The sequence below is a fragment of the Pongo abelii genome, chromosome Y, assembly GCF_028885655.2.
Source record: "Pongo abelii isolate AG06213 chromosome Y, NHGRI_mPonAbe1-v2.0_pri, whole genome shotgun sequence".
NCBI lineage: Eukaryota > Metazoa > Chordata > Mammalia > Primates > Hominidae > Pongo > Pongo abelii.
In genome coordinates, this window is record NC_072009.2 from 12,205,936 (window position 1) to 12,278,024 (window position 72,089).

Below are 72,089 nucleotides of genomic sequence, written 5' to 3' on the forward strand. Positions count from 1 at the left end.
CATATGCAGCCTGGCACATCTTCATAATACATTCATAATCTGATGACTTCCACTGACACCCATGTTCATGTCATCATTGTTTCTTTTCTGAATTGCCTACCCTAATAGCTGCCTAATTTGTCTTATGGCTTCTGCTGTCCCATACCCCAATGTATTCTATACACATGGTAATGAGAGTTTCATTTTTAAACAAGTGCTATTATGATCCCCCCACACTTAAAACCATCAGATATTTTCTTATCTTACCAAGAATAAAATTTAACCTCCTCAATGTGGTCTATAAGGTCTTGGATCATCTGGGCTCTGGCTAAGTCCCTAGTTCTCATTTCCTACCACTCTCCTACTCAGTTATTTTGTTCCTGTAGCAATAGACTCATTGATGTTCATTGAACAAGCCAAGCACATGCCTATATCAGAGCCTGTGCACTTGCTGCTCCCTCTAACTGGAACTCCCATTTCTCCAGATAACTACATGGCTTCCTCACATCACTCAGCCCACCTCCCGCCCTGCCCCATCATTCAGGTGCCTGCTAAAATGTTATATTTTTAGAAAAACTTTTCCTAATCCCTCTGTATTAAGTAGTATCCCCCCATCACCTTCTATTTTCTCAACTGCTTTATTTTCTTCATAGAATTTATAGCTACCAAATCTAGTATTTAATTTTTTGCTTATTGTCTGTCAACTCTAAAAGAATGTAAACTCTATGAAGGCAGAAATTTCTACCTACCTTGTTCACTGCTAAGTTCCCAATCCTTAGTAGCCATTCAATAAATGTTAATTAAGTAAACGTGTAAGTAATATTTAAAAGGTCAAAGAAGACACCATATAAGTGAGAAAATAGCTTCAGAAAATAATTTAAATAAATAATAAAGCAGGGAGAGAGGCTGAGATGGGCAGATTCTCTGAGATCAGGAGTTCAACAGCAGCATGGCAAACATGGTGAAACCCCATCTATACAAAAATTACAAAAATTAGACGGGCAAGGTGGTGGTCAACTGTACTCCCAGCTATTCATGAGGTGGAGGCAGGAGAACTGCTTGAACCTGGGAGGTGGAGGTTGCAGTGAGCAGAGATTGTGTCACTGTACTCCAGCCTGGGCAACAGAGTGAGATGCCATCTCAAATAATAATAATAAAATTATAGCATGTTATAGATTTAATCAATAGCTTAAATTAAATACATCAAAAATTTTAAAAAATCCAAGGGTGGCATTGTGGAGCTATTAGGAAAAACATGTAAATAGTCATTAAAAATGCTGAAAGGATGATAGCTGGCATCTATAAGAGTTTCAGTGGAGATTCTAAAGCTAAAGAATGACAAATTTTACCTGGATATGAGGCAAGTTAGTGGGAGATAGATATATTGATTACCTGCTTTATTCAAGAAGACACAATATATTCATGAAAAGGGAATGTGCCTTCTGTAAGTATAATCATGTTTAGCTGATTAGCATGATTGAGCACTTCATAAATACTGTGAATACCTAATAAATGAACAAAACATAACAAGCATATATATTATTTTCATTTTCAAAGTACCTTTACCTAATCTTCAACTGGAGTTACCATGAAGTTGACAAGCCTCTTTTTGCCACGAATAGAGAATTGCCTTACAAAACAAGAAGCAAAGAATAAGGGAAAATGGCTCTGGACAGAAAGTACAAATGGAGAAATCTCCCACGGTTCAGCCTAATCTGACAGTTTTTATAAGTGATTTGAAGGAAAGAATGCAATTGACACTAACCTCTTTTGGGGATAGTGAGATGCCAAACTGACAGGGACAGAATGCAAGAAAATTACATGAGGCTACATCAAAAATGAACCAAATTATAGATAAGATTCATTATTGACAAGGGCAATAAAAAAATTCTCACAATTCTGTCTCAAGCTGTGAGCTATTACTTTTTTTATTATTATACTTTAAGTTTTAGGGTACTTGTGCACAACATGCAGGTTAGTTACATATGTATACATGTGGCATGTTGGTGTGGCTGCACCCATCAACTCATCATTTAACAAGAAAAACTTGTATGTCTTTGGGCCCTGTTTTTTAGAAACAAACAAATTCTAGAAAATATTAAGCTTTATTAGAAAATATATTGGAATAAGCCAAAATGCAGAATCCAATTGACACCAGAGTATGTAGCTGATTCTTTTTCTGCATATCCGTCTGGCAGATCTCCTAACTCAGAGTTTGACACATAGGAAATGCATGTTAAGGAGAATTATTGAATCAAAGCAGTCCTTCCAAGAAACTCCCACAGATTTTGATTTCTACACATTTACTCTAGACTTAAAATATAAAAATCACATAAAAAACAGATAAAGTCGCTTCTAGTGAGCATTCTTTCTCACACTCAGCTCAATAAAATGAATATAGGAGCAAATTTAATGAATATAGAATCTTCACAATAACATTGCAAGTTGGGGATTCAGCCAAGAAAACAATTATGATACCTTATAAAATTGTTATTCCTGAGCAGTTAAATTGATGTTCTGAATAACTGCTCTCTCTTAATATAGGAAATATGCTGGACCTAATTAGACTATATTAGAAAGATGAAATGGCAGAAAAAAGAAGAAACTTTTAGGTTCCTAACACATACTTGCATAATAGTTGTTAATGGCTCCTCAAATACTGTTAGAAACTTTCAAACACACTTTTATGCTTAAAATGGCCCCAAATTTGTATCTACTTGATCAACTTAGCAGATCACCTGGGGAAACTAAAATCCTGTAGGTAAATTATGAGCAGTTTTAAATATCTCATGTTATATGTTCACTAAATGTCATGCTAGAAAGGCATTTTAATTGCTGACATGGTGACTTGGACAACGATGTGATGCTTCTTTTGTTTTGTTTTGTTTTGTTTTTGAGATGGAGTCTCACTCTGTTGCCAGTTTGGAGTGCAGTGGGGCATTCTCAGCTAACTGCAACCTCTGCCTCCTGGGTCCATGCATTTCTTCTGCCTCAGCCTTCCAAGTAGTCAGGATTACAGGCATGCACCACCATGTCCAGCTAATTTTTTAATGTTTTTTAGTAGAGATGGTGTTTCACGGTGTTGGTCAGGCTGGTCTTGAACTCCTGACCTCGTGATCCGCCCACCTTGGCCTCCCAAAGTTCTGGGATTACAGGCATGAGCCAACGCTGCTGACCTAACCATGTGCTTTTTAAGAAGGATGGCTTAATTTTTCAATCTGTGTTATTTTTTTAAATTTAATATAGAAAAAGATGATTTTTCAAGTGTTCTAAAACTACTGAGTGCTTCCTGTTTTAGTAAACGAGATGAACAATTTCCAGTTACAGAGACATTGTGTTATAAAATAAAACATATACTTTTTGATCTTTATCATTTAAAAAATATTACATATATTCACCTATTTTCAGAAACAATTTTATCTAAATTAAGGTGACCAGATTATAAGGTATACAGAGATTTGATTGATATTGTCTATAGAAAGCTGGTTTTTATTTAGCAGGTTATCTAGCTTTCTCTTAACACAATCTTGCTTGTTATTATTATTATTATTATTATTATTTTGGATGCTTTCTCACCACTGTAAAGTTAGCCTTTATACTTTCCCTCTCAAGAGCTATTAGTTCTCTTTGTAAAATAAAATAAAATAAACATAGCTGTGTAGAAAAGACAGCATTTTGTCTTATATTTCCTGTTTAAGGGTTGTGATTCAAAATTTATTTACATACTTTCAATGAAATTTACCATCAATTAACCAGAGTAATGAGGTGAAGCATCCTTCTGTTTTAATTACACAATCTCTGGTTACTTAATATGAAACAATTTAAATTCACTGGGAACCAGAGGACCCAACTCTGCCTAGAGATATCCTGTTTAGAAATATTAAATATCCAAGAGCTTTAATATATGACCTGCACTTTAAAGCATTCTGTAAGGTCAATTTGGAAACTCTGTTTTGTAAATTGAATTTCTTTGTGCTAAAAAAAATTAGCATGAGATCTACCCTCTTAACAAGTTTTTATGTGTACAATACAGAATTGTCAACTATCGGCACAACATTGCTCAGTGGACCTCTAAAAGTATTCATCCTCAGTAAATGATACTTTACAACCATTGATTAGCAGCTACTCATTTTCCCCTTCCCCTACTCCCTGGAATCCACCATTCTACAATCTGTTTCTGTGAGTGTGACTATTTTATATTTCTCATGTAAGTAGTATCATGCAGTATGTGTTCTTCTGCAACTGGCTAATTTCACTTAGCTTAATGATTTTGCTTCAACAAATGTGTTAACATGCCCGCCTCAGGCCAGGTCCTAATTGCTTCAGGCTCAGGCTCAGTCCATTGTTCTATTTTATCAGTTTCAGAATGGGTCCAGTGTCTGACTGTATTGGTTTCAGCATAGGTCCAAGGTTGGATAACATCACCTTCAGACTGTGTCCAGGGTCTGACTGCATTATTTTCAGATTGGTTCCGTGGGTGGATTATTTGCCATTCTGGCTGCATCCAGGTAGTAACTGTTTGAGGATAAGGTTGAATACCATTTATTCTTACATTGTTTTGGGTCTAAAACCAGGAACTCAGAGTATGAATGTCAGATATGTTCAAGCATTTTGCTACCTGCATTTCATCCTGATAAATAGTGTTATCAGACAAGGACAGGGTCCAGGGTCTGACTGCTTGAAATTCAGCATGAGTTAAAGGTCTGATTGTATTAGTTTTAGCTTGAGTCCAGTGGCGGATTTCACCTGCTTCAGTCTGGATCCATAGTTTTACTGTATCAACTTCAGAAATGGTCTGGGATCTCATTGTACCTACTTCAGATGGGAAGAAGATAACAGTTTTGGATTGGATCCATGTTATGAAAGTTCTATGTTTGGACAAGGATTCTATTTCAACAGGTCCAAAAGGATTAAATGTGCTCAGTGTTGGAAATTCTGGCTGAGCCCAAGGTTTTATATTTTCTGTTCCAGTTTTAAATGTTCTGCTAATACAGCTTCAGGTTGGGAGCATGTTTTTGCTGCTGGAGGCACAGGCACTATCAAGGATATAATGTTCCCAATTCAGGCAAGGGCCCTTCATTGATATTTTTAATTTCATGATGTGTGCATAAAATAGAGGCTTGATTTTCATCTTGGATCAAAAGTTGTGTAGTATCAGGTTGAGGCAGTAATGAAACTATAAATATTTTAGCTTCAGATGGTGCCCAGAGTGTCTTGGCTTCAGTTTTAAGAATTGTCCAAAATGAGCCCATATCAATCTGTGTGTAAGAATTTGCATCTGGAAAATCATCATGAGTCCACTTTATGTCTGTGGAAGCTGCAGCCTCTGTCCATGTGTTTACCACTGGAGACTCAGAGTAGGATCATGGGGTGATTGATTCAGACACAGGTAGTGTCCAGGATTTTTTGCTGTAGGGATACCCTGGGTCCATGATAACACTGAGGAAACTACTGCCCATGCCTCTGGATTTTCTACAGAAGATTCATCATAGGTCCAAGATATAAGTATATCAGGTACAGTCTGCATCCAGGTAATTCCTACTGGAGACTAGACTTGCAGCTACAGTATAATTTTGTGAGATACTGCCTGTGTGGAGATAATGACTGCAAGAGATTCAGCCTGGGTCCACAGTGCAACTATATCAGATACAGGATGTGTCCAGGGATTTGTTGCTAGAAGTAAAGTTTCGTCCATGAGGTGACTTGGAAGCTATTGCCTCTATCCATGAATTGACTGTTAGAGATACAGGCTGGGTCCACAATGATAATGTATTAGCTATAGGCAATATCCAGGGATTTATTGCTAAAGCCTCAAATTCGATCAATCCTGTGTATGTGTCAGGTACATGCTTTATCCACATAATTAATGCTGCAGAATAAGATTGGGACTATAATCTGATTGTATTAGATGAAGGCTGTCTCTAGGCCTTTACTATTGCAGATATAGCCTGTGCCCCAATTGCAGCTGTAGAAAAAAAAAAAGGCTTTGTCCAGGAGTTTACTGCTGGAAATGCAGCCTGGGTGGAGGGTATAATTTTGGAAGGTACTGCCTCTGTCCAGGTATTTACTGGTAGACATTCAGTGTGAGTCCATGCTTCCCGTGTACCATGTAAATGCTGTGAAAAGAAGATCAATGATGGAGTTACGGGCTATGTACACAGTGTAAGTGTATCAGCAACAGGCTTTGTTCAGGGATTTACTGCCAAAGGTTCAGTCTGGGTCCATGGTATGACTTTATCAGTCTCAGCCTGTAACAGAGGACTTGGGCCTGGAGATTCAGACTCTGTCCAGATATTTACAATTGGTGATTTAGACTGCTTCATGGAATTTACAGCTGGAAATTCAGCCTCATTCCAAGTGTCACTGATGGATATTTTGTTTGGTTCCATAGTGTGATTGCATCAGGTAGAGGTTGTAACCAGAAACTGATGAGATTTTGGCTGTGTCCATGTTATGACTGTATCAGCTACAGCCTCTCTCCTGGGAATTATTACTAGAGATATGGCCATGTACTGCAGTGTGACTATACCAGTTACGGCCACTGTTAAGGGATTTATTTCTTGCAACAGATCCTTGATCCATGATGTGGCTATTTCAGGTTTAGACTGTCTCCCTGGGTTTACTGCTACATAAACATTTTTAGTCGATGGTTTCACTCTATCAGGTAGTCTATATGTGCAGAGATCATTGATTTTAGAATAAGCCTGGGTCCACAGTAAGACAATTTCTGTTTCAAGCTTTGTGGAGGGATTTACTCCTACAGATTCAGCTTGGTTCAGTGGTATAACTGTAGCAGGTATGGGCTGAGTTCACTCATTTACTTTTGGAAATTCACCTTTGGTCCACTGTGTGAACATACTGGTTTCATATTATTTTCAAAGATTTGTGGCAGGTGATTTGATTTGGTTCCATAGTTTGATTGTATAAGCTATTGCCTGTGTCAAATGCTTTACTGCTAAAGAACTCAGCCTGGGCCCACAGTTTGAGTTAATTGGATGCAGATTGGATCCAAGGCTTTACTGTTAAAAATTCAAACTGAGTTCATGGTGTGTGTGTTTCAGCTACAGGTTCTGTCCAGTAAACTGCTGCTGGAAATTCAGCCTGAGGCCATGCTCTGTCTGTGTCATACATAGGCTGTGTCCAAAGATTTCCTGCTGGAGATTAGACTGTGCTCTTAGTGTGCCAAGGCAGTATCCATGGATATTCTGCTGCTAATTCAGCCCCTTTCCATAGTGTGATGGTATCGGCTATGGACATTGTCCAGGTATTTACTGATAGATATTCAACCTGGGTCCAAAGCATGACTATGGAAGGTAGAGCTGTTTCCATGGAATTACTGCTGGAGATACAGCCTGGGCCCATGGTGTCACTGTGGAAGTTACAGCCTCTGTGCACAGATTTACTGTTGGAGACTCAGCTTGTGTCCACAGGATAATGTTATCAGGTTCAGATAGTGTACAGAGATTTACTGGTGAAGATTCATCTTGGACCCATGATTTGATTGTTGTACTATCACCTACAAACTTTTTCTAGGGATTTATGGCTGGAAATTCAGGCTTCGTCTACAGCTTGTCTGTATCAGCTGTTGTCTGTGTCCATGAATTTACTGCGTCCATGAATTTACTGCTGGAGAATCATTCAGGATCGACTGTATGACTGTTTCAGACTGTGTCCAGGCATTTCCTGCTATAAATTCAGTCCTATTCCTTGGTAAGACCATATCAACTGTAGCCTCTCCTCAGGGATTCATTGCTGGAGTTTCATCCAGAACCCATGGCTGAGTCTGAGATACTGGTGGATGTTCAGTGTGGGTCCATGGTAGGAATATATCATGTACCCAGGGATGCATTCCTAGAGTTTCAGCCAGAGTCCATGTTGTGAGTCTATCCGTTTCAGACTGTGTCCAAGTATTTAATAATAATGATTCAGGCTAGACAAATTGTGACGATATCAGATATAGGAGAGCTTATCCATGAATTCCTCAGTATTGATTCAGCATGGATCCTTAGTATGATTATATCAGTTTCCAACTGTTGCCAGGGATGTATTGCTGGAGACTCAGCCAGGGTTCACAGTGTTATTGTTTCAGTATCAAACTGTATCCAGTAGTTTACTGCTGGTAAATAAGCTGTGGTCCACAATGAGACTGGATGAAGTTCAGATGGGGGCCAGGTATTTCCTTCTAGATATTCAGGCTGCAATATTGTCCAAGGATTTATTGGTGGCATTTCATCTAGGGTCAATGATATGACAGTTTCAGGTATAGTTTTTGCCCAGGGATTCATTGCTGGTAATCTTTCCTGGATCTATGGTGTGACTGTCTTAGCTATAGGCTCTGTCAAGGGAAATAAGTCTGGAAATTCACCTTTATTTTAAAGTGTGATTTTATCAAATACAGAACATGTCCAGAGATTCACTGCTGGAGATTTGGCAGTAGTCCACAGTATGATTAGATCAGTTGCAGACTGTCTCTAGGATGTTAATCCTTGAAATTCAGCCTTTGTCCATGTTGTGACTATATCTGCCAACATCTTGGTCCCATAGTTTACTGTTGGAGTTTCAGTCTGGGTCCAGACTGGGACTGTGTGAGTTTCAGACTGTGTCCAGGAATTTAATTCTTGAGACTCTCCTTGCATCCATGGTGTTAATATAGTAGCTTAATTTTGTACCCAGAAGTTGATTACTCCAATGTCTTTCTGAATCCTGGGTCTCAACATGTCATCTTCAGCTTGGGTCCAGGATCTTCCTTTGTCACTTTCAACTTCACCCCAGTGTCTAAATTTATAAGCTTCATGGTGCATCCAGTTTCTTAACTTATCAGCCACAGGTTGGTTCCAAAACCTCACTATTTCAGTTTCAGACTGTATCCAATGGTGCTGTGTCAGTTACTGGTTCTCCCCACTGTGTGACTGTCTCTGCTTGAGAGTGAAACAAAAGTTTGATGATATCAGCTTCAGTGAGATTCCAGGGTCAGGATGTGTTACCTTCAGTTTGGGGCCCAGGTACCACCGTTTCCATTCCAGTTTGGGCCCAGTACCTAACTAGAACTGTTTCTGGTTGGGTCCAGTGTTTTTCTTTCCATTCTTCAGTCTGGGTTCTGGGCCTAGATATTTTAAATTTATGCTGAATCCAAAGGCTCATTATTTAAGTTTCCATTTGTAACCATGGTTTAATTGTATTAGCTTTCAGGTGAGTCAAGAGTCTTCCTGATTGAGTTTCTGGCTGGGTCCAGGTTTGGACTGTGGCTGTTTTAGGCCGACTCCAGGGTCTGATCATGTCAACTTTAGAGTGAATTAGGGGCTCAATTAAATTCATAATAGGATGTGTTAAGATCCATGTCTGCATCAGGGGTTTGAATATAATAGCCTCATGTTCGTTCAATGTACTAAATCTATCCATTTGATTTGAGGGCCTGATCATACTGGTTTTATGTTGCATCCAATATGTAATATTGTCACCTTTTGACTTAGCATATGAATATGGAGTATGCAGTATAGAAGAAATCCAGAACTGAGTTGACCCACTTTCCATGACAGTCTAGTGTCCATCTGTCTTTTCTAGTTTCTTGGGATCCAAATAGATTCAAGACTGGCTGACACCATGGTTCAAAGTTATGGGTTAGTGTAGGATACTGAGATCCATCTTCATTGTTGGATGAATGAGCCCATAGTTCAATTTTATTAACTATGAAAGGTACTGGTGGAATCTGGTTGTAAGTTACTGGTTTAGCACCAGTGTTAACTCTATGAGCTACATGATACATTTTGTTTCTAATACTCTCTTCACTGGATTGAATCTGCACACTGTCCCTGTTTTATAAGACATAAATTGTTTCCAAGTTTCAACTTCAGTAGTAATTTCTAGCCAAGGTCTAGCTACAAATTGTCCATGAGATGGAACATTAATAGATTGAACCTGAGACTGGACAGTATCCAGCATAGAAGAAACTTGAGATCCACTTATGCCATTTGACAAGATAAAACAGGATCCACCAGCATTAACTAATGCTAGAGTATGAAGCCTAATTATACTAGCTAATGTATTAATCAAGGATCTTGCTGAATCAGTCACAGTTTGATATTTATAATTCATTGCATTTTTCTGAGGAAGATTCCAGGGTATAGGCATAATGGCTGTTTGGGAATTCTGGGGTCCAGAAAAAAACAAATATTGAGACGTGTCCATTTCTGGGGTACTCTAGTATTCAGCTGTATAGGGATGATCCCGTGGTTTGGCAACAGGAGAAATCCAGGATCGTACCATTGGGAATTTGCTTACAGAGGAGAGGTGACCACTTTGAAAGTGTACTAGTCTATTGGCATGAAAAAAGTCTCTATTATTTGAACCAAAATTGCTTTCTGTTCACTGGGGAAGTGCTTAATCTTCTCCTTCATGTTTATATTGAGAATCCATGAAGACCAAAGTGGCAGAGCCTCTGTTAGAGCTACATGTGGTTTGTGGACCATCTTCTTCTCCAGAAGGAAAATTGCAGGGTAGAGAAAAAAATAGCACCCAGTGGTTTCTGGGATGCCTTGATAAGCCATCTCATCCAAGATATTTATGGGGCTGTCTTGATGAAAATAACAGGGTCATAATAGGCTTCTGATGTATCACTGACCAAGCCTGCCAGTTCCCAGAGACTGTCAAAGATGCAAAGAAGAGGACTACCTTGCTGTACCTGAATGGCTGGGAAGAAAGATAACCATATATATTAGAAATACATATAGACATACATGTATTAAAATATATAATGCATAAATTACATATATATGCAATACAAATATATTAATTATAAAATATACAAATGCATATATTGTATGTTTATGAATAATATTTATAAATTAGTTATATAGCTTGTATGGTTTATACATATATTAAATAATTATAAGATATTAAAAGTACAAATTTTACTTTTCTATCACATGTAAATTTCATATTACTTAATGGACAGTGATAAATATTACATGGTACATACTTCAAGGTTCCATATAACACTTAGGTATAAATAATTCTAACTCTGGTTAAAAAAGTATAATCAAATACTAGAGGGAAATTAGAGGAAAGTTCTAAACAATAAAGTCATGTACATATTCAACATCATTATATGAATATTACTTATGCCTTTAGCCAAGTAATCACAGGCAAAGCACAACTTATACAGTCATATGAAATGACTGTTTGTATCACCTCCTCTGCCATTACGTTTGTGGAAGCCACCAACACGTGTTTCTTTTCTCTGTTTGATTCTTGTACCCACTTGAAGCTTACAGTTTGTTTTCTCAGTAGCCAAAAATACACAGAGTAAAAGCACTTACTCTAAAATTGACTACATAATTTTAAGTAAAACACTCCTCAGTGAATGCAAAAGAACAGAAATCATAACAAACAGTCTCTCAGACCACAGTGCCATCATATAAGAACTAAGGATTAAAACATTCACTCAAAACAGCACGATCACATGGAAAATGAACAACCTGCTACTGAATAACTGAGTAAATAATGAAATGAAGGCAGAAATAAAGATGTTCTTTGAAACCAATGAGAACAAAGACACAACATACTAGAATCTCGGGGAAACATTTATAGTACTGTTTCAAGGAAAATTCATAGCACTTAATGTCCACAACAGAAAGTAGGAAAGATCCAAAACTGGCACTCTAACATCAAAATTAAAATAACTAGAGAAAAATAATAGCAAAAGCAAACAAATTCAAAAGCTAACAGAAGACAGAAATAACTAAGTTCAGAGCAGAACTGAAGGAGACACAGACATGAAAAAACACTCTAAACAAATCAATGAATCCAGGAGTTGTTTTTTTGAAAAGATCAACAAAATAGATGGCTACTAGCCAGAGTAATAAAGAAGAAAAGAGAGAAGAATCAAAAGACACAATAAAAAAGATAAAGGGGTCATCACCACTGATCCTACAGAAATACAAGCTATCATCAGAGAATACTATAAACACCTCTTCACAAATAAACTAGAAAATCTAGAAGAAATTAATAAATTCCTGGATGCACACACCCTCCAAACTCTAAAACAGGAAGAAATTGAATCCCTGAATAGACCAATAATAAGTTCTGAAATTGAGGCAGTAATTAATAGCCTACCAACCAAAAAAATGTCCGGGACTAGAGAGATTCACAGACAAATTCTAACAGAAGTACAAAGAGGAACTGGCACCATTCCTTCTGAAACTATTCCAAAAAATAGAAACACAGGGAATCCACCCTAACTCACTTTGTGAGGCCTGCATCATCCTGATACCCAAACCTGGCAGAGACACACCAAAAATAAAAAAAACAAAACAACAACAACAGCAAACAAAAAACAGAAAATTTCAGGCAAATATCTCTAATGAACATTGGTGCAAAAATACTCAATGAAATACTGGCAAACTGAATCCAGCAGCAACTCAACAAGTGTATCTGCCACAATCACATTTGATTCATACCTGTGATGCAAGGCTGATTCAATATATGCAAATAAATAAATGTAATTTATCACATAAGCTGAACCAATGACAAAAACCATGTAATTATCTCAATAGATTCAGAATAGCTCTTCGACAAAATTCAACACCCCTTCAGGATAAAAACTCTCAATAAACTAGGTATTAATGGAACATATTTCAAAATAATAAGAGCTAATTATGACAAACCCACAGACAATATCTTACTGAATATCAGAACCTGAAAGATTTCCCTTTAAAAACATTCACAAGGCAAGTATACTCCCTCTCTCACCACCCCTGTTCACCAAAGTTTTGGAAGTTGTGATCAGTACAATCAGGCAAGAGAAATAAATAAAAGTATTCAAACTGGAAAAGAGGAAATAAGATTTTCTGTGTATGCAGATTATAAGATTGTATATTTAGATAACCCCACTGTCTCAGCTCAAAAGCTCCTTAAGCTGATAAGCAACTTCAGCAAAGTTTCAAGATACAAAATCAACATGCAAAAATAACAAGCATTCATATACACCAATAGGAGACAAACAGAGAGCCAAATAATGAGTGATCTCACATACACAGTTGTTACAAAGAGAATAAAATACCTAGGAATACAACTTACAAGGGATATGAAGGACCTCTTCAAGAGAACTACAAACCACTGCTTGAAGAAACAAGAGAGGACACAAACACATGGAAAAATATTCCATGCTTATTATAGGAAGAATCAATGTTGTGAAAATGGCCATACTGTCCAAAGTAATTTATAGATTCAATGCTATCCCCATAAAGCTACTATTGACTTTGTTCAAAGAATTGTTAAAAACTATTTTAAACTTCATATGGAACAAAAAAAGAGCCCATATATCAAAGACAATCCTAAGCAAAAAAAAAAAAACAAAAAAAAACAAAAAACAAAAAACAAAAACAAAAAAACAAAAACATGGAGACATCAGGTTACCTGACTTCAAACTATAATACAAGGCTACAGTAATCAAAACAGCATGGTACTGGTATCAAAACAGATATATAGACCAATGAAACAGAACAGAGTCCTCAGAAATAACACGACACCTCTACAACCATCTGATCTTTTACAATGCTGACAAAAACAAGCAATGAGGAAAAGATTTCTTATTTAATAAATAGAGTTGGGAAAACTGGCCAGCCGTATGCAGAAAACTGAAACTAGACTCCTTCCTTATACTTTATACAAAAATTAACCAAGATGGATTAAAGACTTAAATGGAAGACCTAAAACCATAAAAACCTAGAAGAAAACAGACAATATCATTCAGGACAGAGGCAGGAACAAACACTTTATGTCTAAAACACCAAAAGCAATGGCAACAAAAGCCAAAGTTGACAAATGGGATCTAAGTAAACTAAACAGCTTCTTACTGTAAAAGAAACTATCATTAGAGTGAACAGCAACCTACAGAATGGGAGAAAAATTTTGCAATCTGTCCATCTGACAATGGAACAATATCCTCAATCTACAAAGAATTTAAACAAATTTACAAGAAAAAAAAATCAAAAAGTGAGCAAAGGATATGAACAGATACTTCTCAAAAGAAGACATTTATGCAGCCAACAAACATATGAAAATAAGCTCATCATCACTGGTCACTGGAGAAATGCAAATCAAAACCACAATGAGATTGTATCTCACACCACTTAGAATGGCAATCATTAAAAAGCCAGGAAACAACAGATGATGGAGAGGATGTGGAGAAATAGGAATGCTTTTACACTCTCCATTGGAGTGTAAATTAGGTCAACCATTGTAGAATACAGTCCAGTGATTCCTCAAGGATCTAAACCTAGAAATACCATTTGACCCAGTAATCTAATTTCACATTATATACCCAAAGTATTTTAAGTTATTCTACTATAAAGTCACATACACATTTACATTTATTGAAGCATTGTTTACAATAGCAAAGACGTGGAACCAAACCAAATGTCCATCAATGATAGACTGGATAAAGAAAATGTGGCACATATACATCATGGAATACTAAGCAGCCATTAAAAAGGTTTAGATTATGTCCTTTGCAGGGACATGGGTGAAGCTGGAAAGCATAATTCTTAGCAAACTAATAATAACAGAAAACCAAATACCACAAATTCTCACTCATAAGTTGGAATTGAACAATGAGAACACATGAACACAGGGAGGGGAACATCACATGCCAAGGTCTGTTCAAAGAATGCAGGGCTAGTGGAGGGATAGCATTAGAAGAAATACCTAATGTATGTGTCGGGTTGGTGGGTGCAGCAAACCATGGCACGTGTATGGCTATGTAACAAAACTGAACATTCTGCACATGTATTGCAGAACTTAAATTATATATAAAAAAGAAATACCTATAGACGTATGCTATACATGTCTTAAAAATATATAATGCATAAATTTCTTCTATGTGCAATACATATAAATTATGAAATATACAGATACATATATTATATATGTTTAGGAATGCTCATATTTATAAATTGGTTATATAAGTATAAATTATACTTTTCTATCACATGTAAATTTTCTACTAATTCATAGTAAGAAATTTTACATGGTACATACTTCATGAGTACCATATAACACTTAGGCATAAATAATTGTAACTCTGGTTAAGAGAGTGAAATCAAATACCAGAGGGAATTTAGAGGAAACTTCTAACAATAAAACATTACCTACATCATCAATATAATTATCTGAATATTACTTACACCCTCAGCCAAGTAACTTTAGGCAAAGCACAACTTATACAGTCACATGAAAAGATTGCTTGTGTCACCTCATCTGCCATTATGTTTGCTGAAGTATCATCATTAGTTTGGTCTCTCTGCTTGAATCTGGTACTCACTTGCAGCTTACAGTTTGTTCTCTCAGTAGCCAGAATTATACTCAGAGTAAACCCAAATGGATTTGTCTTTGATCTCACTTAACTGTTTTCCTTTGTTCATCTTGCCACATCATGGGAGTAAGACTACTTGCTTAATTCTAGTGTGAGAATTATTTCAATGTTGATTTTCTCTGCCTGGAATTCTCTTCCTCCAAATATCTTCCTAGATTACTTCCTCAAGGGTTTAGTCTTTGTTCAAGTAAAGCATTTTTAAAGGCATGTGCATTGAAAAACTTTTTTTCCCAACATCTTCCAATCACCTAATTACCTATGAACTATAGTTAATGTAAAAATTTTTGTAAAATATGCTTAGGTTAAATGTGCCAATGTTACTGATAGTGCCCTTAATACTTTTAGTCTTTGGATGGAAAAGCACTAAAAATAGAACAAGCCAAGTAACCATCTTTTCAAAGTGGTGGTAGGTAGAAACCACCATCTTATTCAAGAAAGAGATGGACTTCAGGAAGTCTGAGATCTGCAAGAGGAAGTAGTTAGAAGAACAAGAGGGTGACTTCTGTCACATGAAGGACCATTGGGTAATGTTTTAAAATATAAAGATGGAACCATAGGATTGAAACAAAATAAGTTTGAAGATATCAAAATTTCTGCATTTTATGTATTTCCTTTATGAAGAGAAAATTAATTATTGATAATAAGTACAATTGTTTCTAAGTACTAAAGGTATATTATAAGAATTATTTAATTAATATCTAAAATCATTTTAAAATTGTAATAACTTTGCATTGAAATAACATAAATTTCGAACTGAATTGAGCTTGTGAATGCTGATTGCCTGTACTCAACAGGTTTTCTGCGGAACTTATTTATATTTATTACACTGTAGAATTTTCTACTCTGGTGGGAGGGGCCAAGATGGCTGAATAGGAACAGCTCCAGTCTACAGCTCCCAGCGTGAGTGACACAGAAGACGGGTGATTTCTGCCTTTCCATCTGAGGTACCGTGTTCATCTCACTAGGGAGTGCCAGACAGTGGGCACAGGTCAGTGGGTGAGTGCACTGTGCACCAGCCAAAGCAGGGGCAAGGCATTGCCTTACTCAGGAAGTGCAAGGGGTCATGGAGTTCCTTTTCCAGGGGTGACAGATGGCACCTGGAAAATTGGGCCACTCCCACCCAAATACTGTGCTTTTCTGATGGGCTTAGGAAACGGTGCCCCAGGAGATTATAGCCCACCCCTGGTTCAGAGGGTCCTATGCCCACGGAGTCTCACTGATTGCTAGCACAGCAGTCTGAGATCAAACAGCAAGTCGGCAGCGAGGCTGGGGGAGGGGTGCCCACCATTGCCCTGGCTAGCTTAGGTAAACAAAACAGCCTGGAAACTTGAACTGGGTGGAGCCCACCACAGCTCAAGGAGGCCTGCCTGCCTCTGTAGGCTCCACCTCTGGGGGCAGGGCACAGACAAACAAAAAGACAGCAGTAACCTCTGCAGACTTAAATGTCCCTGTCTGACAGCTTTGAGGAGAGCAGTGGTTCTCCCAGCATGTAGCTGGAGATCTGAGAAGGGGCAGACTGCCTCCTCAAGTGGGTCTCTGACCCCTGACCCCTGAGCAGCCTAAGTGGGAGGCACCCCCCAGCAGGGGCAGACTGACACCTGAAATGGCTGGCCAGGTACTCCAACAGACCTGCAGCTGAGGGTCCTGTCTGTTAGAAGGAAAACTAACAGAAAGGACATCCACACCAAAAACCCATCCATACATCACCATCATCAAAGACCAAAAGTAGATAAAACCACAAAGATGGGGAAAAAACAGAGCAGAAAAACTGGAAACTCTAAAAAGCAGAGTACCTCTCCTCCTCCAAAGGAATGCAGTTCCTCACCAGCAACGGAACAAAGCTGGATGGACAATGACTTTGATGAGCTGACAGAAGACGGCTTCAGACGATCAAATTACTCCAAGCTATGGGAGGATATTCAAACCAAAGGCAAAGAAGTTGAAAATTTTGAAAAAAATTTAGAAGAATGTATAACTAGAATAACCAATTCAGAGAAGTGCTTAAAGGAGCTGATGGAGCTGAAAACCATGGCTCGAGAACTACGGGAAGAATGTAGAAGCCTCAGGAGCTGACGCGATCAAATGGAAGAAAGGGTATCAGACCTGGAAGATGAAATGAATGAAATGAAGCGAGAAGGGAAGTTTAGAGAAAAAAGAATAAAAAGAAACAAGCAAAACCTCCAAGAAATGTGGGATTATGTGAAAAGACCAAATCTACGTCTGATTGGTGTACCTGAAAGTGACGGGGAGAATGGAACCAAGTTGGAAAACACTCTGCAGGATATTATCCAGGAGAACTTCCCCAATCTAGCAAGGCAGGCCAACATTCAGATTCAGGAAATACAGAGAATGCCACAAAGATACTCCTCGAGAAGAGCAACTCCAAGACACATCATTGTCAGATTCACCAAAGTTGAAATGGAGGAAAAAATGTTAAGGGCAGCCAGAGAGAAAGGTCAGGTTACCATCAAAGGGAAGCCCATCAGACTAACAGCTGATCTCTCAGCAGAAACCCTACAAGCCAGAGGAGAGTGGGGGTCAATATTCAACATTCTTAAAGAAAAGAATTTTCAACCCAGAATTTCATATCCAGCCAAACTAAGTTTCATAAGTGAAGGAGAAATAAAATACTTTACAGACAAGCAAATGCTGAGAGATTTTGTCACCACCAGGCCTGCCCTAAAAGAGCTCCTGAAGGAAGCGCTAAACATGGAAAGGCACAACTGGTACCAACCACTGCAAAATCATGCCAAAATGTAAAGACCATCAAGACTAGGAAGAGTCTGCATCAACTAATGAGCAAAATAACCAGCTAACATCATAATGACAGGATCAAATTCACACATAACAATATTAACTTTAAATGTAAATGGACTAAATGCTCCAATTAAAAGACACAGACTGGCAAATTGGATAAAGACTCAAGACCCATCAGTGTGCTGTATTCAGGAAACCCATCTCACATGCAGAGACACACATAGGCTCAAAATAAAAGGATGGAGGAAGATCTACCAAGCAAATGGAAAACAAAAAAAGGCAGGGGTTGCAATCCTAGTCTCTGATAAAACAGACTTTAAACCAACAAACATCAAAAGAGACAAAGAAGGCCATTACATAATGGTAAGGGGATTAATTCAACAAGAAGAGCTAACTATCCTAAATATATATGCACCCAATACAGGAGCACCCAGATTCATAAAGCAAGTCCTGAGTGACCTACAAAGAGACTTAGACTCCCACACATTAATAATGGGAGACTTTAACACCCCACTGTCAACATTAGACAGATCAATGAGACAGAAAGTTAACAGGGATACCCAGGAATTGAACTCAGCTCTGCACCAAGAAGACCTAATAGACATCTACAGAACTCTCCACCCCAAATCAACAGAATATACATTTTATTCAGCACCACACCACACCTATTCCAAAATTGACCACATATTTGGAAGTAAAGCTCTCCTCAATAAATGTAAAAGAACAGAAATTATAACAAACTATCTCTCAGATCACAGTGCAATCAAGCTAGAACTCAGGATTAAGAATCTCACTCAAAACCACTCAACTACATGGAAGCTGAACAACCTGCTCCTGAATGACTACTGGGTACATAACGAAATGAAGGCAGAAATAAAGATGTTCTTTGAAACCAACGAGAACCAAGACACAACATACCAGAATCTCTGGGATGCATTCAAAGCAGTGTGTAGAGGGAAATTCATAGCACTAAATGCCCACAAGAGAAAGCAGGAAAGATCCAAAATTGACACCCTAACATCACAATTAAAAGAACTAGAAAAGCAAGAACAAACACATTCAAAAGCTAGCAGAAGGCAAGAAATAACTAAAATCAGAGCAGAACTGAAGGAAATAGAGACACAAAAAACCCTTCAAAAAATTAATGAATCCAGGAGCTGGTTTTTTGAAAGGATCAACAAAACTGATAGACTGCTAGTAAGATTAATAAAGAAAAAAAGACAGAAAAATCAAATAGATGCAATAAAAAATGATAAAGGGGATATCACCACTGATCCCACAGAAATACAAACTACCATCAGAGAATATTACAAACACTTCTACACAAATAAACTAGAAAATCTAGAAGAAATGGATAAATTCCTCAACACATACACCCTCCCAAGACTAAACCAGGAAGAAGTTGAATCTCTGAATAGACCAATAACAGGAGCTGAAATTGTGGCAATAATCAATAGCTTACCAACCAAAGGAAGCCCAGGACCAGATGGGTTCACAGCCGAATTCTACCAGAGGTACAAGGAGGAACTGGTACCATTCCTTCTGAAACTATTCCAATCAATAGAAAAAGAGGGAATCCTCCCTAACTCATTTTATGAGGCCAGCATCATCCTGATACCAAAGCCTGGCAGAGACACAACAAAAAAAGAGAATTTTAGACCAATATCCTTGATGAACATTGATGCAAAAATCCTCAATAAAATACTGGCAAACAGAATCCAGCAGCATATCAAAAAGCTTATCCAACATGATCAAGTGGGCTTCATCCCTGGGATGCAAGGCTGGTTCAATATATGCAAATCAATAAATGAAATCCAACATATAAACAGAACCAAAGACAAAAACCATGCGATTATCTCAATAGATGCAGAGAAGGCCTTTGACAAAATTCAACAACGCTTCATGCTAAAAACTCTCAATAAATTAGGTATTGATGGGACATATCTCAAAATAATAAGAGCTATCTATGACAAACCCACAGCCAATATCATACTGGATGGGCAAAAACTGGAAGCATTCACTTTGAAAACTGGCACAAGACAAGGATGCCCTCTCTCACTGCTTCTATTCTACATAGTGTTGGAAGTTCTGGCCAGGGCAATTAGGCAGGAGAAGGAAATCAAGGGTATTCAATTAGGAAAAGAGGAAGTCAAATTGTCCCTGTTTGCAGATGACATGATTGTATATCTACAAAACCCCATTGTCTCAGCCCAAAATCTCCTTAAGCTGTTAAGCAACTTCAGCAAAGTCTCAGGATACAAAATCAATGTACAAAAATCACAAGCATTCTTATACATCAATAAGAGACAAATAGAAAGCCAAATCATGGGTGAAGTCCCATTCACAATTGCTTCAAAGAGAATAAAATACCTAGGAATCCAACTTACAAGGGATGTGAAGGACCTCTTCAAGGAGAACTACAAACCACTGCGCAAGGAAATAAAAGAGGATGCAAACAAATGGAAGAACATTCCATGCTCATGGGTAGGAAGAATCAATATCGTGAAAATGGCCATCCTTCCCAAGGTAATTTACAGATTCAATGCCATCCCCATCAAGGTACCAATGACTTTCTTCACAGAATTGGAAAATACTACTTCAAAGTTCATATGGAAGCAAAAAAGAGCCGGGATCACCAAGTCAATCCTAAGCCAAAAGAACAAAGCTGGAGGCATCACACTACCTGACTTCAAACTATACTACAAGGCTACAGTAACCAAAACAGCATGGTACTGGTACCGAAACAGAGATATAGATCAATAGAACAGAACAGAGCCATCAGAAATAATGCCACATATCTACAACTATCTGATCTTTGACAAACCTGAGAAAAACAAGAAATGGGGAAAGGATTCCCTATTTAATAAATGGTGCTGGGAAAACTGGCTAGCCATATGTAGAAAGCTGAAACTGGATCCCTTCCTTACACCTTATACAAAAATCAATTCAAGATGGATTAAAGACTTAAATGTTAGACCTAAAACCATAAAAACCCTAGAAGAAAACCTAGGCATTACCATTCAGGACATAGGCATGGGCAAGGACTTCATGTCTAAAACACCAAAAGCAATGGCAACAAAAGCCAAAATTGACAAATGGGATCTAATTAAAATAAAGAGCTTCTGCACAGCAAAGGAAACTACCATCAGAGTGAACAGGCAACTTACAAAATGGGAGAAAATTTTCGCAACCTACTCCTCTGACCAAGGGGCAATATCCAGAATCTACAATGAACTCAAACAAATTTACAAGAAAAAAACAAACAACCCCATCAAATAGTGGGTGAAGGACATGAACAGACACTTCTCAAAAGAAGACATTTATGCAGCCAAAAAACACATGAAAAAATGCTGGCCATCAGAGAAATGCAAATCAAAACCACAATGAGATACCATCTCACACCAGTTAGAATGGCAATCATTAAAATGTCAGGAAACAACAGGTGCTGGAGAGGATGTGGAGAAATAGGAACACTTTTACACTGTTGGTGGGACTGTAAACTAGCTCAACCCTTGTGGAAGTCAGTGTGGCGATTCCTCAGGGATCTAGAACTAGAAATTTCGTTTGACCCAGCCATCCCATTACTGGGTATATACCCAAAGGATTATAAATCATGCTGCTATAAAGACACATGCACACATATGTTTATTGCGGCATTATTCACAATAGCAAAGACTTGGAACCAACCCAAATGTCCAACAATGATAGACTGGATTAAGAAAATGCGGCACATATACACCATGGAATACTATGCAGCCATAAAAAATGAGGAGTTCATGTCCTTTGTAGGGACATGGATGAAATTGGAAATCATCATTCTCAGTAAACTATCGCAAGAACAAAAAACCAAACACCGCATATTCTCACTCATAGGTGGGAATTGAACAATGAGAACACATGGACACAGGAAGGGGAACATCACACTTTGGGGACTGTTGTGGGGTGGGGGGAGGGGGGAGGGATAGCATTGGGAGATATACCTAATGCTAGATGACGAGTTAGTGGGTGCAGCGCACCAGCACGGCACATGTATACATATGTAACTTACCTGCACATTGTGCACATGTACCATAAAACCTAAAGTATAATAATAATAATAATAAAAATAAATAAATAAATAAAATGAAATCCAAAAAAAAATAAATAAATAAATAAAAAAAAGAATTTTCTACTCTGGGGCCCAGAACTTCATATCAGTTTTATTACCAAAATATGATGGCACATTTTAAAGTTTCCAGCAGGAAAAATGTAACTTAGTACTTAAGATTGATTTTGAATTATGTTTTCTTTTTGTGTATACCTGTGCAAGCATCTATGCAAAACAATTGCTTTGAAATTTTGATATGAGGGTTTATACATTGGCCTACCATAAAGCATTTTCAATTTAAGAAACGTAGAACTTAAATTTCTGAAAAGAGTCTGTGACTCTGAAAAGGGGTAAAAACCACTGCTTCACAGATATGTGAAGCATATCTTTGCTGTAGCATTTCTTTGTTGTAGGATGAGTCACTGAAAATGACATTTATAAGTGATTTACATAATAGAAATGAGGGGTAAATTTTTACATGAAAAAGAAAAAGAAAAACAAAACACATTTAAATATATATATTTATATATATATTTATGCGTGTGTATCTAGATGGATAGATAGATAGATTAGATAGATAGATAGATAGATAGATAGATAGATAGATAGATAGATAGATAGATGGTATGATAGGCTGGGCAAGGTGGCTCATGCCTGTCATCTCAGCACTTGGGTAGTGTGGTGTGGGTGGACCATGGGGTCAGGAGTTCCAGACCAACCTGGCCAACATGGTGAAACCCTGTCTTTCCTAAAGGTACAAAAATTTAGTCTGGCGTGGTGGCATGCACTTGTAATCTCAGTTACTGGGGACACAGTGGCAAGACAATCACTGGAACATGTGAGGCGGAAGCTGCAGTGAGCCAAGATCACATCATTGCACTCCAGCCTAGGTGACAGGGCAAGAGTGCATCTCAATAAATAAATAAATACATAAATAAACAAACAAACAAACAAACCTATTGGTTAACTTGTATTATCTATTAACCAAACTTCAAAAACCTATCATTTAATTTTGAATTTTAATAACCAGATTTTTAATTAATTGGAGATGTTTTTTAAAATGGAAATTGCAGTGTTTTCCCCATTTTATGATGCATAGCTTCATGGTTATTTTGTCTCCATTGATCTTGATGGTGAGGTTCAATAATACTGTGCCATGTATGAGAATGTGTGTATTCTTACCTGTAACACAACCTGGCAATTGGTATATATCTACATTTTTTTGTAGATATATAAATATATTTTTAAATATTATTTCATAGGTAGTTCTTAAAGATTATTAAAATTTAGCACAGTCTAATCTGAAAACCAGTGTTTTATGAGGGAACTGTAAGAATTCTATATTATGTTAACAAATTTTAGAGATAATGTATTTTCCTGATGTGTAACCTTTTGATATTTTAAATGTTTACATTTCTTTGAATGGAATTTAGTTTATCTCTATGATATGCTTTGAAAATTTTTCCTCATAATAGAATGATATAAACAGTCATTTAACATTTTTCTTTTAGTATTTTTATGTATATTTTACTTAGATATTTTACTGATAGATTTCTGTTCCCTGATCACTCCACACTTTTCCCACATTTTCTCACATGAATATTTTATGACTTGAGTTTATTTCTAGATTTTCTAAATGGACTTTTATTGCTTGAATTGTACTAATTCATATGGAAATGCTAACTGTATTAGTTTAGACAAATGTAAGTTTTTTAGATGATAATATGTAGAAAATCTTTATAAACAACTAAACTTAGCCATTTAAGAAACAGTGATGTTAGTTAACTAAAAATTTTTGTTTGAAATACAGATGAAGGTGGATACACTCTTGATCTCAACATGAGTTCTTCTAGGGGACACATTCCAGTTAAAACAGGTCCATCTTCAAGAAGTGGAGGTCCTCCTCTTAAAAATCTTCTTCTTCTGCTGTGGCAAGAAGCAATAGTTCAATGAGAGGCTGAAGTAAATGCTACCTGATAGAAAGACCGTATTTTTCGTATGACTGAAAATGAGCTGTTTTAACTGGATGCTTAACTTTAAGTTCATCGAACAAAAGAGAAGTGACACACACGGGCATAATTATAGATCAATAGGTTTTACTGTAGTTTCTATCTCACCAGGTACATTACAGATTTGTGGTGAAGAAGTACTCAAGCTTCTCATTTCAGGTGAAAGAAGTGATGAGAGTGAGGTCAACATTCCTTTTAATCCTGTGTTTGCTAGAAAATACCGCTTAATTTTTCTAAAAGTTCCTAGCAATATTCTTTGATGGTAGGTTTCTTCGTCTAATGAATTCTTCCATTTCCTAGGTCTCCTGGTAGTGTTGCCCTGGTGTCCCAATCTAAAAATTGCTTGTTCAATTTCTTTGTTGGTTTGGTGTCTTGCTCTTACCAGGTCAGTGTGCATTCCTGAGATGATGGCCCAGCCTCAAACTCCTGGGCACAAGCAATGCTCCTGTTTCAGCCACCTGAGTTTCTGCAAATTCAGGCATGCACCACGACAGCTAGCTAAATTTTCTTCCATGTTTTTTTAGAGAGAGGATCTCACTACATTGTCAAAACTGACATTAAATTCTGGGGCTCAAGCAGTCCAGCTGCCTCTGCCTTCCACAGTGGCCCACAATGTGAGCCACTGAGGTTGGCCATCCAACTTCTGGGACCTCGATAATGCTTATGTGCAAGGCATTCTTACTGCTTACATGAAGATTCAAAAGAACTACAAGTGCGTTTAGCAGAAAAGGAGTCACTGGGATTATATATTATTTAAAAATAAATTTAAGGCTTGAAATTTAGACTTGAAGGAGTGCAATATTCTTAAATTAAGTGGATATCACAGAAGTGCAGAGTTGTGAAGTATAAGGGGATGTAAATCAATAATTATATTGTACCATGATGTTTAAACATTAACACAAGAACTTAATGTAAGATTTGAAATTATTTGAGGAGATAATTTAGAACTAAGGAACATGAGGTGAACATTAAGATTGAATAGAAGTAATATTTTTGAGAAGCAGAACTGTAAAGTAGCACACTGAACAGAAAAAAGCAAGACAATAAAAGCTCTTAGCAAAGAAGTTTAGCAGAGTAAATGAAAATTCTTACTTAGTCCTCCATCCTAATATGGAGGAAATTGAAAACTGCCATTTTCAATTTTATATTTCAAATGTAGAGTATCAGCAAAGTTATGTATTGGTTGACTTCAGGATATGCAAGCCAACACATTTCCATTGGGAAATTAGCAAGTGAGTATATCATAGGTGAAAGACTGATCTCTAAGAAATAGCACATGAAGAGAACATTAAAGAACTTTTTCTATTTTGAAATAGCAACAATGTTGTAATGATCCCTTTAAGGGTATTCTTTATTGAAGTAAAATTAAATCTCGGCATCATTAGAAAATCTTCACTAGTGCATTTTGTCAGCATTTAAGATACAGCCAACCACTTAGAGATAAAGGAGAACTTTTATGTAAAAATTTAGCATGCAGTTGTTCAAAGGTAGCAATATTTGTGTGTGTGTGAGATGGACTGAACAACATGGGACAATTTACCTTCTCAGCTGAGAAAGGACAATGTATTTAAACTTTAAAATCAGTGAAGTGTTTGAGTGTTTTGCATGTTTTAATTGTGTCATTAGTAGTCAACAGTAATTCATATGAAAAGGAAAATAATAACTAAGAAGTTATTGAACATTACAAATGAAGTTTTACTTAAGAATTGATGTCTGCTTTCAGCTTCATTAGAAGAATTGGCCTTGCAGGAGCCATGGGATTATCCAAAGCCATAAGAAATATTGTGTTGTGACTTTCTAGTAATTTAGAAAACGAAGAAAGGAGTCATAGAGGAAATAATTTTGAAAAGTTGTTTGAGGGAAGAGAAAATAACGTTTCAGATTTGGTGTTCTTTACATAATGTTACATCATTTTAGTATTAAAGGTCCCATATGACATGGAAGAGAGAATTATGGAGCTCATCCACACACAGAGCCAATCTGTTCCTTGAGAAATGAAATTCACATAACAAAATTAAATATTATAAGGTAAACAGTTGAGTGGTGTTTAATACATTCTGCAGTAATTACCTCCATCGAGTTCCAAAACATTTTCATCACTCCAAACTAAAACTCCAGCTAACAGTTAAGCCATCCCTTTCATTTTCTCCCTTCCCTCAGCTGCTAGCAAATATCAGTCTGTGTTCTGTCTCTGAACTTACCTGTTGTGGGCATTTAATGTTAATGGGCTCAAACACTACCGACCTTTTTTAATCTTTTTCCTTTCCTTTTGCATGATGTCCTGAAGGTTCAGTTACATTATAGTACTTCACTTCTTCCACAGGCTGTTAATCCATTATTTTATTTGAGTTGTTTCCACCACAGTGTTTCTATGCGCCAATATTTCTTTGGGTACACTTATGCAATTGTTGGTGTACATAGAAGTGAAATTGCTTGGTCCTATGATAATTATGTTTGCTTTCTTGAGGAACCACCACATTTCTCCATAGTAGCTACATCACATTCCATTCCAGCCAGCACCTTTTCAGGGTTCCAATTTATCTACATCCTCTCAAACACTTGTTATTTCCTGCTTTTTAAAATTTATTGCCATTCCAGTGTGTGTGTATGAAGTATGGAAGCTCCTTTTGGATTTAAAATGCATTTTCTGAATCACTGATTATGAGTATCTGTTCCATGTGCATTTTGGGCATTTGCCTATTTTATTTGGGTAAATAGCTATTTAGATGTTTAAACTTTTAATTTTGTTTAAGTTGTAAGTTAGTTATGTTTTGGATAGTAGAAGTTGAAAATTCAAAGGTTGTTGCTTAAACTTATGCACACAGAAATCATCGAAGTTCCCGAGAAACTAGGAATTATGCTCCACCATATAGAGACTATGCATACCGTGATTGTGGTCATTCTAGTAGGGATGAACATTCCTCTAGAGGATATAAGTACTATAATGTTTTCAGTATTTGTCAAACAGATTTCTTCAATTGTTCATTCCAACTGACATTGTATCAGGGTCCTGATTTATCTACATCCTCTCAAACACTTGGTATTTCTTGCTTTTTAAAATCTATTGCCATTCCAGTGTGTGAAGTATGGCATATCATTTTGGATTTGAAATGTATTTTCTGCATCATTGATTAGGAGTATCTGTTCCATGTGCTTTTTTGGCATTTGCTTATTTTATTTGGATAAATATCTATTTAGATGTTTGGCCCTTTAATTTTGTTTATGATGTGATTAAGTTATGTTTTGGATACTAGAAGTTGAAGGTTTAAATTTGTTGCTTAAACTTATGTACACAGAAATCATCAAAATTCCTGAGAAAGCAGGCATTATGTATGCCCCAATACCTACAGACTGTGCATACCGTGATTATGGTTGTTCTATTCAGGATGTACAATCCTCTAGAGGATATAGGTACTATAGCATTTTATGGATTTATAAAATAGATTTCTTAAATTGTTCATTCTGACATTAAGAAAACTTTTTTTTTTCAATTTAATTATCGTGATGGCTGCGGCGAGGCCCATGGTAGAGATCATTCTGAACATCCAAGTGGAAGTTCTTACAGAGATGCATTTCAGAGATATGGTAAGGGACCAGGATGGATTTGTAAGTTATAAAATTATATTTAATAGACCAGATGGTTATTCTAATGAAATTCTAATAAAAATTATAAAGGACAAATATAACATGTTTAAATATTGAGTATTCTTAACAGTATAAAGCATAGGGAATGATATGAAGGTGACAGCTTCAGTTCACGTCCAGTGAAATGTGACTCAATGTTTACTTTATAATTAAATTTGTTAAGCTTCAAAATAGTACTCTTACACTTATTTTAAATAAAACCTTCTGACAAATGCAACCTTAATTAATATCTTGTTGACAAAGGCAGAGGAAAGCAGATATTTCCAAATAGTACTTCTTTAGCTAATTCATGCTTTAGTGATAGCAGTAAAAATGTTTAAATGTAGTCCAACATATTATTTTATGAATGCTGCAGGGACCTCTCATGGTGCACCACCTGAGCGAGGGCCTCGGATGTCTTATGGTGGAAGCAGCTGCCATGATTATAACAATACATGAGATAGATATGGCAGAAGTCAGGAGAGTTACTCAAGGAGCTATGGTGATTTTTATTTTTGTGGTTGTGAGCACTTTGGCAGAAAAGACCAAAGGAATCCACCTTCTCTGGATAGGGTGCACCCTGCTGCTCTTGAGGAATATGGTAGTTCAAGTTATGTGCCATCTACAGGAGATGATGGGGAAAGTCAATCTGAAAAAGGAGGCTGAAGCAAATTTTAAAGCAAGAATTCAAAATAATAGTTATTGCATACCAAATCTTGTTTGCAAATCCAAACTTGAAATGTTATTTCTGCATTGTTACATGCATATTACTAAAATAAACATGTTGGTTTTGTGACTTTTTTGAGGTATTCAAAGAAAAAGGAACTATTTTTCAGAGTAATATTATACTTTTTAATGTTATTTGAAAACTATGTGTTGAGATGTAATATCTACATTAACATTTTCAGCATAAAATTTTACATGTAATGCAAAATGACTGATGTTATTGCATAGCTGCACATGATCAAAAGCAAATTTAATAGGAGAGTAAATTGCATTGTTTGTTGAACATTTTCCTTTGTTTCTTTGAACATAAGTAGATACAAAATTAGGCATGTGACATGTCTCCCTCACAGGCTGCACAAGTTTTCTAATTAGGCTGTTTCTCTTTAAAAACATATAAGCTTAAAATATTTGAGAAGTCTTGAGAAAGCCTCCACAACTGTCTGCCTCACCATAAAATGTTTATTTTTTAGAGGAATAGTACAGGTCAAAAGAGATACTTACATGTGCTAGATATCAAAGTTTAAGACATCTGGAATATTCTACTTGAAGCATTCTGTGGCTGAAGAGGGATAATGATAATGAAAACTTTTTTTTTACATAAAACAAAAGTGACCCAGCAAAGTTTCTCAAGTGCATAGCATAATGAAATTAAATGTTCATAGTTTACATAGTGGAAACTAAGTGTTTTGTCTGGGGAGGTACTCATGTTAATTTTTTCTTCAAAGTTTTGACAATGTTTGATGTAAGTAATGGTTTAGTAATAAGTTCTTACAAATAGAAATAATCTAGAATGGTTGAGACTTAATTAATTGTGTTTTTGAGATGGAGTGTAGTTTTGTTGCCCAAGCTGGGGTTCAGTGGCTCCATCTTGGCTTACTGCTACCTCCAGCTTCTAGGTCCAAGTTATTCTCCTGCCTCAGTATTCTGAGTAACTGGATTCGATATGTGTGCACCACAGCTGGCTAATTTTTTGTATTTTTAATACAGACATGGTTTCACTATGATTGAGTGTTCTTAAAATCCTGATCCACCCTCCATGGACTCCCAAAGTGCTAAGATTACAGGCATGAGCCTGTAAATTGGTAAAATTTGGACAAGATCTCAATTTTTATTAGGTGAGGGTGCAAATAATTTTAAAGAGAGAAATTACCAACTTTGATTTAAAAGTGAGTTATTCATGTTATTAAATTGTGTTTTCATTCACCTATAATGTAGGATTGTGAGGATGAAGAGAAAAGATAAAACTCCATAATCTTGTGTATCTTACTGTCCAGGCATGATGGCTCAAGTCTTTAATTCCAGCACTTTGGGAGGCCAAGGCTTGCAGATCACTTTAGGTCAGGAGTTCAAGACCAGGCTGGCCAACATCATGAAACCCCCCATCTCTACCAAAAATACAAAAATTAGCTGGGTGTGGTGGCCCAAACCCATAGTATGCTACAGTTAATTGTGAGGCTCAGGCAGGAGAATCTTCTGAACCTGGGAGCCTGAGGCTGCAGTGAGCCTATATTATGCCATCCACTATAGCCTGAGTGACAGAGCGAGACTCCAACACAAAAATAATTATATAAATCAACAAATATATAAATAATAATTATGATATCCTTCAGTTCAAGCATTTATCATTTCTTTTTTCTTTTTTAGAGACAGGGTCTCACTCTGTTGTCCCTCCTGGATTGCAGTGGTAACATTTTAGCTCACTGCAGACTTGAACTCCTGGGTTCAAATGTGTTAGCCTTCCATTTGAGCCTCCCAAGTAGCTGGAATTACAAACACCACTGTGCCCAGCTTTTGCGTTTGTGTGTGTGTGGTAGAGACAATGCTTTGAATATATTGTTCAGGCTGGTTTCAAACTTCCAGGCTTATGTGATCCTCCTTCCTTGGCCTCCCAAAGTTTTGTGATTATAGCCATGAGCCACTGAGTCTGGCATATCATTTGTTGGTGTGAGCGACATTCCACCTTCACTCTTTTCATTCTTTTGAGATATGCAATAAATCATTATTAAGTGTACTCATCCTGTGCTACTGAACATTAGATCTTATTCCTTCCAAGCAACCATAATTTAACCCACCCCAATCCTCTCTTTGGTCCCTTCCTTACCAGTACACATTGCTTGTATCAAAATATTGCATGTATGCCAAAACTATCTACAACAGTTTTGTACAGATATTTTTAAGTAAGTAAAAAATTAATAAAAAGCACATCCCCAACAAAGTGATAAAATAGGGGGCTCTAATTTGTTCCTCCATCCACAAAGCAACAAATAAAAAGTCACACCCACATCAATTCCCTATAAGATAAACCCAGAAACTAGTTGAGATACTCTTGCACATAGGATTATGAAAATGCTGACTTAAAAAGTGGTAAGAAAAACTGAATCATGATCTTGTTCTAGAGTTTATGTCTGTCCCAGTGGCCTGAAATCAATACGGACCTGTTGTTTCACAGCTTCTCTCAGAGGACTGAATTATTAAGCCACAAATGTAATTCCCCAGCTGTTACAGCTGCTTCTCAATGAAATGATTCCTAACTTGCCCATCTCTGGATTCTAACACAGATTGGCATTCATAACTCTCCTAGGACCTCCAAGATAAAAGAGAGATTTAAATAGATATTCAAGCATTTCTGAAACTGTTTCCTCCTGGCTTATTGGAACTCAAGCAGTCAAGGAAGCTCAGCTCTCACTTTGTAATTCAAATCCCACTTAGATTGGACATCTAATGTCTTGACTTTTTTTTATTTCTTTATTATTTTAAGACAGAATCTTGCTCTGTCACCTAGGCAGGAGGCAAATGGCATGATCCCAGCTCACTGCAAACTCTTCCTCCTGGGCTCAAGTGATTCCCCTGCCTCAGCCTCCCCAGTAGATGGGATTACAGCACCCACCACCATGCCAGGCTAATTTTTGTATTTTCTAGTAGAGACAATATTTCACCATGTTGGTCAGGCTGGTCTCTAACTCCTGACCCCAGGTGATCCCCTGCCTTGGCCTCTGAAAATGTTGGGATTACAGGCATGAATGACCACACTCAGCCATGTCTTGATTTTTATAGCTTCTTCCCAGGTATCTTGCTTCTAATTCTGACTTTTGGATCTGTCAAGGTCCTCTGAAACTAGGCATATAGACATTTCTCATCAGTCTTCATCATCACTCACTGTAGCAATATACTGAGCTTCTAAATTTTCCTTTGGAGAAGTCAAACTACCCAACTATTGCCCTGACTTCTCAGGTTGCTCCCTAAGACTTTGAATACTGACTTGCCAATCCCTGAAAGCTAATGAAGCACAGCTTTTTGTAGTCCCAGGATTCTAAAGAAGAAAAAGGATTGTGTTACAGTAACTCTGCATGATTTTTAAACTTGCCTATTGATATATTTTGGACATTTGTCACTCCAAGCCTCAGAATGAAATGTAGTCTTCCACACTGTAAATGGCATCTAGTGGGAGGTGTTTCTGTATGGGGCTGCACCTCTCATAAATGGCTTGGCGCCTTCGCCATGGTTAATAAGTGAGTTTTCCACTGTATTACTTCCCACAATGGAGCTTACATCCAAATTCGTTGTAGAAAAGAGCCCGAGACCTTCTCCCCATCTCTCTCTTGCTCTCTCCACATGTGACATGCTTGTTTTCCTTTTACCTTCTGTACTGAGTGGAAGCCCTGTGGGGCTCTTACCAGATGTGGATGCTGGCACCACACATCTTTTACAGCATGCAGAACCAGGAGCCAATGAAAGCTCTTTTCTTTATAATTTTTCCACTCTCATATTCTTCTATAGGAACACAAACAGACTAAGATGTGTATCTCCGGCTGATAACTTGTGCATATCAGTAAGCAGTGGAGCTCCACATTCACTATTTCCTGCATTCCATAGAGGACAAACAGGAGGTTTTCAATGGTCCCGTGAGCTCTTCCTTAAACTCAACCCTTGGTTTGCTCTAGCTTTCAGCATCTCCATGGAAGCACCGCAATCTTTTAAACACCTCCCTTAGAACCAGGTTTTTTTTTTTTTTTTTTTACATGAAGTCTTAGTCTGTCACTGAGTTCGAAGTGCAGTGATGTGATCTCAGCTCACTTTGGCCTACATCTCCCATGTTCAAGAGATACTCCTGCCTCAACCTTCCAAGTAGCTGGGACTACAGGCACTTGCTACCATACCAGGGTATTTCATTTTTTTATGTTAGCAAAGAGGGGATTTCACCATGTTAGCCAGGTTGGTCTCAACCTCATGACTTAGTGATATGCCCACCTTGGCCTCCCAAAGTGCTTGGGTTACAGGTGTGAGCCTGGACCAGTCTTTTAACTTGCCTGTTTCTAGGGTCTGATGTGACAGAATAGGCATTCTGTAATTCTGTTTTATTCCCACCCTCTCCACAAAAAAACACAACTCACAACTTTCCTCAGGTAAAGACACCTTAGTGAATGATTCTATAACTTGGGATTCAATCTATGACACCTTTTTTGACTGTAGAATTGAAAATAGCCACACACAGGATAAAATATCAGTTTTAATTTGATGGTTTTTTTTTCCTCCCCAAGCCAGCACAGTGTTGCATACAAAAAAAATTTTTCCCAGACTCACAGTTTCTTCAGAGAGGAGAGGGTTGAAAGTGTACATTCAACCTTTTATTTTCCATTTTGCAATTCTTCACATGATGTTCTCTCTAGCCTTACCCGGTGGGAAACCTTGGAGGTATCAGACAACTGGGTCAGTTACAAAAAAACTACATGAATGGGGATCACACTGACTATACAGTAATCTTAATGGTGGCTTTTCCTTCCAGCCAGCAGAGGTGCACTATCAGAGAAACTAGGCCACAACATCATTCTGCAACAACCAGCCATGACTGGTGGGTCTGCCAGACTCAAATCATTGGCCAAATGCCAAATACTATCCTGTTTTTTTCTGCAGAACATCCAAGGCTGTGACAAAGTGGCAGCTTGGTGATTATCCACAGAAGGGGCATGTGACCCCACCCCATCGCAGCAACCATACTTTTCACCATCCTAGCCCTGTGTGCTCCCCATCCCTGGGCTGAAAATCGGAGGCAATGTAGTGGTTAAGGATGAAGTTTCTGGCCCTATCTGGATCCAGTGAACAAGGAGTTTTATAATAATCCTTAGTATCCCTGGAAGGGACTTCACTTCTGATATATCTAGTGGAAATAACTTGGGCATTAGAATCTCTAGAGCACATGACTTTATTGAGGAACAGAGAATCCCAGTCTCAGCTCCAGCCCCTCCCACTGCTGCTGGGAAACAACTACCATGCTGGGGAACTTGCCATTCTGAGCCAATGAACGTAGTCTATCCAGGCTCTGTCCAGCAGAAAATGGACCTAGACTCTCTAGCCTCTGTCCCCTATAGGGAGGAGTCACTCTCAGCCCTGGCTTTCACTTAGTCAGGGAGCTATATAATCCTCGAGAAAATTTCTGGGCAATATGCAACTTTCTTAGCAGAGACCAGGCTCTAAATAATCTGTTCAACATCAGGTGTCAAGGGAGCTGATTTTCAGCCCCAGGCCCTCCTGCTGCAGGCAGAAAACTATCACATCTATGCAGAAACCTTCCAGTAAGCATCACAGCCAAAATTACAGTCATGCCATTTTCTGTTCCACAACAGAATCAAAGTGGATCCAGTCTCAACTCCAGCCTGTTCAATTTCAATTTTTGAAATGGAATCATTACTAATAAATAACCTACCAGCCAAAAAAAAAAGCAGCCCAGGAACTGATAAATTTGGGATGAATTCTACCATATCTACAAAAAGCTGCATCATATTCCATTGTGTGAGTGAGCCTAGTTTGTTTAACTGGTTAGGTACGTATGCTTACACACACATACACTCACACATACACACACACACTCACAACACACACAACTATGTTTCATGTTCTCTCAAAAAGCAGCCATAGAAATGCCAAGCAGGACTCTGGTATTATCTGAAGGCTCAGTGGGGAAGGACCCACTCCTTTGCCTGCATTACATTGTTGCCAGCAGCCTTACACAATGTCAGTTTTTCAGTGGTTTCTTAACAGCTCTCTAAAAAACCTGCAATAATGTTTATTTATATGGTGTACAATATATTCATTAGCCTTTATCTCTAAACTTTAGGCTGGGCACAATGGCTGAAGTCTGTAATTTCAGTATTTTGTGAGGCTGATGTTAGAGATCCTACGAGCCCAAAAGTCTGAAATTACAGTAATGTGTGATTCAGCCTGGTGACAAAGCAAGGCCCTACCTCTCAGTAAATAAATAATAAAAATACAACTGATAATAATATTTTGTTTTACCATTGGGAAACATAAATTTCATTGATCAAAAATATATATATTTGTTAGCCACTAACACAGCACATTTGCTTGTGCATGGGAACCAATGCAGGAAAGCAGAGGGATTGGATGCTCTTTCCTCTTAATTCCTGAATACACATGTACTGTGATAAGGGGTGAGTTTGGACCAAGAAGGCTTTCTGCCAGATCCATAAAAATTGTGGCAATAAAATCCTCCACAAATCAGGAAACAAAACAGTCTTTACTGGTAATAGTAACTGTAAAATCTTTTCCAGATTTGAATTCGTTTTTAATTCAGTGTGGATTAGGCAGCATAACAGACTACCCTGCCCCTAGTAGCATGCAATTTGATGACAAATGTCACTTAGATTTGGTTGTTGAAAACTACAAGAATCTTAGTTAACATCATAGTTACATGAATAATTTTGACAGTATACACTAGGTTATTTTAAAGTTTCTGTGAGTCTACTAGAGACCTAAATATTATTTTAAACATAATTCAAAATTCATGTGGATAATGTGCAAATGGCAAGTTTTTATTTTTATTCATTTCCCTTTGGTTTTATGCCTTTCATCCTCTTTCCTTCCTTCCTTCCTTCCTTCTTTCCTTCCTTACTTCCATCCTTCCTTCTTACTTACTTTCCTTCCTCCCTCCCTCCTTCTCTCTCCTTCTTTCTCTTTCTTTCTTTCTTTCTCTTTCTTTCTTTCTGTCTTTCTTTCTTTCTTTCTCTCTTTCTTTCTTCTTCTATGCCTGTGTCTCTCTTTGATTTTTGTTTTTAGATGGAATCCTGCTATGTCACCTAGGGTGGAGCGCAGTGGCATTATCTATGCTTACTGTAACCTCGCCATCCTGGGTCCAAGAAATTCTCCAGTCACACCCTCCAGAGTAGCTGTGACTGCAGGCGTATGACACTAATCTTGTCTATTTTTCTTCTTCCTTTTTTTTTTTTTTTGTATTTTTGGTAGAGACCTGGTTTCACAATGTTTGCTCAGGCTGGTCTTGAATTCCTTTCCTCTTGTGATCCACCCACCTCAGCCTCTCAAAATGCTGGGATGTCAGGCATGAGCCACAATACCTACTCAGTTTTATGCATTTACCTCTTCAGTGATCTCTCCTATCTATTTTATTGTTTTATTTTTATTTCTGAGACAGAGTCTCACTCTGTTGCCAGGTTGGACCGAAGTGCTGTGTTCTCACTTCTCTGCAAACTCCATGCCCGGGGTTCAGTGGATTCTCCTGCATCAGCCTCCCGAGTAGCTGTAATTACATTCATGGGCCACCATGCCCAGCTAGCTTTTGTACGATATTAGACTTGGATTCATGTCATGTTGGCCAGGCTTGGTTCAAACTCCTGATATCAGGAGATCCACCCACCTTGGCCTGCCAAACTGCTGGGAGTGCAGGTGTGAGCCTCTGTGACCTGTCTCATATCTGTTTTAAAGCTCAGTTGATGAGCAATATTGTCTTCAGAAGAGTCTTGATGGTTTGATTTTTCCAGGGTATTAGCATTAGTGACGTTTGCCTTTAAAGTTCTCCACAATTACTCAAATCAGTAAACAACTGTTTTTCTAGGAGACTAAAGTGCCTTTCAAAATTATCTAAAACTTAGTGGCTTAAAGCAACAATTATAGTTTACTCTCAGTCTGCAATATTCCATAGTCTCTCAGCCAAATGATTGTGGTTCAGGGACACTCAGGAAGGTGCAGTCTCTTCATGGCTCAGGATGGGGACATTGTCAGGTGTCCTCTCATCTCCCTGGTGTCATGGCTAGCATGACTCAAATAGTAAGGGCTGGACTGCTGAGATCCTCAGGCATCTACTTTTATTTCTATGAGTCTCTCCATGCATTGTCCTTTCTGCATAGTGTTATCAGGGTGTTAGACTTTGTGATATACTGGTCTGAGGCTCCTGAGGGATTTGTCCCCATGACAGCAGGAGACTTAGGCAAAGCTGTGTCACATTTTCTAACCTAGGCCAGATGTGGCCCGGTATCCGGAAAATGCTTGCCCTGTTTTCCATTCCTTAGAAGCAAGTACTGTGTTCAGTCACATCAGGAATATTTTCAAATGGGTTTGCAAAGAATTTCAAAGTGTGTTTTAGACCACTACATTGGTCATGACTAAAAATTGCTCATTTTTATAAGTGCTGGATAGCTTTTGCCCCACATAATAGCAGATACAGACTTTCAAACTTGAAACCTGTATGTCATAGCTCCAAATATTTGGTTATATGTTGAAATATCTCTCAAGCAAAAATTGATTTTGAAATGATAGCTACTAATAAATAAAATAAATGAGATAAACTCATATGTATCTGGATGAAATGCTTATAAAGAGGTCAGCCTTAAAAATGTCATGAGGTCTAATGTGCCACTCTTTTACTAATTCTATGGCTATTACTTGGACAGAAGGACAAGGACTTAGGTATCTGCTGGTCATTCTCTGCACCTTGAAACAGTGGCTGGAGCACCAGGAGTAACACTTCCAGACAACACTGTGTGGTGAGGATGTGGAGTCCACCCTGGTTAAGGAGGTTGTCACTCTATATATATATCACTATATCAGAAACTCAGAAACTCAGTAGTCATAGTGAAACCAAAAAATAATCACAGTCAATTTGATCTCATACCTATATGGAAGTATGAAACTTCAAAAGACAGGAAAGTTAACAACTTGGGGCTTTTCAGTATTTCCCTATATAGATAAAATTATTGGTGACTTTCTCTCACTGGAAAACATAAACAAAAATCCATGCTTTCTATATTTTTAAATAAAAATATTTTTATTTCTATCATTTATGACATGTAAGCAAGTAATAAAGTGAAAGTATAATAATAAACAATAAAATAATATAAAGAAATGTATGTGTCAAAAAATTCCATTGCAGCTATTAATTTTACAAAACCATAGAAAATGCTTCATGAAACTACATTGTACAGTACTTTTTAGTATTTCACATACATTTTAAATAATCAATAAATTAAAGGAAATTCTGAATCATTATTTTTAGCAATATCATTGTCCTTTTGAGATTAAAGATTTTAAATAAAACATTAAAAACAAGTTGTATTGACTGATACCAGCTTTCGATGAAATAATACTTCATATTTGTAGTCATGTGAAGTATAAATTTCTCCTCACAATGGATCTTTTACAGCACTGGTGTTATTATTTTCTCTGATACAAAACCTGTGATATTTCATGGCTTTACTGTATCCATACATTACCTGCCTCCAGAGAGTAGGCTTCAAACAGATGGAAAAGTCGTATTTGTGACAAAATTCTAGGAAGGGGAATGGTAAAATAGGAGAATAATTTCTAAATTTGTAACTGTTCTTCAATGGATTTGGATATATTTAGATATAGACAAATATTTGCATACTGCAAGTTTGCACATGTGTATATAAATTTATATGAAATGCTGATAATGTATGGTTTGTGTAATCTTTCAATTCTCAATTTTACATACAGGAAATTTGGTAAGAGTTTACCCTCACCAAATTCTCAATTGGAAGTACTCTGCTGAATTTGATATAAAGCCAACACACTCTCTGTCAACATTCATTTCAATTAATCCAATAATGTTAACTGTTGATAGCTTCATTCTCCTTGTACCCTGTTGGTAGCCTGAAAGTTGATTCTCACCCTAATTCAGTGCTCAGGGAGCCATCTACAAGAGACTATCACTTTGCTGTGGATTGTGACCTCTGACTCCAACACTTTCATCCTATAACAGTCCTACTTTTGCATATTTAATGAACTTTGTACATGCTTAAAAAAATCAAAGTACAGTGAAATGTCAGGTCATGTGGCGGAATGTTCCATTGTTTCTATATCTCCAATTGACCTTTCATTTTTTAGAAGACAAGAAAAACAATTCAATACATTTCTTAGTATCCAGAGCAATGCACCCTTTCTTATTAATATGCCAAACTCATCTCTTCAAGGCACTGACATCCAAAGACAGCTAGATGTATCAAAATCTCTTCTCATTAATAACCATTATGTTAATAACTGTTGCCGAGATCTGGAACCTGACTGTGTAATCTTTGGTTGGAAATTGCTATAATGGCTCAAACTACTGGAATGAATATTTTTTGGGATAATTACTGATGTCATCTTACTGAAAAATATCACATTAGATAGAAGCTTTTAGTTAGATGAATCCTGTTAATTTTTAATGTCCATCATTTATGATATTGCACAAGTAAAGATCTTTGATAAATGATTAGCTGAGCAATGACTAAAATAACTCACAGCAATTCAAACATTCATTTACTTACTAGAAGTGCCATATGTCATTAACTTCTGATGAAAACAAAGTCAGGAAATTGCAAGTGCTAAATGTATTTCAGGGTAGTGTATAAAACTATCCATGCCATGTATTATGTGTCACTTGCAAGCATAAAGCTTTAGGATATACCTAAAAATGTCTTTGGTTCTTAATATCTCTCTACATTTGTTTTCATAGCTTCAACACAAAAACACCTACATACTCTACTCTCAACTGAGTTGACTATGATTTATTAGGTTTTACATAAACAGAATAAATATTTCAAAATTTGTTGGCCAAATATGAGAAATCACACTGTCAACATAAGAAATAATTATGCTCAAGTGCCACTGCAAATGCAAAATTGAAAGAAGAAATTAAGTCTATCCTATTACAATACTCTAAAATCTAAAATTTCCTCTTTGAGGTCTGGTGGTTCATGCCTGGAATTGCAGCCCTTTGGCAAACTGAGTAGGGAGGACAGCTTCAAACCCAGATTGTGACACCAGAACAAGAAACATTGCAAGACCTATCTCTAAAATGAAACTAATTATTTAATTAATTAAATTGGGCTGATGTCACACATCTGTTGTACTATTTACTCAGGAGTTCAAAGTTGTAGTTAGCTGTGATTGCACCCAGCACTTCAACCTGAGCCACATGGCAAGACCTTGCCTCTACAAAATAATTCAATATAAAAACATAATAAATTAAAATAAAAACACTTTCAGGTGTTTTTTGGAAGTGTGTATGATTGCTCAAAAAGCATAGAAATTGTTTAAAGTTGAGCAGTTAATCAGGAACAGTCAGTGAACATTGTTTATATTGTTTTCCAAAAATTAGGACAAATACATTAGAATATTATATATAAATATCTAATAACCTTTTGTATAATAAATATTGACAAATGTCTAGCCATTGTGTTTATAGACTTTTCTTTCAAAATATTCATAGTTTAATTGGAGAATGAAGAGAAGAGCAATAATTGCAATGTACTCTGACAAGTGTTATATACAATTTAATAACAGTTGGAGAGGAAGGAAATTCTTAACTGGGTTTACAGGAGTTTGGGGAACCTTCTTAGGGCAAGAAAAGTTTACCGCATCTGTAAGGATAAGAATTTGCAAGAAGAATGTTTGGGAGAAAAACACTGTAGAAAAAAAGAAATATTCTTTATATCAATGACAGAAGTACTAACAGAGCATATGATGCATTTGGCCCAATTCTTAGGCCATACTAGCTCAATAAATATTTCAAGAGTTAATCCATGAATGGAAGTTATTGGGAAAAGGATTCTGGAAGGGAATTTCAAAATCCTATAAAGGAAAGGAAGATAGCCTGGACTTTACAATTTTGCCTGCTTTTCTTTATGTTCTTGTTATGTTTACTACCTCATAAACTCTGTTTTATGTTTTGGTCTTTTCACAAATATCATTAATAAGTCGTTTCTGAGACTACTTCTCTGTTGATCCCTTGATACTATAATTGTCTCTGATAGTCCTTTGTGTGAGGTCCTGGGTTTGTATGCCCAGAGATACGTCAATCACCTCTCCCTGGCACTGTTCTGTAATAGAGAGGCGTGGCCCCTGGAAGACATGGTTCCTAGGCTAACATAAAAATTACTTCCTGTTTCAGGTCAGTCAAGGAGTGACACTGCAGAGATTAGAGAACAAAAAGATGAGAGAAGACAGTTTGTTTCCCTCTCCTTCTCAAAGGATTTTGATACTATTTTTGGTTTTAAATTAAAAAATATATATTGATATGGAAGGGGGCAGGGAAGTGCCTGGTAGAGGAAGGTGTGGTTCTTGGCTAGGCTGCCACACTCAGGCCTGTGCTCACTGACCTAGGTGAGGACACACACTTCTGTTTTCCTGCCCAAACTGGTGAGGACATACGCTTCTGGTTTTTTGTTTGTTTGTTTGTTTGTTTGTTTGTTTGTTTTTGCTCAAGCATTGCATTTTCCAAGAACAACCCGGCCTGACATACCCCCATCCTGTGCTATCAGAAACCCTGAGATGCTAGCAGACAGAGATGCAGCAGCTGGACATCAAGAGGAACCATCAGCAGAGGAAGACACAGCAACTGGACCTTGAGGGGTCACCAGAGAAAGGAGACCACAAAGACTGAGGTGGTGGGCCATTCACCACAGAAGAACACGGAATTCTGTGGGGCTGTGGGAGGAGAGCACTGAGTTGCCTCATTCCAAGGGAAAACCACCTTCCCACTCCATCTCCCTTCTGGCTCCCCATTCATCTGCTGAGAACTTCCACTCAATGAAACCTTGCACTTATTCTCCAAGCCCACGTGTGAGACAATTCTTCAGGTACACCAAGGCAGGAAACCCTGGGATCCAGAAATCCCTCTGTCTTTGTAGTAAAGCATGGTGTCTAATTGAGCTAACACAAGCTGCTTACAGATGGATAAACTAAATTAATACCGTGTAATACATACCCACTAGGGATTCAGAAGCTGTAAGCATTCACACCTAGATGCTGCCTGGGGTAAAGCCCCGCAACCTGTCCTCATTCCTCGCCTGGCTGTGGGAAATAAGGGATGTTTTCCCATTTCAATATGATTCTGTTTCCAATGCAGTGTGCTCTCCGAAATACTGCAGTGTTACCTTATTTCATATATTTGACAAAACTATAACTAATCTGAGAATAAAATAAATGGTGGAGAATAAGGAAGAAATATGGAACATTGTGTTTCACAATGAATGTAAAAAACTGTAAGTATGATTAATCAATATATGAGACCAGCCAAGCAGGTGCTTAACATCATAAGTTGAGGAGGCACTACTCCACCATCTTGGGATTTCATTCTGAAACTGAGAGTGTGAGCAGAAATAAGGTCACATAGGGTAGAGGATACAATCTGTTGAGGTGTGGATTGTGTCCCACAACTTCACCTGCAAAGAAGGTGAAGACAGATGACACAGAAGTTGCTTTCAACTGCATCCCCACATTCCCTTAAGTGCACAAGCAGTGCATACAATGACCCGGTGTTTAAGTGGGAGTTTTCCAATATGCCATGAACATGTGGAGTGCAAACTGGGGCTTTGCACTTTGAGGGCTTTCATACATGGGGGCAAATGGGAGTGGGATGGATTGATGCTGGGTGCGATGTGGCCTCCACAGTTGCCTCCTTTTTTCTGACTTCCATGCTCCTCATAAAATTAGGGTTTCCTCGGTCTGGCTCACTGTCTTCCACACTAACCATTTCCCAGTTCACAAAGGATGACCCTCATGGGAATCCATTATGTGAGTATTTTCTTCAAAACATTGTCACGTTTTAATGACTTGACAGCTTTGATACTTTAAAAACCGTAAATTCCTGTAGAGCCACCAACAGGCAAACTCTTGTTTTCCCACATCTATCAAAGGGTGGCATGATTCCTATGGAATGAGAAGGAGGCAACCGCATCTAACATTTGCCTGGTAATTTAGGCTCTGTTTCATTTCCTCTGCACATCCTTTCTCATTGTCATGGATCTCCTTCAATGGGCTGTTGCTGGATGGGACTGTCTCTCACCACAGATCTTTTGAAAGCAAGGGATTTCAGAGAGTAAAAAAGACTTTGGATAGACTGGCTGAACTTCAGGTTGTGGGTCGTGGTCGCATTGTGGGGCTGAGGATGTTTGCACTTTGCAAGAGGATTTTGTGTCCTGACAAGAATCATTGAACATCACTTGTACTCCAGCACAAGGCAGCTCCTTCTCTTAAGTGAGCATTGATTTTTCTTGGCTTTCATGGAGTTCTACATTGCCTGTCAACAGCACTACTGGACACCATTTTCAGGTTTGCAATCACCACAGATGGCCTCTGAGACACTGTCACAAACTCATCTACCCACATGCGAGGCCAATTCAAGGTGAGAAAACACTGCTCCACCTTGAAATCGCCTTTGCAGTGGTTCCTGCCTATCCCAGAGAGTCCCTGTGAGGCCCAGCATGAAGAGAATCAGTGATGTCAAGAACTCAGCCATCTTTCACAGACACCCACCTCTGGGGTCTCAGTTATTATTCCATCACATAAATAACCCTCAACAACTCACTGGACCGTATTCCAATCTCCATGTGACGTGGTTCTTGCACACAGCCTCTTCTGGGAATGGAGTCAGAAGAGCAGTTTCCAGTGACCATCTCACAGTCTCTAAATACCTCCTCCTCCACCAGTACCCCACCACCAAGATGACCCAAAGGAGCAATAAGGCTGAGAGTTCTAGGGGCCCACAGTGGGTTATTGCAGGCAATTTTTTTTTCTCAATACCAGGCTGGCTCTGCGTGTACCATTTTCCTCTGCTTAGGCAGGCTGACAGCTTTGATAGCCACATACCTGCACCTGACTCATGAATGTGCATGCGCTAGTCTCAAAGCACCAGTCCTGAGCAGTGAGCTCTGGCTAGTGTCACAATAAATCCCACTGTTGCCTAGCAACAATTCCCTGTGGCTTGGCAGAGAATGAGACCTCTATGGGGATGCATCAGCGGTGGACTCTCACCTGTCTTCTCTGTGGGATCTGCATGACAGTCCCATGACTCTAGTAGAGGCTGGAGGCTAGGCAGCCCGAAGAAATATCAAGCAGAGTTGCAGGAATGAACCGCAAAATCTCTAAGTATCCAAAACAAGTCTTCGGCATGACTGAGGCCTGCTTAGGTGTTACAAGGGTGACTCTTTTTGAAATTTGCCCCAAAGTGATTATTAGGTACAACCCACTTGTGTTCCTTGGCATGATATTTCCCAAGTGTGGCTTCCTGAAGAATTACACGGTCTCAGAAGCTGGCTTGCTGTTTGTTTCTGTGAGAGTGTTTCTGTGGGAGTGTTGCTAGTATTGGGTGTCTACTTGCATGTGAGGCTTTGTGTATTTGTGGGTGTGTGTGGGAGTGTGTCCCTGTAAGTGGAACTTGCCTAAAGTAATGTGGAAAATGCATTGCAGTGTTTCTGTCTCTCTCTCTCTCTTTTTTTTTTAAAAAAAAGAACCCAACATTTTGGTCACCTGTGTGTGTGGTTCTACTTGGGCTGTGTGGCTCCCTGTTCTTTATTTTTCTGTAGATCTTGAATCCACAGTGAATTGAGAGTCTGGCAGAGGTGAACTGGAGTCCAAATCACCTCCCCCTGATAAAAAAAAATCTCCTCTTCTAGAAAGAAGAGCAGCACATCATACCCAAGAACTGACATCTTCCACTGTTTCATAGTCCCACGGCCAACCCAAGGTGAGACATACTAGCAGTCTTGTCCACAGGACCCCTTGAATTTACCTGGAATTCAGTTCCCAGCTGAGCAGGTGCTTAAAGTCATCAGGGGACACTCTTCCATTTTCTTGGGATTTCATTCTGGCAGACAGTGTGAGCATCAATAAGGTAAGTGAGGGGTGAGGATACAATCTGGTGAGGGTTTGATGGGGTCCAACACCTTCACCTGAAAAAAAGGTGAAGACAGATGATGCAGAAGTTGCTTCCAACTGCATTGCTGCATTCCTTTAATTGTACCAGCCGTCCACACCATGGCCCCCTGTTCATCTGGGAGTACTCCAATGTGCAGAGAATATTGAGAGCAAACTGGGGCCATCATGGCAGACTCCCAAAGTGGGATGGATTAATCCTGTTTGGGATGTGGTCCCCATACTTGCCTCTTCCTTTCCTGACTTCCATGTTCCTCTTCAGTCTAGGGTTTCCTGGGAATATCTTGCACACTAAATGTTTCCCAGTTCACGGAGGACAACAGTCATGGAAATCCCTTGCATGAGTATTTCCTTCTAAACACTGTAATGTTTTAATGACCAGGCTTCTTTGATACATCTAAAACCATAAATTCCCATTACAGATGTCAGCAAGTAAATTTTTGTTCTCAAACTTCTATCAGAGGACAGCATTATTTCTGTAGCATAAGAAGCAGACTGGTGTGTCTGGCTCTTGCCTGGTAATCTAGGCTGTGTTTCATTGCATCTTCATGTCCTTTTTCATTGTGCAGGGAGTATTTCATTGGGCTTTTGTTGGATGTGACTGTCTCTCACCACAGATTATGTAGCTGTCAGGGATTTCAAAAAGCAAAATTACTTCGGATAGGCTGGCTTTGCTCCAGGTTGTGGGTGATTGTCTCCTTGTCGGGGCTGAGGTTGCTTGCAATTTGTAGGAGGATTTCATGTTCTGTGACAAGAATCATTGAACATTGCTTAAACTCCAGCAAAAGGTATCTCATTCTCTTAGGCAAATCTTGATTGTTCTTTTCTTTCATGGGGAATCCACAGTGCCCCTCACCAGCACTACTGGACACCCTTTTCAGGCTTGCCATCACCACAGATGGCCTCTGAGACACTGTCTTAACCTCATCTGCACCCATAAGTGGACAGTTTGAGGTGTGAGAACACTGCTCTGCTTTTGACTTGCCTTTGTCAGGGTTTCTGCCTTTCCCAGAGAGCGCCTGTGAGGCCCAGGATAAGAGAGGCAGTGAGGTCCAGAGTCCAGCCATCTTTCACTGAAACCTAGCTCTGGGGTCTCAGGTTTAATTCTATCACTCAAAGAATCCTCAAAAACACACCAGACTGTATTCCAATCCCCATGGGACCTGATTGCTGCACACAGCCTTTTTTGGGAATGGAGCCAGAAAGGCAGTTTCCAACGACCACCTCGCAGTTGTCAAATACCTCTTCCTGCAGTGGGACCTGACCATGGAGATGGCTTGAAGGGGCCCTGAGGTTGAGATTTTCACGGTCTGAAAGTGGGATTTCACAGGCAGCCTTTTTCCTGAAACCAGGCTGGCTCTGTCTGTACCATTTTCCTCTGGTTAGACAGGCTGATGGCTCTTATAGTTGAGCATCCCATCCTGCCTCATGAATGTGCATGCTCTAGTCTCAGGGCACCAGGCCTGATAGTGAGTTCTGGCTTGTGTCACAATGAATGTCACCATTGCCTACCGACAAGTCCCTGTGGCTTACCAAAGAAGGAGACCTCCCTGGAAGTGCGTTAGCAGTGGACTCTCACCTTTCTTGTTTGTGGGATACATGGGCTATTTGCATAATCCTAGGAGAGGGCAGATGTGAGCCAGCCTGAAGACACTGCAAGAAGAGCCCTAGGAATAAACCAATAAACCATGACACCCCTAATGATCAGAAAAGTCTGCAGTACTTCTCAGGTATGCCAAGATGTTGTAGGGGTGAGTCTTTTTGAAACTTGCCCCACTGTGATTTCTATGTACATCTCGACTGTGTTCTCTGAGGTTGCTGTCTCCCAGGTGTGTGTTCTTGCAGAACCAACAAAACTCAGGAGCTACAGAGCTGTGTGTTTCTGTGAAATTGTTGTGACTGTTGGATGTCTGCTTGTGTGTGTGGCATTGTGAGTTTATGTGTGTGTGTGATGTGAGTGTGTGTGTGTGTTTGCCTGTAACTGGAGTCTTCTTAAAGGAATATGGCTAATGCAGTTCAGTACTTCCTTTTTTCTGAATCTCCCAAACACTTTGTTGCCCATTGAGTTTACCTCAAATTATTTTCATTGCCAGGAAGTATGAGCTGCAATAAGATCAGATAGGGGTGAGGATATAGTCTGTATAGTCTGGTGAGAAGTGGATGGGTCCTGCAACTTCGTCTGCAAAAAAAAAAAAAAAAAAAAAAGAAGAAGAAGACAGATGACACAGAAGGTGCTTCCAACTCCATCCCAGCATTCCTTTAATTGCACAAGCAGTCCACACAGTACTTCAAAGTGCAAGGAAAATTTAGACTGCAAATTGGGACCATCTTGGCTGACTTCTTATATGAAGTTTTTCATACCCAGAGCCAAATGGAAGGGGAATGGCTTGATGCTGGGTGGAATGTGGCCTCCACACTTGCCTCTTATTTTTTGGACTGCCATGTTCCTCATCGGCCTAGGGTTTCCTGGTTTTGGCTCAACGACTTCCACATTAAATGTTTCTCATTTCATGGAGTATGACCCTCATGGCAATCCATTGCATGAGTATTTTCTTCTAAAAACTGTCACATTTTAATGACTGGGCATCTTTGATGCTTTTAAAATTGTAAATTCCCATTGCAGCCACCGACAAGAAAATGCTTGTTGCTTCACTTCCATCAGAGGGCTGCATGATTCCCATAGGATGAGAAGCTGGCTACTGTGTCTGGCTTTGGCCTGGTAATGTGGCCTTAGTTTCATTTCATCTGCATGACTGTCTCATTGTGGAGAAGCTCTATCATTGGAAGGGGAAGTCTCTCACTACAGATTATTTTGTTGCCAGAAATTTCAGAGACCAAAAGGGACTTAAGGTGGGCTATCTGTGCTCCAGGTTGTGGATCATTGTCTCACTGTGGGGCTCGAGGTTGTTTTCAGCTTGCAGGAGCCTTTTGGGTCCTCTAACAGGAATCATTGAACATTGCTTGGACTCCAGCATAAGGCATCTCTTTTTCAGAGATGAGCCTTAATTTTTCTTTGCTTTCATAGGAAATCCAGAGTGCCCCTCAAAAGCACAGCTGGACACCTTCAGGCTTGCCATAGCTGCTGATGGCCTCTGAGACACTGTCTCAACCTCATCTGCACAAGTGAGAGGCCAGTCTGAGGTGTGAGAACACTGCTTTATCTTGGACTTGTGTTTGCTGTGGTTTCTGCCTATCTGAGAGAGCCCCTGCAAAGCCCAGGGTGAAGGGAGGCAGTGACATCTAGAGTATGGCCATCTTTTGCTAACACTGGCCTCTGTGGTCTCAGATATGATTCTATCACCCAGAAAACCCTCAACAACACACCAGACTATATTCCAGTCCCCATGGGAAAATATTCTTGCACACAGCCTGTTTCAGGAATGGAGTCAGAAGAGTAGATTCCAGTGATCTGCCAGTGGGATTTGACCATGGAGATGGCCTGAAGGGGCCCTGAGGTTGAGAATTTTAGGGTCCTGCAGTAGGGCATCACAGGCAGCCTGTTTCTGGATGTCAGGCCAGCTCTGCATGTACCATTTTTCTCTGCTTAGACAGGTTGACAGCTCTGACAGCCGGGCACCCAAGCCTTCCTCATGAATGCATATGCAATAGTTTCAGGGTACTAGGGGCCTGACTGTGAGCTCTGGCTAGTCACAATGAATGTCACCATTGCTTAGTGACAAGCATCTGTGCCTTGATGAAGAAAGAGACCTCCGTGGAGTTATGTCGGTGGTGGACATTCGCCTTTCTGTTCTGTAGGATCTATGGGATAGTCCCATGAACCTAGGAGAGGGCAGACATGAATCAGCCAAAAGAATCATTAAGTAGAGCTCCAGGAATACACCATGAAATCCCTAAGGATCTAAAAGGATATGCAAGATTCCTCAAGCCTGCCTAGATATTGGAGGGGTGAGTCTTTTTGAAACTTGCCCCACTGTGATTTCCAGGTGCATCCCATCTGTGTTCCCTGGGATTGCTCTATGCCAGGTGTGGCTTCCTGCAGAAACAAACAGCCTCAGGAGCTGTCAGGCTCTGTGTTTCTGTTGAAATGTTGTGAGTGTTGGATGTGTGTATGTGTGTGTGGCATTGTGTGTGTGTGTGTGTGTGTGTGTGCCTATAAGTGGGGTCAGCTTAAAAGAATTTGTCTAACGCAAGTTAGCAATTCTTTTATTGAGTCTCCAAACCTTTTGGTGGCCTTTATGTGTTACTCTGCTTGGGCTGTGGGACTCAGTGTTCTTTATTTTTCTGTGGATCAGAATCTGCAGGGAATTGAAAGGCAGGCTGAGACTGACTAGTACACAAATCACCTTCCCTTGCAAAAAAAATCCCAGCCTTCTAGAAATAATAGAACACCACACCAAAAAACAGACATTCCTGAATGTTTCAGTGTCCTGTGACCAACTCAGGGAGAGACACAAGCAGTCCTATCTAAGGGGCTCCTTGAATTTACCACAAATTCAGGTCCCAGTTGAGCAGGTGCTTCAAGTCATGAGGGGGCACTCCTCCATAGTCTTGTGGTTTCATCATGGGATATAAAGTGTGAGCAGCAAGAAAATCAGATAGGAGTGAGGATACAATCTGCTGAGAAGTTAATGGGTTCCCACAACCTCACCTGCAAAAAAATTGAAGACAGATAACACTGCAGGTTCTTCCAACCCCTTCCCCACATTACCTTAATTGCACAAGCTGTTCACACCATGGGCTGGTGTTCAGGTGAAGTACTCCAATGTGCAAGGAACATTTGGAGTGCAAATAAGGGCCATTATGGCAAACTTCTGATTTGAGGGCTTTGATACCTGGAGCCAAAGGAGAGTGAAATGGATTGATGCTGGGTGAGGGGGATGTGGCCTCCACACTTGCCTCTTCTTTTCCTGACTATCATTGTCTTCATCGGCCTAGGGTTTCCTGGGTCTGGCTCAATGACTTCCACACTAAATGTTTCCCAGTTCACAAAAAATGACCCTCATGGGAATCCATTGTGTGAGAGTTTCCTTCTAAACACTGTCACTTTTTAATGAGTGGGCAGCTTTTTATTTTTAAAATTGTAAATTTCTGTTATAGGCACCAACAGGGAACTGTTATTCTCTCACTTATATCAGAGGGCTGCATGATTCCTATAGGATGAGAAGCAGTCAGCCATGTCTGGCTTTTGCCTGGTAATCTAGATTCAGTTTCATTTCATCTGCATGGCCTTCTCATAGTGGAGGGGTTATTTCATTGGTGTGTTGCTGGATGGGGATGCATCTCACCACAGATTATTTAGCTGCCATGGATTTCAGACAGCAAAAGGGACTTTGTGTAGGCTGGCTGTGCTCCAGGTTGTGGTCTGCTGTTTCATTGTGGGGGCTGATATTATTTGCACTTTGCAGGAAGCTTTTGGTTCCTCGGACAGGAATCATTGAACATTGCTTGGACTACAGCACAAGGCAGCTCGTTCTCTCAGTGGAGCCTTAATTTTTAATTTTTCTTTGCTTTCATGGGGAATCCACAGTGCTCCTCAACAGCACTACTGGATACACTTTTCAGGCTTGCTCTCACCACAGGCAGCCTCTGAGATACTGTCTCAACCTCATCTGCATGCATGAGAGGCACATCTGAAGACTGGCAACACTGCTCCACATTGGACTTGCCTTTGTCATGTTTCCTGCCTTTTTCAGAGAGCCCCTATGAGGCCCCTGATGAAGGGTAGCAGTGAGGTCAGGAGCCCAGCCATCTTTCACTGACAACCACCTCTGGGGTCTCAGGTATGAATCTATAATCCAAAGATCCCTCAAGAACACACGAGACTGTATTCCAGACCCCATAAGGTCTGATTCTTGCACACAGCCTCTTTTGTGAATGGACTCACAGGAGCTGTTTCCATCAACCACCTCACAGTCTGAAAATGCCTTCTCCTCCATTGGAACCCAACCATGGAGACAACCTGAAGGGGCCCTAAAGTGGAGACTTTAAGGTCCCACAGTGGGTTTTTGCAGGTATCATAATTCCTGAAACCAGGCTGGATCTGCCTGTACCATTTTCTTCTGTTTAGGCAGGTTGACAGCTCTGGCAGATGGGCACCCTGTATCATTTTCTTCTGTTTAGGTAGGTTGACAGCTTTAGCAGATGGGCACATGAGCCTGCCTCATGAATGTGCATGTGCTAGTCCCAGGACACCAGGCCTGATTGTGAGCTCTGTCTAGCCTCACAGTGACTGTCACTGTTGCCTAGGGACAAGTCCCTGTGGCTTGGCAGATAAGGAGAGTCCTTGAAGGTGCTTCAGCAGTGGACTTTCGCCTGTCTTCTCTCTGGGTTACACAGGATAGTCCCATGATTCTAAGAGAAGGCAGAGGTGAGCTAGCATGAAGAAACATCAAGCACAGCCCCAGGAATAATCTGCAAAAACCCTAAGGATCCAAAGGAATCTGCAGGATTCCTCATCCTGCCTAGATGTTGTAGGGGTGGGTCTTTTCAGAACTGGCCCAACTGTGATATATGGGTACGGCCCGCCTGTATTCTGCAGGGTTGCTCTCTCCAATCTAGTGCTTCCACAAAACCATGCAGCCTGAGGAGCTGCCAGGCTGTGTTTCTGTGGGAATGTTGTGAATGTTGGATGTCTGCATGGGTGTTCGACATTGTGTGTGTGTGTGTGTGCACGTGTAAGTGGAGTCTGCTTAAAGGAATTTGGCTGATGCACTTCAGCGCTTCTTTTTTTTTGAGTCTCCAAGCCTTTTGGTGCTGTGTCTGTGTGGCTTTGCTTGGGCTGGGATTCTATGTTCTTTATTTTTCTGAGGATTATGAAGCCACACTGAATTGGGAGATGTGCCAAGAGACAACAGCTTCCAAATCACCACCCCCTGCAAAAAAAAAAAAAAAAAAAAAAAAAAAGCCACTCTTCTAGAAAGAAGAGGAGCACAACACACCAAAAAACAGGTATCTTCTAGCATTTCATTTTTCTGTGGCCAAACCAGGGAGAGTCCCTGCAGTCCTCTCCACAGGTCCCTTTAATTTAACTGGAATTCATTTCCCAGATGGGCAGGTGATTCACATCATAAGGGGAACTCCTCTGATGTCTTGGGATTTCCTCTTGGGACATAGAGTTTGAGCAGCCATGAGGTCAGAAATGGGTGAGGATACAATCTGGTGAGGGGTGGATGGGGTCTTGAAAATTCACCTGCAATAAAAATGAAGACAGATGATAGAAGAGTTTCCAACTCCATCTCTGAATTCCATTAATTGCACAAGCAGTCCACACCATGGCCTGGTGTCCAGGTGGGAGTACTCCAGCTTGCAAAGAACATTTGGAGTGCAAATAGGGGCCATGCTGGCAAAATCCCAATTTGAGGGCTTTCATACCTGGAGCCAAATGGAAGTTGAATGCATTGATGCTAAGTGGGATGTGACCTCCACACATGACTCTTTTTTCATGACTCTTTTTTCACTGTGACTCCCATGTTACTAGTCAGCTTAGGGTTTCCTGGGCCTGGCTCAATGACTTCCATAGTAAACATTACCCAGTTCACAAAGAATGACCCTCATGGAAATCCATTGCATGAATGTTTCCTTTTAAACACTCACATTTTACTGACTGGGCAGCTTTGATACTTTTAAAATAGTAAATTCCCATTACAGGTGCCAATAAGGAAATATTTATTCCCCTACTTATATTGGAGGGCTGCATGATTCCTGTAGAATGAGAAACAGGCAGCACTGTCTAGCTTTTGCCTGACAGTCTAGCCTCCGTTTCATTTCATCTGCATGGCCTTCTCATAGTTGAGGGACACTTTCACTGGGCTGGTGCTGGATGGGACTGCCGCATGCCACAGATTATATAGCTGTCACAGATATCAGAGAGCAAAAGGGACTTTGGGTTGGCTGGATGTGCTCCAGGTTGTGGGTCATTTTCTCATTGTGGTGGCTAAGGTTGTTTGCACTTTGCAGGAGGCTTTTGGGTCCTCTGACAGGAGTCATTGAATAATACTTAAAATCCAGCATAAGGCAGCTCATTTTCTCAGGTAAGCCTTTATTTATTTATTTTTTGCACTCAGGAGGAATCCACAGTGTCCCTCAACAGCACTATTGGAAACACTATTCTGGCTTGTCATTGCCTCAGACAGCTTCTGAGACACTGTCTCAGCTTCATCTGCACCCATGAGAGGCCACTCTGAGGTGTGAGGACACTGTTCGACCTTGCACTTGCCTTTGTTGGGATTACTGCCTATTCCAGTGAGCTCCTGTGAGTCCCAGGATGAAGGGAGGCAGTGAGGTACAGAGCCCGGCCATCTTTCACTGATACCTGCCTCTGGGCTCTCAGGTGTGATTCTATCAACCAAAGAACCCTCAACAACACACCAGAATATATTCCAATGCCTATGGGCCCCAAACCTTGCACACAGCCTCTTGCTGGAATGGTGCCAAAAGAGCAGTTTCCAATGACCACCTCTCAGTCTAGAAATGCCTCTTCCTCCAGCGGGACTCAACCATAGAGATGCCCCAAAGGGCCCTGAGGTCGAGACTTTTATGATCCGAAGGTCGGTTTTTGCAGGCAGCCTTTTCCCCAATATCAGGCCGGCTCTGCCAGTACAATTTTCCTCTGCCGGGTGTCTGAGCCTAACTCATGAATTCACATGCACTAGTCTCAGGGCAGCAGGCCTGAATGTGAGCTTTGGCTAGTGTCACAGTGAATGTCGCCATTGCCTAGTGACATGTCCCTGAGGCTTGCAGAAGTAGGAGGCCTCCGTGGATATGCATCGGTGGTGGACCCTTGCCTGTCTTCTCTGTGAAATTCATGGGATAGTTTCATAATACTAGGAGAGGGAAGGCATGAGCCAGCCTGAAGAAACCTCAAGCAGAACCCAGGAATAAATTGCGAAGTCCCAAATGTTCAAAAAGATCTGCAGAATTCCTCAAGTCTGCCTAGATGTTGTAGGGATGAGTTGTTTTGAAACTTGCCTCACTGTGATTTCTAGGTACTGACTGTCTGTCTTCCCCAGGACTGCTTTTTCCCAGGTAGGTCTTCCTGCAGAACTAAGCAAACTCAGGAGCTCCCAGGCTGTGCATTTCTAGGGGAGTGTTGTGAATGTTGGATGTCTGTGTGTGTGTTTAAATGTATGGTGTGTGTGTGTGTGTGCCTGTAGCTGGAGGCTGCTTAAAGGAATGTGGCTAATGTACTTCAGTGCATCTGTTTTTTTTTTTTCTTTGAGTCACCCAACCTTTTTGCAGCCTGTCTGTGTGGCTCTGCTTGGGCTGTGGGGCTTCATGTTCTTTACTTTTCTGTGGATCATTAGTCCACAGTGAATAGGGAGGTGGGCCAAGACCTGCTGGCATCCAAATCACCTCCCGCTGTGAAAACAGCTGTTCTTCTAGAAAGAAGAAAAGCACACCATACAGAAAACAGGCATCTCTCAGTGTTTCATTGTCCTGCACCCAAACCAGGGAGAGACACTAGCAGTCCTGTCTTCAGGGCCCTTTGAATTTACCTCGAATTCTGCTCACTGCCAAGCAGGTGCTTCATGTCATGAGGGGGCACTCCTCCAAAGTCTTGTGATTTCATTCTGGGACATAGGGTATAAGCTGCAATAAGGTCAGATAGGGGTGAGGATGCAATCTGGTGAGGGGTGGATGGGGTTCTGCAAGTTCACCAGCAAAAAAATAAAAAGAAAGAAAACTGATGACACAGAAAGTGCTTCCAACTCCATCCCAGCATTCCCTTAATTGTGCAAGCAGTCCACACCATGACCTGGTGAACAATTGGGAGTACTTCAATGTGTAAGAAATATTTGGAGTGCAAATTGGGGCCATACTGGCAAACTCCTGATATGAGCGCTTTCATACCTGGAGCAAAATGGGAGTGGAATTGATTGATGCTGAGTGGCATGTGGCCTCCACACTTCCCTCATTTATTACTGACTTCCATGTTCCTCCTTGGCCTACGGTTTCCTGAGTCTGACAACGACTTACACACTAAATGTTCATCAGTTCACAGAGTATGACCCTCATGGGAATTCATTGTGTGAGTGTTTCCTTCTAAAAATTGTCACATTTTAATGATTGGGCAGCTCTGATGCACTTAAAACTGTAAATTCCCATTACAGCTGTCAACAAAGAAACTCTTGTTCTTCTACTTCTATCAGGGGGCTGCATGTTTCCTGTAGGATGAGAAGCAGACAGCCATGTCTGGCTTTTGCTTGGTAATCTAGATTCAATTTCATTTCATCTGCATGGCCTTATCATTATGGAGGTTCTCTATCATTGGGTTGATGCTGGAAGGGACTGCTTCATGCATTGTGTGTATGTTTGTATGTGCCTAACAGTGCAGTCAGTTTAAAGGAATTGTCTAACACACATTGTCACTTCTAGAAGTGGCAAAAAAGCCACTCTTCTAGAAAAAAGAGGATCACATCACACCAAAGAGCAGACATTTCTTAGTGTTTCATTGTCTGCAGGCAACTAAGAGACAATAGAAGTCCTGTCTTTTGTTTTTCTCAAATTTAGGTCCCTTGAATTTTTCTCAAATTTAAGTCCCAGGCAAGCATGTGCTTCATATCATGAGGAGGCACTCCTCCCTCATCTTTGGTTTTTATCCTGGGGGATAGAGTGTGACCAGCAAGAAGCTCAGATAGGAGTGAGGTTACAATCTGCTGAGAAGTGAATTGGGTCCCACAACTTCACCTGCAAAAAAATTGAAGACAGATGACACAGCAGGTGCTTCCACATTCCCTTAATTGCACGAGCTGTCCACACCATGGCCTGTGTTCAGATGAAAGTACTCCAACATGCAAGGAACATTTGGAGTGCAAATAGGGGCCATCCTGGCAAACTCCCAATTTGAGTGCTTTCATACCTGGAGCCAAATGGGAGTGAAATAGATGGATGCTGGGTAGGATGCAGCCTCCACGATTGCCTCTTCTTTTCCTGATTTCCATGTTCCTCATCAGCCTAGGGTTTCCTGGGTCTGGGTCAATGACTTCCACACAAAACGTTTCCCAGTTCAAAAAGAACGGCCTTCGTGGGAATTCATTGCCTGAGAGTTTCCTTCTAAACACTGTCATGTTTTAATGACTGGGCAGTTTTGATAGTTTTAAAATTGTAAATTCCCATTACAGGCACCAACAAGGAAATTCTCATTCTTCCCCTTCTATTAGAGGGCTGCATGGTTCCTGTAAGATGAGAAGCAGGCAGCCATCAATGGCCTTTGCCTGGTAATCTGGCCTCTGTTTAATTTCATCTTCATGGACTCCGTACAGTGGAATGGCTCTTTAATAGATCTGTTGCTGGATTGGACTGCTTCTCACCATAGATTATTTAGCTGTCACAGATTTCAGAGGGCAAAAGGGACTTTGTGTAGGCTGGCTGCACTTCGGGTTACAGGTAGTTGTCTTATTATGAAGGCTGAAGTTGTTTGCAATTTTCGGGAGGCTTTTGGGTCCTCTGACAGGAGTCATTAAACATTGCTTGAATTCCAGCACAAGGCAGCTCGTACTCTCAGGCAAACGTTGCTTTTTCTCTGCTTTCATGGGGAATCCACAGTGCCCCTCAACAGCACTACTGGACACCCTTTTCAGGCTTGCCATCACCACAGACAAGACTCTTAGATACTGTCTCTACCTCATCTGCACCCGAGAGAGGCCAGCCAGAGGTGTGAGAACACTGCTCCACCTTGGACTTGCCTTTGTCATGGTTACTCCCTTTCCCAGAGAGCTCCTGCGAGGTTCCAGATGAAGGGATGGAGTAAGGTCAGGAGCTCAGGCATCTTTCACTGACACTGACCTCTCGGGGCTCAGGTATGATTCTATTACCCAAAGATCTCTCAAGAACACAGCAGACTGTATTCCAATCCCCATGGGACTGGGCTGTTACACACAGCCTCTTTCTCTTATTGAGTTAAAAGAGCAGTTTCCATCGACCAGCTGATAGTCTCAAAACATCTTCTCCTCCAGCAGAACATGACCCCGGAAATGGCCCAAAGGGGCCCTGAAGTGGAGACTTTTAGGTTCCCACAGTGGATTTTTGCATTCATCCTTTTCTCCCAATACTAGGCCAGCTCTGTCTGTATCATTTTCTTCTGCTTAGGCAGGCTCACAGCTCTGACAAAGCGGCGCCCGAGCCTTCCTCAGGAATGCCCATGCACTAGTTTCAGGGCACGAGGCCTGATTGTGAGCTCTGACTAGCCTCACAATGAATGTCGGTGTTCAAGGTCCTGGTCATCTTTCATTGACACAAGCCCCTGGAGTTTCAGGTATGATTCTATCACCCAAAGAACCCTCAGCAATACTTCAGACTATACGCCAATCTCCACAGGACCTGATTCTTGCACACAGCCTCTTTCAAAAGTGGAGACAAAAGAGCAGTTTCCACAGACCACCTCAGAGTCTCAATACACCTCCTCATTTAGTGGGACCTGACCACAGAGACAGCACAAAGGGGACCTGAGGTCAAGACTTTTAGGGTCCTGCAGTGGGATTTTGCAGGCATCCATTTTCCTTATACCAGCCCAGTGCTGACTGTAGCATTTTGCTCTGCTGAGGAAGGCTGACAGCTCTGACAGCCAGGTGCCTGAGTCTGCCTGATGAATGTGCATGAGCTAGTCCCAGTGTATCATGGCTGATTGTGAGCTCTGGCTATGGTCACAATGAATGTCATCATTGCCTCCCAACAAATTCCTGCAGCTTGTCAGTGAAGGAGAGCTCTGTGGAGGTGCATAGCAGCTCACCTGTCTTTTCTGGAGGATCCACGGGATATTTCCATAATCCTAGGAGATGGCAGATGGGAGCCAGCCTGAACAAACCTCAAGCACAGCTCCAGGAATAAATCACAAAATCCCTAAGGATCCAAAATTATTTGCAGGATTATTCAGAACTGCCTAGACGTTGTTGGGGTGAGTGTTGTTGAAACTTTCCTCACTGTGATTGCTAGGCACAACCTGCCTGTTTTCCTTGGGGTTGCACTTTCCAAGGTGGGGCTTTCTGCAGAATTATGCAGCCTCAGGAGCTGCCTGGTTGTGTGTTTCTGTGACAGCATTGCGAGTGTTGGATGTCTGCGTGTGTGTGCGGCACTGAGGGTTTATGTTGTGTGTGTGTGTGTTTGTGCCTATAAGTTGAGTCTAGTTAAAGAAATGTGGCTCACCACTTAGGCGTTATTTTTGTGTGTCTTAAACCCTTTTGATGACTTTTCTGTATGGCTCTGATCATGCTGTGAGGCTCCTTGTTCTTTATTTTTCTGTGGATCATGAATTCAAAGTGAATTAGGAGGCTTACAAAGTCCCTCAGGCTTCCAAATAAACTCCCCCTGCAAAAAAAAAAAAAAAAAAAAAAAAAAATGACTCTTCTAGAAAGAAGGAGCACACCACACAAAAACAGACATCTTCCAGTGTTTCATTGTCCTGTGGCCAACCCAGGGAGAAACACTAGCAGTACTGTCCATATTTATCTCAAATTCGGTTGCCAACTGAGGAAGTGCTTCATGTCATGGGAGGGCACTCCTCCCTCATCTTGGAATTTCATCCTGGAACATAGAGTGTGAGCAGCAATAAGGTCAGATATGGGTAAGGATACAATGGTGAGGAGGGGATCCCACAACTTCACCTGCAATAAAAATGAAGACAGATGACACAGCAGGTGCTTCTAACTCCATCCCTGAATTCCCTTAATTGCACATTCAGTCCACACCATGGCCCAGTGTTCAGATGGGAGTACTCCAATGTACAAGGAACATCTGGAGTGCAAATTGGGGATATCCTGGCATACTCCTCCTTTGAGGGCTTTCATACTTGGAGACAAATATGAGTGGAATTGCTTGATGCTGGGTAGGATGTGGGCCTCCACATTTACCTCTTCTTTTTTTGATGTCCATGTACTTTATTGGCCTAGAGTCTTCTGTGTCTGGCTCAAGGACTTCCACACAAACATTTCCCAGTTCATGAAGAAAGACCGTCATGAAAATCCATTCCATGAGTGTTTCCTTCTAAACACTGTCATGTTTTAATGACTTAGAAGCTACAGTAAATTCCCATTACAGCCATGAGCAAGGAAACGCTTGTTCTCCCACTTTTATTGGAGTCCTGCATGATTTCTGTAGGATGAGAAGCAGGCAGCCATGTCTAGCTTTTGGCTGGCAGTCTAGCCTCTGTTTTATTTTATCTGCACAGCTTCCTCATTGTGGATGGTGTTTTTCACTGAGCTTTTGCTGGGTGGGACTGCCTCTCACCAAAGATTATTTAGCTCCTAGCTATTTAAGAGAGCAAAAGAGACTTTGGGTAGCCTGGCTGTGCTTTAGGTTGTGAGTGGTTTTCTGATTGTGGGGGATAAGTTGGTTTGAACTTTGCAGGAGGGTATTGGGTCCTTTTACAGGAATAATTGAACATTGCTTTGACTCTAGCAGAAGGCAGCTCATTCTCTCAGGAGAGCCTTGATTTTGTTTGTTTGTTTTCATGGGGAATCCATAGTGCCCCTCAACAGCACCAGTGGACACCTTTTTCAGGCTTGCCGTCACCACGGACTGCCTCAGAGACACTGTCTCAACCTCATCTCAGTCTTGAGCAATGAGTCCAAGGTGTGAGAACACTGATCCACCTTGGACTTGCCTCTTTTGTGGTTCCTGCCTTTCCCAAAGAGCCCCTGGGAGGCATAGAATGAAGGGAGGAAGTGAGGTAAAGATCCCGGCCATTTTCACTTACACACATCTCTGGGATCTCAGATATGATTCTATCACCCAACGAACCATCAAAAACAAACCAGAAAATGTTCCAGTCTCAATGGGACCTGATTCTTGCACACAGCCTCTTTCGAGAATTGAGTCAGAAGAGCAGTTTCCAGTGACCACCTCACAGTCTGAAAACACCTCCTCCTGCAGCAAAACATGACAATGGAGACACACCAGAAGGGCCCTGAGGTTGAGACTTTTAGAATCCCGCAGTGGTTTTTCACAGGCAGCCTTTTCCTGACACCATATTGGCTCTGGCTGGTCAGCCTGCCTCAAGAATGCCCATGTCCTAGTCTCAAGGCACTAGGCTTAATTGTGAGCTACGTCAAGTGTCACAATGAATGTCATCATTGCCTAGTGCCAAGTCCCTGGGGCTTGGCGGAGAAGACCTCCATGGAGAAGCATCTGCAGTTGACTCTCACCTGTCCTCTCTTTGGGATCCCTGAGATAGTCCCATAATCTTAGGAGAGCACAGACATGAGCCAGCCTGAAGAAACATCAAGCACAGCCCTAAGATTAACTGGCAAAATCCATGAGGATCCATAAGGATCCAAAAAGATCTGCGGGGTTCTTCAGGCCTGCCTAGGTGTTGTAGGGGTGACTCTTTTTGAAACTTGGCCTCCCTAATTTACAGGTACATGCCAGCTGTGTTCCCCAGGGTTGCTCTCTCCTAGGTGGGACTTCCTGCAGAATCACGAAGCCTCAAGAACTGCAAGGCTGTGTGCTTCTGTGATAGAGTTGTGAGTATTGGATGTTTGCATGTTTGTGTGGCATTGTGGGTTTGTGCATCTTTGTGTATGTCTGTTTGTGCCTGTAAATAGAGTCTGATTAAAGGAATGTGGCTAATGAACTTCAGCATTTCTTTTTTTTGAGACTCCAAACTTTTCGTGGCCTGTCTGTGTGGCTCTGCTTGAGTTGCTGGGCTCAGTGTCCTTTATTTTTCTGTGGATCATAAATTCACAGTGAATTGAGAGGCAGGCTGAGGCATGTGGGCATCCAATCACCTCCCCATGCAAAAAAAAAAAAAAAAAGCCACTCTTCTAGAAAGAAGAAGAGCACACCACGCCAAAAATCAGACCTCTCCAAGAGATTCATTATCCTGAGGGAAACCCAGGGAACACACTAGCAATCTTGTTCACAGGGCCTTTTGAATTTACCTCGAATTCAGTTCTCAGCCAAGCAGTTGCTTCACATCATGAGGGGGCACCTTTCATTGTCTGTGGGATTTCACCATAGGACATAGAGTGTCCACAGAAATAAGGCATCAGCAATAAGATAAAAGTGGGGATACAATCTGGTGAGGGGTGGATGGGGTCCTGCAACTTCAGCTGAAAAAAAAAAAAAAGACAGATCACACAGAAGGTGCTTTCAACTCCATCTCTGCATTCCCTTAATTGCACATATAGACAACAACATGGCCCGGTTTTCAGGTGGGAGTACTCCAACGTGTAAGGAACATCTGGAGTGCAAACTAGGGTCATCCTGGCAAACTCCTGATTTTAGGGCATTCATAGCTATAGCCAAATAAAATTGGAATAGATTGATGCTGGTGCAAGACAGCCTGAAGTAACATCAAGCAGAGCCCCAGGAATAAAGTGTGAAACCTCTATGGATCCAAAAGGACATGCAAAAGACCTCAGGCCTGCCTGGAAGTTGCAGGGGTTAATCTTTCTGAAACTTGTTATGCTGTGATTTCTAGGTTCAGCTGACCTCTCTTCCCCAGAGTTTCTCTCTTCCAGGTGGGGCTTCCAGCAGAAACACAGCCTCATAAGCTCCTGGGCTGTGTTTCTGTGGGAGTGTTGGGAGTGTTGGTGTGGCTTTGTGTGTATCTGTGTGTGTTTGTGTGTGCCTGCATGTGGAATCTGCCTAAAAGAATGTGGTTATTGCACTGTAGCACTTCTTATTTTTGAATCTTCTCAAACTTTTGGTGGCCTCTTTGTTGTGGCCTTGCTTGGTCTGTGGGACTCCATGTTCTTTAGTTTTTTGTGGATCATGAACCCACAGTGAATTGGGAGGGTGGCTGAAACATGACAAAATCAAATTATGGCCCCTTTGGGAAAAAACAAACAAACAAACAAACACACTTTTCTAGAAAAAAGAAGAGCAAACCACACTGAAGAACAGACATCCCTGAGTGTTTCTTGTTCTGCAGCAAACCCAGGGAGAGACAGTAACAGTCCTGTCAACAGGGCCCCTTGAATTTACTTCAAATTTGATTCCCAGCCAAGCAGGTGCTTCTCATCATAATGGGGCAATCCTCTATCAGGATTTTATTCTAAGACAGAGAATGTGAGCATCAATAAGATCAGATTGGTGCAAAGATACAATTTGGTGAGCTGTGGATGGGGTCCCACACATTCACCTGTAAAAATGGTGGAGACAGATTACACAGAAGGTGCTTCCAACTGCATATTTGCATTCCCTTAATTGCACAAGCTGTTCACACCATGACCCAGTGTTCAGGTGGGAGTACTTCAATGTGTGGGGAACATTGGTAGTGCAACCTGGGACCATCCTGGAAAACTCCAAATTGGAGGGCTTTCCTACCTGGAAAGAAAAAAAAGTGGGATGCATTGATCCTGGGGGGCATGTGGACTCCACACTTGCCTCTTCTTTTCCTGACTTTCATGTTCCTTGTCAGCCTAGGGTTTCCTAGGCCTGGTTCAACGTCTTTCATAATAAATCCTTCCCAATTCATAGAGGATGACCCTCATAGGAATGCTTTGCATGAAGGTTTCCTTCTAAACACTATCAAAATTTAATGACCGGGCATCTGTAATACATTTAAAACCATAAATTCCCATTACAGATGCCAACAAGGAAACTCTTGTTCTCCCACTTCTATTGGAGGGCTGCATGATTCCTGCAGGATGAGAAGTATGCAGCATTTTCTGGCTTTTGCCTGTTAATCTACAGTCTCTCTCATTTGAACTGCAAGTCCTTCCTTATTGTGGAGGGTATCTTTAATTGGGCCATTGCTGTATGTGACTCACCACAGATCTTTTGGCTGCTACCAATTTTAGGGAGCAAAAGGCACGTCAGGTAGGCTGGCTGAATTTCTGGTTGTGGGTCTTGGTCTATTTTTGGAGGATGAAGTTGTTTGCACTTTGTGGAAGACTTTTGGGTCCTCTGAAAGGAGTTTTTGAATGTTGCTTGGACTCCAGCAAAAGTCAACTTGTTCTCTCAGGCAGGTCTTGAGTTTTTTTTTTGTATGGAGAAACACTAGCAGTTCTGTGCACAGGGCCCCTTGAATTTATTTCATTTTCAGTCCCTAGCTGAGCATGATCTTCACATCGTGAAGGGGCACTCCTCCATCATCTTGGGATGTCATTTTGGGACAGAGTTTGAGTAGCCATATCATCAGATAAAGGTAAGGATACAAGCTGGTGAGGGGTGGATGGGGTCCCACAACTTTACCTACAAAAAATGACACAGAAGTCAGATGACACAGAAGGTGCTTCCAACTGCATCCCCTCATTTCCTTAATTATACAACCAGTCCACAACATGGGCCAGTGTACAGGTGGGAGAATCCCGGTGTGCAGGGAATGTTTGGAATGCAAACTGGGGCCATCCCAGCCAACTCCCTATTTGAAGGCTTTCATACCTGGAGCCAAATAGGAGAGAAATCATTTTATGCAAAGTTTGATGCGGCCAACACACTTGCCTCTTCTTTTCCTGACTTCCATGTTCCTCATCGGCATAGGGGCTCTTAGGTCTGACTCTACATCTTCCATGCTAAATGTTTCCTATTTCACAGAAGACAACCCTCAAGGGAATCCATTCCATGAATGTTTTCTTCTAAACACTGTCAGGTTTTCATGACTGGGCAGCTTTGATATTTTTAAAACTGTAAATTTCTTTTATAGTCTCTAACAAGGAAACTGTTGTTATCCAGCTTTTATTGGAGAGCTGCTTAATTCCTGTAGGATGAGAAGCAGGCAGTCATATCCAGCTTTTGTCTGGGAATCTAGGCTCTGTTTCATTTCCTCTGCTCATCTTTTTTCATTGTGGAGGAATCTTTCATTGGGCTGTTGCTGCATGGGGCTACCTCTCATCAGAGATTTATTGGCTGCCAGGGATTTTGGAGAACAAAAAGGACTTAAGGTAGGCTGGCTGTGCTTTAGGTTTGGGATCATGGTTTGTTGTGGGGGCTGAGGTTGTTAGCACTTTGCAGGAGGCTTTTGGGTCCTCTGATGGAAATCTCTGAATGTTGCTTGGACCACAGCACAAGGCAGCTCATTCTCTTACATAAGCCTTGATTATCCTTTGCTTTCATAGGAGGTCCACGGTGCCATTCAACAGCACTAGCTGACAACCTTTTCAGGATTGCAATCACCAGAGATGGTCCCTGAGACATAGTCTCATCCTTGCCTGCACCCATGAGAGGCCAGTTCGTGCTGTAAGAACTCTTCTCCACTTTGGACTTGACTTTGTCATGGTGCCTGCCTTTACCCGAGAGCCCCTGTGAGCCCCAGGATGAAGGGAGGCAATGAGGTTAAAGTCCTGGCCATCTTTCACTGACACCCACCTGTGGGGTCACAGGTATGATTCTATCACCCAAAGAACCCTCCACAACTCACCAGACAACATTCCAATCCAAATGGGACCCGATTCATGCACACAGTCTCTTTTAGGAATAAAGTCAGAAGAGCAGATCTCAGCAACCTCCTCAGAGTCTTGAAATGCCTCATTCTCTAGTGGGACTGGATCATGGGTATGACCCAAAGTGTCCTTAAGACTTTTAGGGTTCTACAGTGGGTTATCGCATGAAGCAATTTTTCCTGATACCAGGCCTGCCCTGCCTGTACCATTTTCATCTGCTTTGGCAGGCTGACTGCTCTGACTGCCAGGCCCTGAGAATGCATATGCTCTAGTCTCAGGGCACCATGCCTGAGCTGTGAGCTCTGGCTAGCATCACAATGAATAACACCATTGCCTAGTGACAAGTCACTGCAGCTTGGCAGAGAAGGAGACTTTCATGGAGGTGCGTCAGTGGTGAACTTTCACCTGTCTTCTCTGTGGGATCCACGGGATGGTCCCATGATCCTAGAAGAGGGCAGACATGAGCCAACTGGAAAACATGTCAAGCCAAGCCCCGGGAATAAAATGTGAAATCCCTATCTGTAGAATGCCGAGGCCTGCCTAGGCATGTAGAGGTGAGTCTTTTTGAAACTTGCCCCACTGTGATTTCTAGGTGCACTACACTTGTGTTCTCCACCATCCCTCTCTCCCAGGTAAGGCTTCCCCCAGAACCATGCAGCCTCAGAAACTGTGAGGCTGTGTGTTTCTATGAAAGTGTTGTGAGTCTTTGATGTATGCATGTGGGTGTGGCTTTTTTGGCATTTGTGTGTTTGTGTGTGTGCATGTGCTTGGAAGTGGAATTTGCTTAAAGGTATGTGGCTAGCACTCTGAAGCACTCCCTTTTTTGTTTTTTTTTTTTTTTTTTTTTTTTTTTTTTGAGTCTCCCAACCTTTAGGTGGCCTGTGTGGCTCTGCTTGTGCTTCAGGTCTCTGTGCTTTTTAATTTTTCTCTGGATCGTGAATGCAAAGTGAACTGGGAGGCTGCTTGTGACACACCAAGGTCCACATCACCTCTGTGTGCAAAAAATCTACTCTTCTAGAAAGAAGAGGAGCACACCATACTCAAGGACAGACATCCCTCAGTAATTCATTGTTCTGCTGCCATTCCAGGAAGAAACACCTGCATGCCTGTCCACAGGGCCCCTTGAATTTATCTCGAATTTGGTTCCTAGCTGAGCAGGTGCTTCAAGTCATGAGAGGGCACTCCTAGATCATCCTGGGATTTCATTCAGGGACAGAGAGTATGAGCAGCAATAAGGTCAGATAGTGTTGAGGATGCAATCTGGTGAGGGGTGGATGGGGTCCCGCTCCTTCACCTGGAAAATATGTAAAGACATATGACACAGAAAGTGATTCCAACTGCATCCTCACATGTCCTTAATTACACAAGTAGTCCACACTATGGCCTGATGTTCAGGTGGGAGTACTTCAACATGCAGAGAACATTTGATGTGCAAACTGGGGCCATCCTGGCAAACTCCCAATTTGAGGACTTTCATACTCGGCTCCACTTGAAAGTGAGATCGATACATGCAAGATGGGATATGGCCACCACACTTGCTTCTTCTTTTCCTGTCTTCCATGTTCCTTGTCAGCATAGTGTTTCCTCAGTCTGGCTCAATGTCTTCCATGTTAAACATCTCCCAGTTCACAGAAGATGACCCTCAAGGGAATCCATTGGGTGAGTGTTTCCTTCTAAACACTTTCATGTTTTAATGACTGGGCAGCTGTGATAATTTTTAAACCATAAATTCTTATTGCATTCACCAACAAGGAAGCACTTCTTCTACAACTTTTATGGGAGTGCTGCATGATTCCTGTAGCATGAGAAGCAGGGAGCCATGTCTGGTTTTTTCCTGGTAATCTACCACTGTGTTTCATTGCATCTGCATGTCCTTTCTTATTGTGGAGGTGGTCTTTCATTGGGCTGTTGATGGATGGGGCTGCCTCTTGCCACAGATCTATGAGCTGCCAGGGACTTCAGGTAGCAAAAGAGACTTGGGGTAGGTTCAGTAGCACTCCGGATTGTGGGTCAGAGTCTCATTGTGGGTGCTGAGGTTGGTTGCACTTTGGAGGAAGCTTTTGAGTTCTCTGACAGGAATTTTTGAATGTTTCTTAGACTCCAGAATGAGCCATCTTTTTCTCACACATGAGCCTTAATTTTTCTTTCCTTTCCTGGGAAGTCCACAGTGCCCCTGAACAGCACTACTGGGCACTCTTTTGAGGCTTGGCATCACCACAAATGTCCTCTAAGACACTGTCTCAACAACATCTGTACCCATGAGAAGCCAGTTTGAGGTGTAAGAACACTGCTGCATTTTGGACTTCATTTGTCATGCTTCCTGCATTTCACAGACAGTGCCAGTGAGGTCCAGAATGGAGGTAGTCAGTGAAGATAAGGACACAACCCTCATTTGTGGTCACCCAATTCTAGGGTCTCAGGTATAATTCTATCACCCAGACACCCCTCCACAACTCATCAGACTACATTCCAATCCCCATGGGACCTGATTCTTCCACACAGCCTCTTTTGGAAAGGGAATCAGAACAGCAGTTTCCAAAGACCACCTCACAGTCTCTAAACACCTCCTCTTCCTGTGGGAGCAGACCACGGAGACAGCCTGAAATGTCACTAAGGTCGAGACTTCTAGGGTCCTGAAGTGCTTTGTCACAGGCATCTTAATTCCCAACACGAGGCCGGCTCTGCCTGTAGCATTTTATTCTGCTTCCATAGTTTGACAGCTCTGACAGCCAGGCAACCCTTGAATGTGCATGTGCTAGTCTCAGGGCACCAGGCCTGATTGTGAGCTCTGGCTAGCTTCACAATAAATGTCACCATTACCTAGCGACAAGTCCTGGCAGCTTGGCTGAGAAAGAGAGCTCCATAGAGGTGCGACTGTGGCGGACTTTCACCTGTCTTCTCTGTAGGATTCATGGGATAGTCACATGTTCCTAGGAGAGGGCAGACATGAGACAGCCTGAAGAATCATCAAGCAGAGCCAAAGGAATAAACCACGAAGTCCCTAAGGTTACAAAAAAAATGTGCAGGATTTCTCAGGCCTGCCTACACATTCTAGGGTTGAGGCTTTTTGAAACTCACCCAACTGTGATTTCTACATAAAGCCCACTGTGTTCACCAAAGTTTCTCTCTCCCAGGTGGGGCTTTCTGCATGAATGTGCAGCCTCAGAAGCTGCCAGGCTCTGTGTTTCCGAGGGAGTGTTGCAAGTTTTTTTTGCAAAAATTGCAGATTTTTGGGTTTGTGTGTTTGAGTGTGTGTGTGTGCATGCACACACACACCTGTAAGTTGAGCCTGCTTAAAGGGATATGGATAATGTGCTGTAGGGCTTCTTTTATTTGAGACTCCCAACATTTTGTTGGCCTACCTGTGTGTGTCTGCCTGGGCTGTAGGCCTACCTGTTCTTTATTTTTCTGTGAATCATGAATTCACAGTGAATTATGAGGCTGGCTGTGACCAGCAGGGGTCTGTATAATTGAACACTGCAAAAAAAGCCACCCTTCTAGAAAGAAGAGTAGCACCCCACATCCGAGAACAGAAATCTTACAATATTTAATTGTCCTGCAGCCATCCCAGGGAGAAAGGCCAATGGTTCTGTCCACATGAATTTACCTCGAATTTGGTTCTTAGCTGAGCAGGTACTTACCGTTGTCAGGGGTCACTCCTCCATTGTCTTGGAATTTCATCCTAGGGCATATAGTGTGAGCAGCAATAAGGTCAGATAGGGGTGAGGATACAATCTGGTGAGGGGTGGATGGGGTCCCATAGCTTCACTTGCAAAAAATTAAAGACAGATGACACAGAAGGTGCTTCCAGCAGACCCCACATTTCCTTAATTGCACAAGCAGTCCATAACTTGGACTGGTATTCAGTTGGGAGTACTCCAATGTACAGGAAACATTTGAAGTGCAAGCTGGGGCCATCCTGCCAAACTCCCAATTTGAGGGCTTTCATAGGTAGAGCCAAATGGCAGTGAGATCCACTGTTGCATGGTGGGATGTGACCTCCACATTTGCTTCTTCTTTTCGTGATTTACATGTCCCTTATTGGCCTAGGGATTCATGGGTCTGGCTCACCATCTTCCACACTAAATGTTTCCCATTTCATGGGAGGTGACCCTCAAGGGAATCCATTGCATGAGTGTTTCCTTCTAAACACTGTCAAGTTTCAATGACTGGGCAGCTGTGATAATTTTAAAACCATAAATTCCTGTTACAGCCACCAACAAGGAAACTCTTGTTCTCCAACTTCTATTGGAGGGCTGCATGATTTCTGTAGGATGAGAAGCAGGCAGCCATGTCTGGATTTTGCCTGGTAATACAGACTCTCTTTCCTCTTATCTGCATGTCCTTTCTCATTGTGTAGAGGGCTTTTCATTGGGCTGTTGCTGGATGGGGCTGCCTCTCACTATAAATTTATTGGCTACCAGGGATTTCCCAGAAGACAAGGGATTTCAGGTAGGCTGGCAGCATTCCAGGTTGTAAGTCTTGGTCTTGTTATGGGGGATAAGATAAGATTGTTTGAACCTTGCAGGAGGGTTTTGGGTCCTCTGACAGGAATTTTGTAATGTTGCTTGGACTCCAGCATAAGGTAATGTGTTCTCTCATGCAAACCTTGATTTTTCTTGCTTTCATGGGGGGTCCACAGTGCCATTCACTATCACCACTGGACACCCTTTCTAGGGTTGCAATCACCACAGATGGCCACTGAGACACTGTCTCAACTTCATCTGCATGTGTGAGAGGCCAGTTCGAAGTGCAAGAGTACTTCTCCAATATGGACTTGCCTTTGTCATGTTTCCTGCTTATCTGAGAGAGACCCTGTGAGACCAAGGATGAAGGGAGGCAGTGAAGATAATGGCCCAGCCATCTTTTGCTGACACCTATCTCTGGGGTCTCAGGTATGATTCTATCAACCAAAGACACCTAAACAAATCACCAGACTACATTCCAATCCCCATGGGACCCGATTATTGCACACAGCATCTTTCAGGAATGAGTCAAAAGAGCAGTTTTACATGACCAATTCACAGTCTCAAAAAGCAACCTCCTTCAGTGGAACCCAACAACAAAGGTGTCCTGAGGGGTCCTAAGGATGAGACTTTTAGCGTTCCACAGTGGGATACTAAAGGAAACATTTTCCCAGATACCAGGCTGGCTCTTCATGTACCAATTTCCTCTGCTTAGGCAGGGTGACATATCTTACAGCCAGGCGCCCAACCCTGCCCACAAATGCGCATGCTCTAGTCTCAGGGAACCAGGCCAGATTGTGAGCTCTAACTAGTGTCACAATGAATTTCACCGTTGCCTAGTGACAAGTCCCTGCATCTTGGCGTAGAAGGAGACTTCTGTGGAGATGCTTTGGACATGAACTCTCACCTAAGGTCTTCTCTGTGTGATCCAAGGGATTGTCCCATGACCCCAGGAAGGGGCACATGTATGCCAGCCTGAAGAAACATCAAGAAGAGCCCCAGGAATAAACTGCAAAATCTCTAGGATCCAAAAACATCTGCAGCATTTCTCAGGCATGCCTAGACCTTGTAGAGGCGAGTCTTTTTGAAACTTGCCCAACTGTGATTTCTAGGTATAGCCCACCTATGTTCCCCCGGGATGCTCTCTCCCAGATGGGGCTACCTTCAGAATCACATGGCCTCAGGAGCTGCCAGCCTGGGTGTTTCTGTGGGAGTGTTGTGAGTGTTGAATGTCTGCATGTGTGTGGCATTTTGTGTGTTTCTCTGTGTGTGTTTGTGAGTGTTTGTGTGTGTTTGTGTGTGTTGTGTGTCTGTAAGGGGAGTCTGCTTAACGTGATGTGGCTAACATAGTTCAGCATTATTTTTTGGAGTCTCCCAACACTTTGTTGACTTGACTGTGTGGATCTGCTTGGGCTACAAAGCTTCAAGTTCTATATTTTTCTGTGAATTATGAATCCAACATGAATTGGAAGTCGGGCCAATTCCCCATGGCATCCCAATCATCTCCCTCTGCAAAAAAGCCACACTTCCAGAAAGAAGAGGAGCACACCACCACCACCACCACAACAACAAAAAAGGCATTTTTCAGTGTTTCATTGTCCTGCAGCAAACACAGGGTGAGACACTAGCAGTCCTGTCCACAGGGACAATGGAAATTACCTTGAATTCAGTTCCAAGCTGAGCAGGTGCTTCATGTTGTAAGGGGGGACTCCTCCATCATCTTGGAATTTCATCCTGGAACACAGAGTGTGAGCAGCAATAAGGTCATATATGGGTAAGGATACAATGGTGAGGAGGGGATGGGATCCCACAACTTCACCTGCAATAAAAATGAAGACAGATGACACAGAAGGTGCTTCTAACTCCATCCCTGCATTCCATTAATTGCACAAGCAGTCCACACAATGGGCCCATGTTCAGGTGGGGATACTCCAAAGTGCAACAGACATTTGGAGTGCAATTTGGGCCCATCCTGGCAAACTCCAGATTTGAGGGCTTTCATATTCTGAGACTAATTTGAGTGGAACGGATTGGTGCTGGCTGGGATGTGGTCTCCACATTTTCCTCTTTTTTTGTGTGTGACTTCTATATTCCTCGTCCACTTAGAGTTTCCTCTGTCTGGCTCAACAACTTTCACACTAAATGTTTCCCAGTTCACAGAGAACATCCCTCATGGGAATCCATTGCATGAGTGTTTCCTTCTAAACACTGTCACATTTTAATGACTGGGCAGCTTTGATATTTTGAAACGAAAATTTCTCATTACCGCTGCCAACAAAGAAACTCTTTTTCTCCTACTTCTTCTGAATGGCTGCATAATACTTGCAAGATGAGAATCTGTGTCTGGCTTTTGCTTGATAATCTAGCCTCTATTTCCTTTCAACTGCATAGCCTTTTCATTGTGGAGGGGCTCTTCCATTGGGCTGTTGCTGGATATGACTGCCTCTCACTACTGATTATTTAGCTGCCAGGGATTTCAGAGAGCAAAAGCAACTTTGGGTGCACTTGCTGTGCTTCAGGTTGTGGGTCGTTGCCTCCTTGTGGGGGCTGAGGTTGTTTAGACAATGTAGGAGGCTTTTGGGGCTTCTGACAGGAATCCATGGAACATTGCTTGGACTCCAGCACAAGGCAGCTCATTCTCTCAGGCGAGTCTTGATTTTTCTTTGCTTTCATGGATAATTCACAGTGAATCTTTACAGCACTAATATTCAGCATTTTCATGCTTGCCATTGCCACAGATGGTCTCGGATACGCTGTCTCAACCTCATCTCCACCCATGAGAGGATGGTCCAAGGTGTGACAACATTACTCCACCTTGGACTGGCCTTTGTCATGTTCCTGCCTTTCCCAGAGAGCCAATGCATGGTCCAAGATGAAGACAGGCAGTGAAGTCAAGAGCCCAGCCATCTTTCACTGTCACATGCCTCTGGGGTCTCAAGTAAGATTCTATCCCTCAAAGAACACTCAACTACATACCAGACTATATTCCAATCCCCCTGTGACCCAATTCTTGCACACACACATTCTCTTTTGGGAATGCAGTCAGAATATCACTTTCTAGTGACCTCCTCACAGTGTTTAAATGTCTCCTCCTGTAATGAAAACTGACCATGGAGATAGCCCAAATGGGTCCTGATGTCTAGACTTTTAGGGTCCTGCAGTGGATTTTTGCAGTCAGAATTTTTCTGATACCAGGCTGGCTCTGCCTGCACTATTTTCCTCTGCTTAAGCAGGATGACAGCTCTGACAAATGGGCACCAGAGCCTGCCTCGTGAATGTGCATGCTCTAGTCTCGGGGCACCAGGATTGATTGTGAGCCCTTGCTAGCATCACAATGATTGTGACTGGTGCATAGTGACAAGTCCCTGCAGCTTTGCAGAGAAGGAGACTTTTGTGGAGTTGCGTCGGTGGTGGACTCTTGCCTATCTTCTCTGTGGATCCATGGGATAGTCCCATGATCCTAGGAGAGGGCAGACACAAGCCAGCTTGAATAAATGTCAAGCCCAGCTCCAGGAATAAACCATGAAATCCCTAAGGATCTGAAATGTTCTGCAGGATTCCTCAGGCCTACCTAAATGTTGTAGGAGTGAGTCTTCTTGAAACTTGTCCCAATGTGATTTCTAGCTACATCCTGACTGTGTTCACCAGTGTTGCTCTCCCCCATGTGGGGCTTCCTGCAGAACCACACAGCTTCAGGAGCTGCTTAGGTATGTGTTTCTGCAGGAGTGTTGTCTGCATGTGTGTGTAGCATTGTGTGTGTGTGTTTTTGTGTGCCGGTTAGTGGAATCTTCTTAAAGGAATGTTGCTAAAGAACTTCAGCCCTTCTGT

At 41.0% G+C, this 72,089-nt stretch overlaps 1 pseudogene; it reads left to right on the forward strand.

The window, feature by feature from the left end:
• The first annotated feature begins 7,228 nt into the window (after nt 1–7,228).
• On the forward strand, nt 7,229–28,504 carry LOC134759390 (RNA-binding motif protein, Y chromosome, family 1 member B-like; annotated as a pseudogene).
• Nucleotides 28,505–72,089: the final 43,585 nt, after the last annotated feature.